General features: G+C 40.9%; 4 protein-coding genes across 11 annotated transcripts; 2 read left to right on the forward strand and 2 right to left on the reverse strand.

Moving 5' to 3' along the window:
• The first annotated feature begins 10221 nt into the window (after positions 1–10221).
• On the forward strand, positions 10222–13337 carry igfals (insulin-like growth factor binding protein, acid labile subunit). Its single transcript, XM_034089453.2, has 2 exons — positions 10222–10293; positions 10403–13337. The coding sequence occupies exon 2, from the start codon at positions 10408–10410 to the stop codon at positions 12139–12141; it is 1734 nt and encodes a 577-aa protein (XP_033945344.1). The 5' UTR covers positions 10222–10293; positions 10403–10407; the 3' UTR covers positions 12142–13337.
• A 628-nt stretch (positions 13338–13965) lies between these two features.
• LOC117451447 (dynein axonemal assembly factor 8) lies at positions 13966–26491 on the forward strand. 5 transcript variants are annotated; one of them, XM_071203977.1, is made up of 28 exons: positions 13966–14130; positions 14241–14345; positions 14625–14816; positions 15247–15343; positions 15446–15557; positions 15628–15870; positions 15948–16163; positions 16247–16388; positions 16460–16651; positions 17969–18103; positions 18187–18378; positions 18566–18673; positions 18749–18893; positions 19431–19713; positions 20010–20092; positions 20241–20395; positions 21104–21212; positions 21321–21452; positions 21524–21688; positions 22300–22620; positions 23402–23565; positions 23656–23767; positions 24302–24396; positions 24491–24605; positions 25172–25377; positions 25900–25985; positions 26080–26149; positions 26292–26491. In XM_071203977.1, the coding sequence occupies exons 1-28, from the start codon at positions 14044–14046 to the stop codon at positions 26358–26360; spliced, it is 4131 nt and encodes a 1376-aa protein (XP_071060078.1). In that variant the 5' UTR covers positions 13966–14043; the 3' UTR covers positions 26361–26491. The 5 variants fall into 5 exon arrangements, with proteins under 5 accessions (XP_071060078.1, XP_033945644.1, XP_071060077.1 ...); XM_034089753.2 differs by having other exon boundaries at positions 18566–18893; XM_071203976.1 differs by having other exon boundaries at positions 18566–18893; positions 22300–22593.
• Positions 26492–29333: 2842 nt separating this feature from the next.
• Positions 29334–42534, reverse strand: unkl (unk like zinc finger). 4 transcript variants are annotated; one of them, XM_034089756.1, is made up of 16 exons: positions 42448–42534; positions 41583–41792; positions 39381–39557; positions 38401–38534; positions 38183–38318; positions 37977–38094; positions 37391–37475; positions 36793–36908; positions 36284–36472; positions 35710–35760; positions 35228–35405; positions 35051–35140; positions 34704–34940; positions 33827–34014; positions 31879–32136; positions 29334–31724 (listed from the first exon to the last, which is right to left on the reverse strand). In XM_034089756.1, the coding sequence occupies exons 1-16, from the start codon at positions 42510–42512 to the stop codon at positions 31569–31571; spliced, it is 2388 nt and encodes a 795-aa protein (XP_033945647.1). In that variant the 5' UTR covers positions 42513–42534; the 3' UTR covers positions 29334–31568. The 4 variants fall into 4 exon arrangements, with proteins under 4 accessions (XP_033945647.1, XP_033945646.1, XP_033945649.1 ...); XM_034089755.1 differs by having other exon boundaries at positions 36784–36908; XM_034089758.1 differs by lacking the exon at positions 36284–36472.
• A 9755-nt stretch (positions 42535–52289) lies between these two features.
• Positions 52290–54435, reverse strand: gper1 (G protein-coupled estrogen receptor 1). The gene has a single exon (XM_034089925.1). The coding sequence runs from the start codon at positions 54271–54273 to the stop codon at positions 53182–53184; it is 1092 nt and encodes a 363-aa protein (XP_033945816.1). The 5' UTR covers positions 54274–54435; the 3' UTR covers positions 52290–53181.
• Positions 54436–58613: the final 4178 nt, after the last annotated feature.

The following is a 58613-nucleotide window of genomic DNA, read 5'->3' on the forward strand; positions in this document are numbered from 1 at the left end:
GGTAAGAAAAATTATATTAAAAAAATAAAAAATGTACCTGGCTTTGTAATGGCGCAATATTATTATTTGTTTATGAAGTATATTCGGTATAACAAAACAAAGTTTAAATACAAAGTAAAAATGTATTCCCCTTTAACATTTAAGAAAATATTAAAAACTGCAAAAGCAAATTATTCCACCTAGTATTTCTGTATTTGTAAGTATCTTTTCATTCATTAAAGGAATGATACTTTATGTAGAATACATTGTAAATTCAAAACCACTACGTCACATAAACGGAGCTTTTTAGACATTACAGGTAATCATCATGTTCACTCACAATACATACAATACCCAATACAATACAACATGTTTAAACACATTTATTTCAGAGGTGTTGTTAAAATAGTTTTCCATATATTTCCATGTTTCTTTCATCATGTGGCTCACACTTCTAACTGCCATTGAAATGCCTAATTGGCTCATCAGATTCAAAGATCTGCTCCAGTCACAGGGATCACAATCAATTAGGAAACGGTGGCTGAGTTCCGGCACTTAGCAGTTGTCGAGACAAAGCCGAGGGATTCTCTCTCCTGGCAGAAAGCAGCAGATGACTGTGAGCGCTGAGTGATATTAATAGCCATTGCAAGGGTGTCCGGGTCTTTGGCTGTCAAAGGACTGACGAAGCAGCGCTGAACCTCCATCACCTCCCTGGGTGAGAGGCCACTGAGGAACTGTGTTTAAAAGTGCTCTTTTTCAACCAGGACATGTTTCTCTTTGTTCGGTTATCAATTATTAGTGTGAAGGCGTAACAGTCCGACACTCTTCCAGTGGATGGCAGTGTTGACTGAGCCTGCTGTCATTTATTACAAAGGAAAGTTGGTGCATTTTTGAAGAATAAATATACAACCAACCGTAGTTCACAGGGTTGAGGAAGTTAGATTGTTCTGGGTCAATTATCTATCCAATGTTAGGTCTGGGAAGAGACAATTAAAACAATTTAGATCAATTAACATCTCACCTTGGTTCATAGAAAAATAAAGAATGGCTCAAGCCTTTAATGTAGAATACAAATCTCACCAAGAAAGGGTCTTAGTGAGAGCAGGGGCAAGAAAGTCATTTATGACAGCTGTGTGCACCGTGTTATGTGCAACAGATGAGACCAACATTTTGAATAACCTCTGCAGTAACACAGGAGGAGAAATCTACTGCTTTACTCCCATGGTTCAGTGGACTGCATTCAGATGCTGGCTTTTTATCTTTTTTTGTTTACTTACACATGTACTGGTTTTCTGACTCTGCTTTATAAGAATACACTAGATCAGTAGCTTTTTTGGGATGGGTTTGACAGTGTTTTTTGTTTGACAGTATTTATTCGACTGTACAGTATTTCATTTTACATATTTTATATTATTCTTATTTATACGCATAACTGGTTTTTATTCCTGGATTTTGCTTGCATCATTATGTCTCTTTCACTATTTTATTTCTGTATTTCAGCTCGGACCATATGTGTACAAATACTTGGGGGGGCTGCCGAGACAATGACTCAGAGCAAACAAAAAAACAAGTAGTCATACTTTTTTAGGCTAAGTTTGTCAACTGATACATTTGAACCTCCACCTTTTCGTTTGTTTTTTGATTGATATCTCGAACACCTGTTTCAATTGGGTTTTTTTATGTTTCAGTGCGTGTTGTACCTGGCTGTGAGACAAATGTGCCTCTTGGGGAACTAAGTTAAAGTTAAAGCTAAAGATTGGATATCTAATTGTCCCAATCTGTGAACCTTCGTTTTTTTATTTATAATGTACAACAAATTAAGTACACTTGATAAACAGCACTTAAAAACCAAACTTTCAGCGTTTGGGGTTGACAGACAATAATAACACAAAAGAAAAACTAAAAGTGACTCAAACTATTCTGGAGTTACAGTTTATGTTCTAATGCATTTTAAAAGATGTTACTCTGCTGTCTTTGCATTTAATGTCAAAAGACATTCATTTGCACAGCGGTAGAGTGAGAGACACATTATGATGGGTTTCTCTCCTGATAAGCATGCTTCCATCCAATTTAAACGACATCATTCCTTTCAGGCCTGTTCTCCACCGCTGAGGAGGCATAGTGCTTATCTACTGTAGAGTCATTTGAAGAAATTATCCTTCCAGAAGCAAAAGGCACAGCTGAGTCAAACATTTACAGGCGCAGCGGCAGGCTCTGCTGCACACTATTAACACTCCTCTCCTCCACTCCACTCAGGAAGAACACAGCAGCTGACAGGACATGGAAGCCTCTGTGTCTGATTGAGATCCGGAGAAAGAGCCCATTCGAGGTGTTTGCTGGGAGAACAACAATCATGAAAAGGGCCGATTGTTAGACTGGGCCTACAGTGTTTTGTTTCCCTGTTTTAAAAAACAATACTTATATTCATGCTCTGTTATATTGTAGACTAAACACCTCATTATTATCAGTAATGTTGTTTTAATGGGGAAATATAAAATAAGGAAAAAAGGGAAATTAAATCAATTTAATGTAATGCAGCTTTTTAACCAGAAGAAAGTAAAACACTTGTGCTGTTTACAATATCACAAGACAATATCTAGATATCAACATATTGCCAAGCCCTAATTATATGAAGCAATAACAGCGAAACCCCCTTTGATATTGTTGATATATTGGTGCTTTGCCCAAGACACAAGGAAAAATGAGAGTGACAATGCGATAATACTGAACACACCAATTATTTTTTAAATAATCTGCTTCATTGTGGTCATACTCTATTTAGCATTTTCAAATAACATGTCTATTGGAAGGCTAAGAAAGCCCTTCACAGACAGACAGCAGACCCAGCTGTAGATGTGGCAACAGAGCCGCAGTGCTCTCTACTGGCAAGATAAATACAAATAAGAAATCATTAGTCTCCTCCTTTTTCTCAGAATACATCACACGTTTCTTTAGGATCAGTGATTGATTAGTTGGAAGAGCATGCACATGTTAAAAAGGCTGCAGGGATTGCTAATTTCACAAGCCATTACAAATAATTGACATCAAATCAAATAATTGACATCAAATCAAATCAAGTTTTATTTATATAGCACATTTATAAACGATTTTTGGTCGAGCCAAAGTGCTGTACACATAATAAAAATAGCCTACAGTAGAGACACTTTACAGCAAATACAACAGCACAGATTGTTCAGAATATCAGTATGAGAAAAACGACACCCTCTGTCCTTAGACCCTCACATCGTACAAGGAAAAACTTCCAGAGAAAACCCACAGTTTAAAGGGAAAAATGGGAGAAACCTCCATGAGAGCAACAGAGGAGGGATCCCTCTCCCAGGACGGACAGACGTGCAATAGATGGCGTGTGTAAATCGAAGAGATAATACATTTGACAGCATATAGACCGAATGTTAGGAAATGCATGTGTCTGTAATAAGAAGATGAATCCACGAGGATGTCAGCTACAATCCTGTGGAAGCCATTAGGGAAGCAGCATGACGAGACCCAAGGCAGGACCGCAGAGACAAGTTCAGCCACGACCCGAAATCCACGACTTAATCCAGAACTCAGGATAGAGGATCCAAGACACAGGACGGGTGGCGCAGTGGTCTGTGCATCTCATCATCAGATCAAGGGGGGTGCTGGGGAACTCCAGTTCGAAACATTACATTGCATTTAGCTGACGCTTTTATCCAAAGCAACTTACAATAAGTGCGTTCGACCAACAAAATACAAACTTGAAGAAAACAGAATCATATAAGTACATCAGGTTTCATAGAGCCATTTCAAGTGCTACTCAACTGGCTTTAGATAAGCCAGCCCTTTATTAGTATATAAGTGCTTTGTTAATAGTTATATCGCTCGAAGTGGAGTCGATAGAGATGAGTTTTCAGTCTGCGCCGGAAGGTGTGTAAGCTATCTGCTGTCCTGATGTCAATGGGAGCTCATTCCACCATTTTGGAGCCAGGATAGCAAACCCACGTGTTTTTGCTGATGGGAACTTGGGTCCCTTTCGCAGCGATGGTGCAGCGAGCCGTTTGGTTGATGTAGAGCAGAGTGCACGTGCTGGGGTGTACGGTTTAACCATGTCCTGGATATAGGAAGGGCCAGATCCATTCGCAGCATGGTACGCAAGTACCATTGTCTTGAAGTGGATTCTAGCTGTTATCGGAAGCCAGTGAAGGCAGCGGAGGAGCGGCGTCGTGTGGGAGAATTTAGGAAGGTTGAAGAACAGGCGAGCAGCTGCATTCTGGATGAGCTGCAGAGGTCGGATGGCACATGCAGGTAGATCAGCCAGGAGGGAGTTGCAGTAGTCTCGGCGTGAGATGACGAGAGCCTGGACCAGAACCTGCGTCACTTTCTGGGTCAGCTGGGGACGCATCCTCCTGATGTTGTAAAGCGTGTATCTGCAGCAGCGGGTTGTAGCAGCGATGTTTGCAGTGAAGGACAGGTTGTTATCTAGGGTCACACCCAGATTCCTTGCAGTCTGAGTCGGGGAAACAACAGAGGTGCCAATGTTGATTGTTAGGTCAAGAGTGGGACAATCTTTTCCCGGAAGGAAAAGCAGTTCAGTCTTGTCAAGGTTGAGCTTGAGGTGATGATCAGACATCCACTGAGAGATGTCAGCTAAACAAGCAGAGATGCGTGCGACGACCTGGGTCTCTGAGCGGGGAAAGGACAGAATTAATTGGATGTCGTCAGCGTAGCAGTGGTATGAAAAACCATGCGGGCTAATGACAGATCCGAGCGAGTTTGTGTACAATGAGAAGAGGAGGGGACCAAGAACAGAGCCCTGAGGGACCCCTGTAGTTAATTGACAAGGGTCGGACTCGGACCCTCTCCAAGTAACCCTGTAGGTGCGGTCTTTGAGGTATGAGGTGAGGAGGGAAAGTGCAGAGCCTGAAACTCCAAGTTCTTGGAGAGTGCGAAGGAGGATCTGATGATTCACCGTGTCGATTGCAGCAGACAGGTCCAAAAGGATGATGACAGAGGAGAGGGAGGCTGCTTTAGCAGTGTGCAGTTCCTCAGTGACAGCAAGGAGGGCAGTTTCTGTGGAGTGACCTGCCTTGAAACCAGACTGGTGCGGATCCAGAAGGTTGTTCTGATGGAGATAGCAGGAGAGTTGTCTAAAGACAGCGCGTTCCAAGTGTTTTAGACAGGAACGGGAGGAGAGAGACAGGCCTGTAGTTTATAACATCTGACGGGTTGAGAGTGGGTTTCTTTAGGAGAGGGTTTACTCTTGCCTCCTTGAGACTGTTTGGAAAGTGACCAGAAGTTAGAGAGGTGTTGATGAAGTGGGTGAGAAACGGTAGAATATCAGGAACGATAGTCTGAAGGAGGTTTGAAGGGATAGGGTCCAGAGGACAGGTGGTAGGGCGGGCAGAGGTAATGAGGGTGAGAAACCTGATCCTGCCGCCGTTGTGCCGCCACTGCGTCAGGCCGTTGTGTCCTTGGGCAAGACACTTCACCCGGATTTGCTCCTGTGGGTATTGTCCACAGTACATGTATGATACTAATGTGTACTTGTAAAAGCGCCTCGATGACTTTGAGGCGTGAAGATGGACGGTGTGGCGCAGTGCCTTGTGCAATGATCATCAGATCAAGGGGTGAAACCCGCCGCTGCTGCATCTGTAAAGCCGTTGTGTCCTTGGGCAAGACACTTCACCTGAACTTGCTCCTGTGGGTATTGTCCACAGTGGTGACCATTGCATGTATCATATGTGTAATGTGTATTTGTAAAGCGATTTGAGCATCTGGAAAAGCGCTATAATAAATGTAAGGAATTATTATTATTATTATTATTATTAGGACTACAGCAAGAGGATCAGCCTCGACTCCGGATCCCGGCGTAGATATAGATACAAAACAAGAAAAAAGATTTGGCTGGGTTAATCGGAAGAAGAGAATACACAGACACAGACAGAGAGGGAAAAGGTCATTGGATAAAAGTTATTCTTGATAACCCTTCTAGAAAGATCTCATGAACTTCCCCACTCAATCTATCAAGACCCGAGCAGTTCTATTAGATATAGGATAAGAAACAGAGATAGGGAGCACAACAACCTATCTCTTCATCAGATGCACAACATAAATTAATCTAATGAAAATAATATTCAAATGAATGCTTATGGGATATAGAAAATGGTTGAAAATCACTATGTATGCCACCTTTATTTATTTATATAAATCTGTTCAACATAACTCAATTACAAAATCTAAATGATTTGAAACATTGTGCCAGTTCATCTACTGAGTGTAACCATGCAACTACCAGAGGCAAAGTGGTTGCATCAAGTAACTTCCCTACTTGATATAATTTCACCTACTTATCACTGCGGAAGAGGATTTGATTTGAAGACATTTCAAATCTTTAGATGATGATTTTTCTTTATACTGTAATGATCCGGTGTTGGCAAGTGGATCAATGAAATGCATGTGCAAGCACGCAGTGTTATCTGAATTCAGTTGTCCTTTAGAGCATGACCAGTTCATGGTTGTAACTTAGATACCAAGAAAACAAGTAAACAGAAAGTTAGTCATTATAATCATAGCTGTGATTAGGAAATGGACTTCTGGAACTGACCTCATCCTGTCCTCTCAAGTACCATTGTCTTGAAGTGGATTCTAGCTGTTATCGGAAGCCAGTGAAGGCAGCGGAGGAGCGGCGTCGTGTGGGAGAATTTAGGAAGGTTGAAGAACAGGCGAGCAGCTGCATTCTGGATGAGCTGCAGAGGTCGGATGGCACATGCAGGTAGATCAGCCAGGAGGGAGTTGCAGTAGTCTAGGCGTGAGATGACGAGAGCCTGGACCAGAACCTGCGTCACTTTCTGGGTCAGCTGGGGACGCATCCTCCTGATGTTGTAAAGCGTGTATCTGCAGCAGCGGGTTGTAGCAGCAATGTTTGCAGTGAAGGACAGGTTGTTATCTAGGGTCACACCCAGATTCCTTGCAGTCTGAGTCGGGGAAACAACAGAGGTGCCAATGTTGATTGTTAGGTCAAGAGTGGGACAATCTTTTCCCGGAAGGAAAAGCAGTTCAGTCTTGTCAAGGTTGAGCTTGAGGTGATGATCAGACATCTACTGAGAGATGTCAGCTAGACAAGCAGAGATGCGTGCGACGACCTGGGTCTCTGAGCGGGCAAAGGACAGAATTAATTGGATGTCGTCAGCGTAGCAGTGGTATGAAAAACCATGCGGGCTAATGACAGATCCGAGCGAGTTTGTGTACAAGGAGAAGAGGAGGGGACCAAGAACAGAGCCCTGAGGGACCCCTGTAGTTAATTGACAAGGGTCGGACTTGGACCCTCTCCAAGTAACCCTGTAGGTGCGGTCTTTGAGGTATGAGGTGAGGAGGGAAAGTGCAGAGCCTGAAACTCCAAGTTCTTGGAGAGTGCGAAGGAGGATCTGATGATTCACCGTGTCGATTGCAGCAGACAGGTCCAAAAGGATGATGACAGAGGAGAGGGAGGCTGCTTTAGCAGTGTGCAGTTCCTCAGTGACAGCAAGGAGGGCAGTTTCTGTGGAGTGACCTGCCTTGAAACCAGACTGGTGCGGATCCAGAAGGTTGTTCTGATGGAGATAGCAGGAGAGTTGTCTAAAGACAGCGCGTTCCAAGTGTTTTAGACAGGAACGGGAGGAGAGACAGGCCTGTAGTTTATAACATCTGACGGGTTGAGAGTGGGTTTCTTTAGGAGAGGGTTTACTCTTGCCTCCTTGAGACTGTTTGGAAAGTGACCAGAAGTTAGAGAAGTGTTGATGAAGTGGGTGAGAAACGGTAGAATATCAGGAACGATAGTCTGAAGGAGGTTTGAAGGGATAGGGTCCAGAGGACAGGTTGTAGGGCGGGCAGAGGTAATGAGGGTGAGAAACCCGCTCCTGCCGCCGTTGTGCCGCCACTGCGTCAGGCCGTTGTGTCCTTGGGCAAGACACTTCACCCGGATTTGCTCCTGTGGGTATTGTCCACAGTACATGTATGATACTAATGTGTACTTGTAAAAGCGCCTCGATGACTTCGAGGCGTGAAGATGGACGGTGTGGCGCAGTGCGTTGTGCAATGTTCTTGGGCAAGACACTTCACCTGAACTTGCTCCTGTGGGTATTGTCCACAGTGGTGACCATTGCATGTATCATATGTGTAATGTGTATTTGTAAAGCGCTTTGAGCATCTGGAAAAGCGCTATAATAAATGTAAGGAATTATTATTATTATTATTATTATTATTATTAGGACTACAGCAAGAGGATCAGCCTCGACTCCGGATCCCGGCGTAGATATAGATACAAAACAAGAAAAAAGATTTGGCTGGGTTAATCGGAAGAAGAGAATACACAGACACAGACAGAGAGGGAAAAGGTCATTGGATAAAAGTTATTCTTGATAACCCTCTAGAAAGATCTCATGAACTTCCCCACTCAATCTATCAAGACCCGAGCAGTTCTATTAGATATAGGATAAGAAACAGAGATAGGGAGCACAACAACCTATCTCTTCATCAGATGCACAACATAAATTAATCTAATGAAAATAATATTCAAATGAATGCTTATGGGATATAGAAAATGGTTGAAAATCACTATGTATGCCACCTTTATTTATTTATATAAATGTGTTCAACATAACTCAATTACAAAATCTAAATGATTTGAAACATTGTGCCAGTTCATCTACTGAGTGTAACCATGCAACTACCAGAGGCAAAGTGGTTGCATCAAGTAACCTCCCTACTTGATATCATTTCACCTACTTATCACTGCGGAAGAGGATTTGATTTGAAGACATTTCAAATCTTTAGATGATGATTTTTCTTTATACTGTAATGATCCGGTGTTGGCAAGTGGATCAATGAAATGCATGTGCAAGCACGCAGTGTTATCTGAATTCAGTTGTCCTTTAGAGCATGACCAGTTCATGGTTGTAACTTAGATACCAAGAAAACGAGTAAACAGAAAGTTAGTCATTATAATCATAGCTGTGATTAGGAAATGGACTTCTGGAACTGACCTCATCCTGTCCTCTCAAATAAGTGAATGAAACTGCCGTTAGAGTATATATCAAGTACTATACATACAGCTGTTGTGACTGTGCCAACAGGTGCTTACTTTTGTATATTATATTCAAATATATCAAGGAGGTAGGCAAGGGGGTGGTTAAATAGCCAATAATATTTAATAACAGATATACAGTACATTCACCAAGTTTGAGGTGAGAAGGGAACTATATCTTCCTACGCCCCCTCAAAAGTACCTGGTTAAAGGTCAAGTATTCACCCTTAGATGCACGAGTGACTGGACCCTACACTCTTCCATAAGTGGGTCAAAAAGGACCCGTATTAGTGTTTTTATGCCATTTTTGTCATTATGGTTAAGAAAAATCACTTGCATAATATTTAGTATTATATTTTGGTTCACACTAGAAATATTTTATATTTAATTTTCACTATTTTACATTTTGAAAAAAAAACGAAATTCCATGGAAAATGCATGCGTGTCATTTTTGACCCACTTATGGAAGCTTGGGGTAGAAATACAAAAACTACAATTTCTTAAAATGTACATTTAAAATTTGAATGGCATGATATCCAAAACATGTTTTTTGAGGAATAGCTGGAATATTAAATGATACAAACTTGTAATTACAAAGATACTCTAAGAAAACCACCTCACCGGGTCAAAAAAGACCCACTTATGCATCTAAGGGTTAAGAATAAAACCTAATGAATTTAGTCAAAGGAATAGTGCACTGGGTTCATCGTATCCCTACCCCACACCTGTAAATCAGTTCAAATCTACAGCAAATGAACTCAGTGACTGGACCCTGACTTTAGTAAACACCAAAGGCCACAGAAACCTTTATTAAGATGACAATACAGTAAGAGTGAGATATCTATAGAGATATTATTATATTATAAGAACATTTAGATTTATGTACATCAAAAGATTAGTTATTAGTTCTTAACTAAGTATGGTTAACACCTTACTTAGGCAATGGAAAGTACATTATTGTCTTTTGACTGTATTATAAACATGAAGGGTATTGATTATCGCAAATAAACTATCAACTGCGATGTTGGTGGTAAAAAAAACGAACTACTTGAATAAACTCTGTACATGAGAAAAACTACTGGAAACATACAAGACAAGTCTAATGGGCAGGGATGGGTTAATGTTACATATTCAGCAGCCCCTCTTTAAAAAAAAAAAGGACTGTGGGGGGTTGGAAGGTTTTCCATTCAGCATACAAGCTATTGCATAAGGTTCAGTCATCCAGTGTTTCACTGCCTGTACACCTTAAATCAAGACCTCTCACATATAGGGTAAGTCAATCCTTATACAGAACCAATATATTCAAATTAGAGTTTTGGGAATTTTGTATTCTGCAGTGAACTGAGTATTTATATTTTGATGTTATCTTTCTATCCACAGCTGATATGCAAACTATTGTGCTGTTGGTGTTGTGGGTATTGGGGACATCACTGGCGTTGCCAGACCCAGACACCGCTGGGGACACAGTGGTTGAAGAGCCTATACCGTGTTCTAAGGGATGCACTTGTCTGCATGATGACTACAGCTTGGCGCTCAACATGTACTGCAGTGCTCGGAACTTCACACAAACCCCGTCTGACATTCCCCTCGCCACTCATTCCCTCTGGCTGGACGGCAACCTGTTCACATCCCTCGGAGCAGCGTCTTTTAAGAATCTTTCTAACCTGGACTTTTTGAATCTGCAGAGTGGAGAGCTGCAGACTCTTGACCCTCAGGCTTTCAAAGGACTTAGGTCGCTGGCGCACGTTCACCTCGAGCGGAATCACCTCCGTGCGTTACCAGGTACGATCTTCCAGAATACCCTCAACCTTGCCTCAATTAGTCTGCATAACAACCAACTGTCTCGTATTGAAGAAAGACTGTTTGCTGGACTCTCACACATGTGGCTTCTCAACCTAGGGGGGAACTCATTAGCAGTTTTACCTGAGACAGCTTTCCAGGACCTGCAAGGTCTACGGGAGCTCATTCTCGCAGGGAACCGACTCGCCTACTTACAGCCACAGCTTTTCACAAATCTTGCCGAGCTTAAAGAATTGGATCTGACTGGAAATCACCTCAAAGTTATCAAGGCCAATGTATTTGTTAAACTCACTAAACTTCAAAAGCTCTACCTAGCCCAGAATCAGATTGTGACGGTGGCCCCCAGAGCCTTTGTAGGCATGAAGTCACTGAGATGGATGGATATCACAGACAACAGACTGACTTCGCTCCATGACGACACTTTCTTGGGCCTGCACAGTCTCCATGTACTGCGGCTTTCCAATAACTCAATCACTGGAATTAGGCCCAGGACTTTCCGGGATCTGCAGTACTTAGAAGAGCTACGCCTCAGCTACAACAAGATCCGAGCCCTGGGGGAAAGGATCTTTGAAGGGCTGGGTCATCTGGAGGTCCTAGAGCTAGAGTACAACCAAGTGCAGGAGGCACAAGTGGGTAGTTTCACAGGGCTCTCTCATGTGGCTGTCATCAACCTTTCTGGAAGCTGCTTCCAAAGTCTACCCGACCAAATGTTCAAAGGTCTGTCTAAGCTTCATAGTCTTCATCTGGACAGAGGTTGCCTAGCAAGGGTCACAGGGCAAGCTTTCACTGGACTGTCTGGTTTACGGAGGCTTTTCTTGCAGCATAATAACATCTCTGTTGTGGAACACCAGAGCTTTGTGGACCTGGTGGGCCTATTGGGGCTGGACTTGAGTTTTAACAAATTGGACGCTTTCACATCCCGTACATTCTCCGGCCTAAGGAATTTGGAGTTCTTGCTGATATCCAACAATGAATGTCGACAGTTTCTGCAAAATGGCACAAAGCAGATACTCCCAAAGCTGCGCTATCTGGACCTGAGAGCTAATAGCTTGACAAGTATAGTCCCTGATTTTCCAGAAAATATGGAAAAACTTCTGGTTTCCGGAAACCAGTGGAAATGTGACTGCAGTGCCCTCCCACTGAGAAATTACAGCTTACAGAGTCCGTTGGTGATACCTCGGCAAGTGGAGACCCACGCAGAGGGAGAAGAGCCTGACTCAACTATCACCATATACAACAACATAACATGCATTGGTCCACCACGTCTAGCTGGTCAGGACCTGCGGGATATTGACATTGAACTCTTCCAAGGTTGCTAGACAAACATGCACAGATTGGATTTGAGAATTGTTTAATGTTCTGTAATATATATAACAATGCTCATAACATTTCTGATATCAAAATGTAATGTCAACGCTAATGCATGATTCAGGTTTTTGTTTACCATTGACTATTAACAGATATATGGTAGCCTTCAGGGGTGTCAAACTCAAATACACAGTGGGCCAAAATAAAAAAAACGGTACTAGTCGAGGGCCGGACTGGTTCAATGTTTATTGCAAAACTTATTGAAATGAACTTATTGCACATATTAAACCTGGAACTAACAAAGCTTAAATGATTGCCTATAATCAGTTGCATTCATTTCTTATGGCTCTATCTGCAGCTTTTCCAGAGTAATTTCTTATGATTATATTTTTCCACAGGCCAACAACAGCTTCAAAAAAACAATTTCCCTCAAAGAAAAGACCAAACATGCCCTGTTGTCTCAAGAAAAAAAGTGCAGAAGGAAACATCCATGTAAACTCAGTGTGCTGCTCTGTGATGCTAGCTCAAGCAGATACTTGGCATCTCATCTTGGGTGCAAGTTTATCAATGTTTGGGCTCAGGCTCTGAGCTGAGGAGACCCTCAGGATTGAGTGAAGGTGTGGGTGCAATATACCGGCGGGCCAGATCTAATAGTAATTACAAATTATCCCGCGGGCCAAAATTAAATCCACCAAGGGCCTGATTTGGCCCCCGGGCCTTGAGTTTGACACATGTGCTTTAGAGAAAATGGTTGAAAATATTTATCAGGTGCTATTCATTTTTTTAAATGAAAAGAAAATACAAATATGTCTTCATTAATGGTGAATGTGTTATTCTATGTAAAATACTTGTACAATTTCACCTACAGAAAGGAAGATTGGAATTGCACTCAATGTTAATCAAAATAGGTGGATGTATTTTTCAAATATTTAAATATCACTTGAACCCACTTCTTCGTGTTTCTCATGAGTATTTTGAGACATTAACCATCGGGATAACAGGTCAAAACAAATGTAAGCCTGATTTGAAAACATAGGTACATTTACATAAAACTAAGAACACCACAACTGCATTTTAAGTTTACCCATTAAGATAAAAACAATTAGCAAAGATGTCAGACAGTAATATCTGTAGGCTCCAGCTTTAAATATCAATAACTGTGTATTACTTAGTGTAGTAAATAAACATGTTTTGTCACTTTAAAAATAAATACACTATTGGAAAACTTGCCTGAAAGTGCAATACATATTTTTAAACTTGTGTATTCGTGTACATTTGTGTATTTGAAAATGCTTAATTTAAAATTCATCAGGGGACGGATTAGCTAAACCACAGAACCCAACTACAACAACACTGATACACAGCACAATGTCAGTCATACAAACAAATTAAAATGGTAAAGTTTCACAGGGAAAAATATAGATATCACTATGACCTGAAAGCATGCATCTGAATATGAACAGAATATGTGTAGACTTACCTTTCAGTCTAACAACTGGCTAGTCCTGGTCGATGCAGCACTTGCATTAGATAGCACAGTAGTTAGTTAGCTAGCTAGCTAGCTAATGAGCTAGCTTGCCAGGTGCGCGAATTATTTCAGTACAACACAACAATTGCATTTTACAAGCCAGAATGCTAGCATGTGTGTACACTGCATTTACTGATATAGAATACAACGTTGCACTACGCAGAATACTGTGCACAACATTCACCCAACATTTCTATCTATCTATCTAAGTGGGTTAATTACGACATTTCTGACAGCACGTGAAGGCAACATTGTTGTCAGATCACACGTGCACAGGGAAGTTTTCCGTTGCCGTGGTGACCAAAGACCCTGAAACAATCAATGCGGAACATAAACGGAACCTTCGCGGTTACACTGAAGTTGTTATATCTATTTACCGCTTGTTATGGACTTAAATAATTCGTCCTGTTGGGATTCGATTCGGGAGAAGGTGAAACAACATATACCAACCATCGACTTCGATTCTTCGCCAGTATGTATTTGTATTTCCCTCCTGAATTGTGTATGCTTGCTAACTGACAAAAGCTACATACAATGGCAAATAACATCCACATGATAACCTGGTACTTCTTAACATTACAGTCCGAAAATGAAGAAGTCGTCACTGTATTTCAGAGACCAGCTGGTCTTTCCCTGGAAGTCCCGAAAGGCTTTGACCTATTTTCAATGGGCGATGATGAATCAGAGGTGAGTTGGTTATCATTTGATTTCAACTGTGTTAATGGTACTCAGGACCCCGAAACAAACTTGACTAGCAATCACTGGCATGTGTGTGTGTGTGTGTGTGTGTGTGTGTGTGTGTGTGTGTGTGTGTGTGTGTGTGTGTGTGTGTGTGTGTGTGTGTGTGTGTGTGTGTGTGTGTGTGTGTGTGTGTGTGTGTGTGTGTGTGTGTGTGTGTGTGTGTGTGTGTGTGTGTGTGTGTGTGTGTGTGTGTGTGTGTGTGTGTGTGTGTTTTTCCTCAATCAGAAGCTGATGAAACCATGCTGGTCAGAAAACAGAGTGAAGTATGATGATGATGATGATGATGATGATGATGATGATGATGATGATGATGATGATGATGATGATGATGATGATGATGATGATGATGATGATGATACAGCACAAGGAGCTGCTGCCCCTCAGTGGGGAACACAACACTCTGATGTTGATGTCCAGGTGGGTTTTATTGAACTAAAGCCACTATTTACACAAGTGTATCATAATATGTAACTGTACTTATACCACCACATCTTAGAGAGAAATATTCTACTTTCTACTCAAGGAGGAAGTGTTCCTTTTTGTGTTGAAAAAGTTATCTTGTTTTTTAGGCTAAATTAACTATTTAAAACCCCTCAAATTTCAATAAAAAATGACCTTCCATCAGCTGGAAAACACATTCTAAAGCCGAAAACAGGATGTGTTTGAGAGCATATAAAAAAAAATACTTTTAAAGATACTTGGAAAACAACAAAGCTAAAAAACCTATGAGGATCTAATCGACATAATACCTAGAAATATCATGGGTATGATGTGCTGCATAATGACTACTTTTACTTTAAAACACTTTTTAAAACAAATCCTGGTTTTGTTGCACAACAAAATTCAGAGGCTTGATCAGTGGGACTTGGATGAAGTCCTCCGAAATCTAAAAAAGGATGGTTTGCCTCTGCGACAACGTGTGTCAGCTGAACCTTCACAAGCAGGTTAGTCATTTGTATCGCCCTGTAGCTATAGGATGATTATGGGGATATATATGATGGATTTACTATCACATATAATAGATTCAACACCTTTTTTGTACATAGATGGTGAAAAAAACAAGTCCCAGCAGAATATAATGGAGAGACTAGTTGCTTTCTGTGGCAGCCAATCAACTGAGTCCATGTCTGGGCCTTTAAAAGGCCTAAACCACATTAGGTAAGTCATATTGAGGTTTTGTGATCAGAACTTGTAAGATTAAGATAACAATAACACTTGTTTCATGCAGACAGAATAATGTGAACAACACATCAGTGGAGAGGATTGAAGCCGAGCTGCAGCTGATCCACAAGGAATGCCCAACGGTTTATATTGACCTGCGTTGCGGCGATACTTCAACAAAACAACAGAGAACATCCCCGAATGTTTCATCAGAGCCCAAGTCACCAGCCAAACTCAGCACCCACCAGACAACAACATCTATAAACAAACCCAATCTTAATGTGCATGCTGGATCACAGACAGGAAATAGGTAAATATAACCACATTATAAACATTTGCCATGCTTCAGTTTAGCACATTTTGTTTCAGTTTGTGTCATTTCTCCAGCAGGGAAGTCACTGGCAAGAGTCTGCTGCTCCACAAAATCAGGGAGATGAGGAGAAATGAGAATGCATGTTCAGTGCCAGGGAATGAAGCAGGCGACATGAGAGAGAACATACCCCATGCCAAAAAGTCATCACATGTACAGTTTGACAGAAACCTTCAAATGGAAAGCCCCAAAACAACTCAGCAAAGTACAATCAAAGAAACAAATCATCGGCGGTATGCGTTTCTTCTTTTTAAATTCAACACTTTATTGAGAAAAAAACGACTATTTTAACCATGAAATTACTGATTTGTTATAGGGACCAAACGAGACAGCAAGTTAGGAAACAATTACAACATGAACAACGGAAGATTCTTAAGCAGCTGGAGAAACATCGCCCAACCAAATCTGTCAATCAGAAGCAGCCAGCTGCTGAAAGGACGGACGTTCTGTATGATTTCGTAAGTGCCACAAACAAAACTAACTTGAACTTATAAAAATGGCCTTCATTAATTTTCACTTTTATTTTTAGGAGGCATCTCATCTACAAACAATCTGTACACTGTCAGCAGATATTGAAAGCAAGGGGTGTATGCTGCTGATTGTCGACCTATCAACTCCCGGTACAGTCGGAGCAAGGGCTCACGGGAGGAACAAACATCGAAATCCAGCTCCGTCCAAACCAGACGTCTACAACATTTTAGTGGCTTGGTTTCTGTCCTTGGTGAGTGAGCAGTTCTCCTAATGTGTGCACAGTATCTGTTATCGCCACAATATCTTATGGCGCATTTCCACCACAGGGCCTCGATCGGCCTTGTTAGGACTGGCTCACTTTATGGCGCATTCTTTCACACACAGTGACGCCACGAGCTACCCACAATGCAACGCGCGCCATATATATATATATAAATACGACATTTTCCTGGAGGTGCTAATATCCTCGAGGTGCTAATATAAACAGCTAGCTAACGTAGCCAGGCAGAGCGCACTAGGTTTTTTTTCTGAATTAACGACCGAAGAAATCGCTGCATGTCTTCGGATTACATCTCTGGACTTGAGGGGTGTGTTTTAGGTCGTAAACTAGAGCTGTGTGGGTTGTCGGATTGCCCTTACAGACTGCCTGCAGATGTATGGAAAAACGACCCTGAAAGTGGCCTTCGTCGATTTTGGCTGCATCTAATTTCTGGAAACACCAGGTGAATACCCCACTTGTCACAATAATATTATCATGCCATTGCATATATGTGGTATTTTAGAGTTGACTAGATATTGATTAAGGCAATAGACTATGATATTCTGCTTGCACCTCGCGTGAAATGGCGGATACCGGAAGTACGGTGTCGCACTCGGCCCAATACCCGTATGTGTGTGTGAAAGAATTTCCATTACAGTTTAGGAACTGGGGTAGTAACTATAGTAACGCAGTGTAGGCGGAGCTGTGACGTCATCTTCAATGTGAAACACAAAACCAACATCAGCCGTTAGCGGTTAGCACTCAGAGCTCACAGCTCCTTATATCTGTTCAGAAACTAGACAAAAGTTAAACAAGTACAAACCACATTTTACGTCTGTATAGGCCGTTGTTGTGAGTGTGGACGGTCAGAGCATACACTGCGTTAGCTTAGCCGATCTCCATTTAGAAAACACGCATTTTAAAAGGGTTTTTCGCCTGCCGTCTGTCTGCAGACTTGTCAAAGCGTTAATTCATGGTTTTTACTAACCGGTATCAGTATGTTGTTACTTCGGCATCATTTTGAAACGGGTATTACAATTAAATCACGCTAAAATATGTTCATCTTGTTGTAGTTGTAGCCCCCTTGCCAGCGATTCTCTCTCTAGTTTAGCATACTCAGCCCGACTCAGCCCGACTCAGCCCGGAAAGAACCTCGATTTTATGGGGCCAGAAAAACTGTGAAAAAGTACCCGCTAGCCGGAACTACGCCTAGTAGAAATGCAACCAAAACAGGCCCTCGGCACGCTTAAAGCGAGCTCCGCGCTGTAGTGGAAATGTGCCATAAAGAGTCACTTGTGTGTGTGTTAGGCTGGCCCACAACATGATGAAGAGGAGGGTAGTGCAGAGGTCCCATTCTGGGTTGCAGGCCTTCAGCAGCTGTGGACAGAGGATGGACTGGCTCTGCACGTTTTAGCCGTGGCTCGGCAAACGTACACCCCGAGGGTGGGTAGACAAACAAAAGCGTTACATCTGTACGCTTTACAATGTCCGTGCTGATGCTCTTCGTCACTTTGTTTGCTTGGCAGAAAAGGGACCGAGACATCCACACACGGTTCTATAGCCATGTGTGCCGGTTCCTCTCTGAGACTTTGCTCACTCAGATCGCCCACTGGCTTCCTCAGCTGAAAAACGTGCTGGACCAACAAACCTACGCCTCACCCATCGATCTGCCCTGCTCCTGTTTGAACGGTTTCATCTCCACCACCACAGACAGAACGGTAATTGGCTTCAGAAAGTGGGACTCAAAAGAACAAATCACGAACAGCTCACTTTGACAGTACATTCATTTGGGTATGCGGAGTCAAGGAGCCTACAACTCAAGTACGAGCATAAGTCCCCTTTAACATCATTTGTAAAGCACTGATTTTGCATTGTGATTCTGTTTCCTGTTGTCTTGTATTTCAGGTTATAGTTCGGACATTTAGCCTCAGCCCAGGGTTTTACTGGCAGACTCTGGAGACTCAGGAGCGTGTGTGTAAGAGGAGGGAGAGCGCACAGGAGCTGCACACTGAGGTGAGTATGAAGTGCGGGGTCAGAGGCAAAGTAACGCTGGAGTCACTGAATATTCCGCTTTTATTTTTGCTGCAGGTTTCAGTCGCTCTGGGGCGCCGAGCTTTCTTCCTAGATCCCCTCATGACACACTACACCCTCCAGCTTATCCTCCACTCAGGGCTGGATGTGTGTGGTCTGAGGCTCCTCTATCCACCACAGCAGCTCCTGGGTGGCAGAGAGGGTAGGCATAACTACAAGCATCTGCTGATCAAATACAATCAAAATGCTGCTCCAAAAACAAGTTAAACAATAAGTGAAAATGTGCTTGGTAAGATTTCTTGAAATAAGAAGGGTCTTGTAATTAGCCGGGAGAACTTACTTAGAACTTTATTTGACCAGAATCAGGAAATGTTGTGTTGTGTTTTCTGGTGTTAGCTGGTGATTTTCTAATAAATATGTAAAATAATATGTGTTTCATCTGCGATACAACTCAAAATAAGATGATTTGACTTAACAAAATGATGCGTTGTCTACAAACAAGACCCTATATCTCACTGCAGTGTTACTTCTGAAGGTATGATGTCTTCCTCAGGTGTAGGCATCTTCTGACTAGATATAAGACACATACACTTGGCAAGAGTTTGAGTTTTTATAGTGCAATAACTTTCCTTCTGGCTCATTGCTGGTTGTCCTGGATCCAACTGTGGCCTCGGCCTTTTCAGTGTCTTTTGAGTTAAAGTAGTCATTACCCCCCCCCCCCCCCCCCTCTGATTCACAGATGCTGCAGCAGGTATCCAGAGAACAGACGAGTTCTGCCAGCCTGTTCTTGCCCTTGCTGTCCGCGGCCTTCATGCCCACAAAGTGTTGGCAGGTGTAACTAGTTCCTTAGATCCTCTGCTGCTCAGAAATACAGATCGAGACCCTCCCCACTGCAGAGGTCCGGAGTCTGCCCTCTTCTACCCCCCTCCAAAGGCGAGTGGGGTCCACAGGGAGCTGTGCTTCTGGTTTTCAGGAAGAATTCCAGGAGGAAGTGCTCCGAATCACAACCGGCCTCTAACTAGGTTTGTTGTCAAGACATTATAAAAAGTACAACAACAACATGTTTTCTTTAATTATATATTTGGTGGTGTGAATTGAAAAAAACAGGGTTAAAAAACTTTTCAAACGTCAAAGGAAATATAAAAAGCTGACACCCTATAGTGACTTTCGCAGGCAGGCGTTAACAACTATAACATTCTATAACCAGAATCTTATCAGGCCTAAAGAGTGATTCTAAGGACATAACAAAGCACATGACCTTCATGACCTGCTTTTTATTTGAACAGACTCATTTTCAGGCGCCTTGTTTTGTTTGTAGAGTGGATCCATCAAAAGGCAGAACCGAAGACACCCTGTTCAATTCAAGCAGTTCCCCGTCCTTACTGTGTGCGACAACAAAGGGTACAGTAACTCGCCATGGAGCCCGATCGCTAGGACAACGCTCGAAAACTGGCTTCTGTCCAAATTTCAATTCCATCTTTACTTGTGTTTGTAAGGATGAACGATGTTTACTTGAGTGGGCTTGCTAACCCTTCCCCCCCCCCTCCAGCTGACCTTCTCCTGGTGGCCTCTCCAGCCGTGCCTCCATGTTGCTTCGCCCAGCTGCTGGCTGTGTGTGAGCTCAGAGGCTTCAGACTGTTGGGGGTGCAGAGGCTGCAGCTGCAGAGCAGTGGAGCGGCAGCCCTGGGTCTCTCCAGCCTGCAGGTCGAATTAGATACATTCAGACTTTGAGGAAAACTGTGTGTTTAATATAAAGATACAATATTATTATTACCAAAGCTAATCATTAAGACATGTATTTTATATTGTACACAACTGCTATAGTTGTAATATTTACTGGAGACACTTACAGATATTAAAGGGGCCCTATTGTGCTTTTTGGGGCTTTCCCTTCCTGTAGTGTGTCATATGTTTCAGTGCATGTAAATGGTCTGCTAAGGCTAACATCCAGGTTTCCTCCAGAGGGAGTTTCTCTCCCACCCCTGCCTAAAACTCCTCCATTGTAGTCCTTTGTTTACTTCCATAACATAGTGACATTATGTAACACTCTTGCTTCATCCGCTGGCTCTCTAACACATTGTACGTGATTATTAACCAGTCATCAAAGAGCTGGCCAGCTAGCCAATCAGAGCAGACTGGGCTCACGTTTCAAATAGGGTGAAAAGAGGAACTTTGTGAACATTAAATCATGTAAACATGTCGCAGTAGAGACACAACAAACAATGATGGAACCTGAAAGTCAGCATAATAGGGCCCCGTTAAAAGGAGAATGTATTTGGCTAGACGTTGGAGCTGCTGATGGAACAAGTGTTGTCTTTGAGGCTAATGCACCTCAACGTGGGCCAAGTCACGGCTGGTGAGGTCTGAGGAAACAACTACTCTTTTTAATCACAATCTGTGTGTTTTATCTAGGCACCTGTGTTCTGCAGTCCTCGTCCTCTGACCCTGGATCAGGATCACTGTCTGCTGTTGTTACTGAGGAAAGAAAATGCAGCGCACCACAGTGTCAGTCTGCCAGCGGGTCCGTACACCATCTCAAATGATATCTACAGCGTAGTTAATCTGCATTAGTCATATTAAAAGTTACTTTTTCAATTGAACAATAGAACAAGTTGCTTTTTCGTTTCAGCCCTAATGAGAGAACTCAAGGCACAAAGGCTTCTGGGTAGCATCCACTCTGGACCTGATGGTGTTCACACAGTAGAACCAAGCTCCTGGTTCCACACTGTGCCTTACAGCAGTCACCAGCACCACGTCTTTGGTGAGCCACGTGTGTTCAAAGTCCAGACGAAGTACACTATCCTCTGTTTCTAATGTTCTTTTCCCTCTTAGTCAGGTGTATGTGGGCGGTGCCAGACCCTTGCACTGTGATCCTGTCCCATCAGAGGCGCCCACCCGACCCTGAGGTGGCCCAGGTGGTGGTTTTGACCTTGAGTGGGAAGGACATGAGCCGAGGTCTGAGCCTCCTACACAGAGCGCTGACAGGAGGGCCAGACGGTGGGTTTGAGGACAGACTGTTCTACATGGCCCTGGAGGTGGCACTAAACAAACCAAGTGCACTATTAAACACACACCGCGGTCTGCACGGTTTAACAAACAAACAGATTAGCAAGTGTGCGGGGGAAGGGTTTCATCAGAATTCTTTTAAAGCGTTAATATGTAACTATTCCACATTAAGATGTCTTAAAATTACTAGACCGATGTTGTATATCGTGTTACATTGTTTACCTACGTTTTTTCATCATTTTCAAGTTCAAATGATTCTTGATGATTGATGCCTTTCGTTCTCTGTAGTTGTGCAGCATGGTGGTTATCTGCTCGAAGCCGCCATAAATTAACCTTTTATTCGGTTTTAAGAACCAGTTTTAAACTACATTTCTTCGATCTTGGTATTTTTTAACTATACATTTTTTACAAAATCATGGATTTTAGTCATTGGACATCTAGATGTGAAGTAATCAGAGAAACATAGTTCACAAAGTCCCCCGTGTTCTGTCGTTGGTTTGATTGAGAGACCTCTAATGGAAGAACTACACATAGCGTGCCGTTATCTTACCGCACATCTGTATTTTTCAAAACGTGCAATGTTTTTTAAATTGATATTCAAGGTGAAAAAGGATTGGATCTGCTCGCTCTGAAGTGGCTGCCTGCGCTGACCCGGCTGCAGGCTCAGGAGCTGAGTCCGTACGAGGTGGGAGAGAAGCTCTATAACGACAGCCTGCACTCTCTGATGGCCCCCCCCGCCCTCCTGTGTGCTCTCAGACGGGTGGATGCTTTTGCTTCTCTGAGAAACCTTCTACCCAACGATTACCCCGGTAACCTCAGCATCCTGATGTCCCCCACACAGGAAGTGGCGTTCAGACAAACCTCCCTCTTCTTCTTCCAGAACGAGATGATTGCTGGTAGGTCAGAAACGGGTTTATCACCAGGTAGGTCGACACGTACGAGGAATTTGACTTGGTGTCGTTGTCGTTAAAATAAAAAATAAAAATGTAAAAAAAAAACAGATCCAGAACTGTTTTAAGAACTCTATGATAACATTAAAAAATAAGATAAAATATAGTCAAATAAAAAATATAATAAAGTTCAGTGCTGTAGAAACAAACATTAGCATCCACAGCTTAGTCTCTTGAGGGATGATCTGGTTTGACGTTACTGAGGCCGAACATGAAGGACAGTGCTCTTTACGTACTTCTGTCTTCTCTTGTGTTTAAAGCAAAAACAACCCGATCTTAAAATCAAATGTAATTCTTATTACTGCAAGCATGTTGAGCCTGTTGAGATATTATGTTGATAATATTATGTAGTGATAGCTTAATGTAGATTTCTAAAAACTACGGAACACAGGAAATAAGTGACATTTATTTGTTGTAATTTGCTAGTGGACAAAAGCGTTCCTAAATGTGACTTAAAAACCTCAGATGGTGTCTGATTTTTAACATTTTTCAACTTTAATCTTGGAAACTGACACTTTTTCCTCTGGCTCCATTTTGTTTTTTACCTTAAATAGTCCTAGTACACCGGCTCACAAGTGACATATAAATCTGAGGACCAGTATATGTTGTGCAGCCCAGGCTTGTGTATAATACTGGAGAACTGTATTATTATATTTATACAAGGTCTAACTCTTTTGGGCACATAGTTGTGTTTAAGACTGTATTAAAGCGGCATGTCTTGAATATCATTTTGAACGTTCCCTCTCCTGTTCAGAGCCTCAGACGCTGCTCACCGTGTGCCTGCTCAAGCCAACAGTCTGGAGCCAAAGTGTGGCTCAAACCGTGCACACCCTCCAGCTGAGGGGCCTCTCTCTGGTGGGCCTGCGCGTCCTGACCCTGGACAAACACACGGCCTCCTCACTGCTGCCTGCAGAGGATGTAACTAAGAAGTATTATCTGCCCGACAAATACACTGTGCTACTATCAACATTCCTCAGCCTTGATATTTGTGTCAATTGTTTTGTGCAGGACCCTGATGTGGAGTACTTGTGCTCTGGCCCCTCATTGGCTCTCTGCCTGCAGGGGGAGGGGGCCGTGACGAAGCTGCTGGACGTGGCTCATTCAAACACTGGCATCTATGGTACGTCCCTGTTCTGAATACTGTTATATTTCTATATACGTGCATTGTTATTATGTTCTATACAAATAAGGGTTCGCAAAATACAGTATATTTGGACTGATACATTATAGACTTACATTTAGTAAAGTGATATTATTATGTACAATTCAGATAGAATACAGTTTATGATTTTTTGTTGGAAACAATCAGTCATCATATCAGTGTTGGCCATTCGAACCAGGAAATGAAAGGTTGCGGGTATTGGCTAAAAAAAGAAATAATATTGTGCATCCATATAAACCTGCATTGCCGTTCTTTAAGTGTTTGTAAAGCCAATATTTGGGGCACCGGTTCGAATCCCAACTTGACCGCCACTGCAGTCAACATGCCGTTGGGTCCTTGGGCAATTAGGACACTTCACCCTAATTTGCTCCTGTGCGGATTGTCCACAGTATTCATTGATACATGTCTAATATATGTCATATGTAATGTAAAGCACTAAAATACATTTAACAAATTATTATTATTATTATTATTAATTATGAACTATTTTAGGATCGCCATCACATCAGAAAGCGATGCAGGATGTGAGGAGGCTCTTTCCAGAGGGGCTGTGCTGTTCTGAGAGCAGCACGATGAGACAGGAGCAGGTAGCAAGTCACACACTGGACTGGACTCCTCTGTCCTGAGGGGCCCTTTCTACAGATCAAAGACATTCAGTTTGTGCTCCGTTTCTCCTCTCAGATACTCAGCCTGCGCTCAGACCCTTCAGCCTCTTTGGAGCGGGGGCAGAGCGGCACTCGGGCCTCTGTGGACCAGGGGGGGGGGGCACCTTCCATGGCAGCGGGACATAATGGAGGTGTGGACTAAAGGTCTTGTTTTATTTTTAATATCAGACTAAATGCCAGAGATGGCAAAAGTACACACATCCTTTACTCAAGTAGACGTACAGATACTCGTGTTTAAATACTCTGGTAAAGGTAGAAGTACTGACTGAACTTCTTTACTCAAGTAAGTAAAGAAGTATGGGCTTCGAAATGTACTTAAGTAAAAAGTACCCATAAATGTAAGAAGTAGAAAGTACAGGTATTTGTGAAGTAAAAGTAAAAAGTCGTCAGAAAAACAAGTAGTGGAGTAAAGTACTGATACCAGACAGATATACTACAGAAGCACAGTAACAAAGTATTTGTACTCCGCTACTTCCCACCTCTGCTAAATGCATTGATAACTTTAGTTGTTGCATTGGCGGTGCAGGATCTCTTAGCATTACATTCACACTTTAAAGTCAAATCATCAAATGTTAGGGAGCTCAATCATTTATTAAAGGTCAATAAAATCATTGATTGAGACTGAATACGACTCTCTTCCAGGTGGCCTTGTTAGTCATGGACAAAACAAATGTTGTCTCTTGTTTGTTGGTGCCAGGTCTACAAGGCTCCGCCTGGCAGACGACCTGTCTGCTGATAGCGGTAACCGCCCCCCCTCTCGGCGGGGCTCCCCCCCACCTGGAGCTGCTGGAGCGGCTGCTGGGGGGGGGGTGCCATCTGGTGGCCGGGAGGATGAGCCTGCTGGACCCTGAGCAGAGGAGACACATCGCTGAGACGCTGATGTCCTCCAGAGGAGAGGAAGGGGTGAGAAGACCATCATTAAACCGACTTCCTTTAGAGCTGTCTCACAGTGATGGAGTTTAGACATTTACTCAAGTACTGTGGTTAAGTACCATCCTGAAGAACTCAATTTACTTAAGTATTGTAATATATGCTACTTTCTCTACTATACTTTGGATAGGAACATTGTGCTTTTTACTTCGCTATATATTTGATATCTTTGTTTGTTATTACTTTGGATTCAGATTATTAATGCAAAATGTAAAAATAATGATGCATTAGTAGAGCTTACATCTAACCAGCAGTACGAGTCATAAACACATTAACGCATCACTCTATAATCACATAATTCAGTAATATTATATATACATATGACCGATGGGCCATTCAGCATTTATACTTTTGCTTCAGCACTTTTTTAAATGTCTTTAATTTGAGTAAGATTTGGAAATTAGGACTCTCACATGTGACTCTTTCTTAACTTACGAAGTGTACTGAACCAGTGCTTTGTTTGTGCTGATCCCCTTGTCTCCGGTCTCTGCTTAGTGGTCCCATCTTCCCGCGGCACCCTGTCTCATCGTAGCTCTGCAAGGGAAAGCTGTTGTGACCAGCTTTAACTCAATCCTTGAAAGGTATTAAAAAAAGCACAATTAAAATCTATTGTGTGTGCATGTAAAATATTTATAAATATTCATGCGTTTAATATTACTTTCATTGTGACATTAGTATTTACAAGGAGAGGACAGACCTGGAACAAGTGGGGGACATGATGCTCTACCCAGAGACTCAGGAAGAGGTACTTTATTGACTTACTCTTAATGAATGACCGCTAACAGGTTGTAGCGGCATCATGTAAACCCCCCAGCTGGTGAGGTGTGTTGTGCTGTCATGGTGTTATTATGGTATGTCACCTTAACAGGAATATGTTTCTCCTCCAGGCCGAGCAGCTGATGGGCTTTCTATTTGAAGACTTGTCCACAGAGAAGTGCCAAACAAATGGGCCATAAAATATAAAAGTATGCAAATGTATTAGTCAGCCTTTTTATATATGTTACGAAATATGTAATTTAAAATGCAAAAGATTCAGAACATATCCACGTGTTTCCAAGTTGCTGTTCTGAATAAAGTGTTATCCCTGTTTTCAGATTCAGTATTTCCAAAATTGTGTTTGAGACAAAAAGTATTCACACATTTCAGATGAAAAATTATTTTAATTTTCAAGATGATAAAAATAATTGTGATAACTCTGTAAACCATTGCATAACTGTAGTGTACCAATTCAACAAGTGTTAACAAACTAGTGATACACTACAGAAAATATGCTGTACACAATCCTCAATGTAGAAAAGAACTAGTTTACTAAGACTTGCACCTATTTCTGTGTTCACAAAACATATCAATATACCAAGAGAATCATTTCTAAGACTATCAGTAGAGAGTTTCCTACATATCCATACAGCTGGTCACAAAATAAGGGACATTGATTATTCTATAAATAAGATCTAAACCCACTGTTGTTCAGTACATAATCCAAGAAATGCACTTTCCTCAGATGTAACAAATTCTTTTTGAAATCACTGAGAAAAAGACATTTCTTTCCTCGTTATGCTTCCAATAGAAACTTGAAAACCTTTATTTGTTTGAGTTCTAATGCATTTTATTGAATAGCGAGCGGTTCCCAACTAGATGCTCCATCATGATGAATGACCTGCGCTCCATAATATCCAGAGACCTATCATTGAATATCATTTAGAACAATACATTCAACATTTCAGGCTTCAGTGTTAAAATAACATGACATTTTCTAAAGTGTATGGAACAGCTGGTTCCACATTCAGATTCTAGCATTTTGCTTAATTTGAACAACTCCATCATTTACATGTACAAGATTGCATAAATCTTCAGGCTCCATCTTTCATAATATTAAAAAAACAACAACTAACAATAATGCAAATTAGATGAAACTATTCCAATGATACATCTATTACAGTTCATTTACAAGAGTTGGTGCTTTTCTAACAAACAAATTGACTTGTTGGTGCCAAATGACTCGTTGAGATCAAAATGAATTGAATGGTAGTTCAGCAAGTATTGATGCGTTTTTTGTTTGTTTATCATCGTATGGCAAATACAGACTGAGATAGACGGTCATTTTCCAATGACAGCAGTTTCTCATTCAGCTCGTGTGGCCTGAATCCTCGAGGATCATTTAGCGTTCACAGAATGGTCTAAATATCGTAAGGCACTGGCATTTTGAATCTAATTAAGCAATTTGAGAGCAAATGTCTCATATTCTGACATCTTCTCTTGATACCAATCAATACAATGTGATTATTAAAGGCACAGATGTACTTGAAAGTAATTGGTCCGTTAGATAAATTGAACAAATCTAAAGAAATGCGAGCTGTGCTTATCACGTGAATGTTTCATTCATGTTAAAAAAAACTTGAATTGGGGCGAGTAGACCACAAGAGAGACAAACAATTATCATAACAAGAACTCAGTTTGAATGATATGTCTGTATCTGCCATTAACGTTTGTCACAATCATCACCTGTCCCGCCATTGTACAAAAACTCATCTGGACCACAGCTTCAAAGAGATAGAAAACAAAGAGTCAGAGAGAAAAAGCACCGTTCACTGTCGGCCTACCGTAACAGCATATAATGCATAACCATCCGTTTCCAAAGTGATTGAGATTATTCGTGAAGCTAAAACGACAAACCGTTTACATGGCCACTTCCGAAGCACACATGTCATCACGGTGACATTCCTTCACTGTAGACGACATTAAACTGACACTGAATCCTCACTTGAGGCGGCGTGTGCTAGCCAGCATTGCACACACCTGCCATTAATGCATACCTAGCACAAAAATCAAATATACAAATACACATTTTTTTAAGGACCCATGCACTTTTGATGAACATTATCTAATTAAGGTACTAGGTGATTACTTAAAAAAAATCTATTTAGGTCTCCTTACTGAAAAAAAAAAAAAAAATGAAATGTAGTACAAAAACAAAGAACAACAGTTTAGGTCTTTGGTAAAACTGCAGAAAAGGAGTTCATTGATGTTGTGAGCAAAAGCCATTGGCATATTCCTGTTGGTTGCTCTCGACCAGGAAGTCTTACTGAATGACGTATTACAGCAAAAATCCATCCAAAAACAGCCATTTTATTTTTGTTTTATCTGGATGGCCTTCATGACTACAGGCAGATGTTAGAAATTGTTTTATTCCAAGGGTAATTTCCCCTGATTTGGACAGCTACTAGAACTCCACTTTGGTTGATTTTCCGCACACGACATCATTAATCGAGTTGGCTTCACAGCTAAAGCAAAGCAGACCTGCTCCGTACACTGCTCCCCAGCGTACGGGGGGATAACTCTAAACCTAAATGGACAATCTATGGCAGTCCAATCTGTGACATCATTCTTAGTGATATACAAAAGTACTGAATGGATTTACAAATCATTAACAAGTCAAGTTAGACAGATGATAGTTTCTAAAAATCTGAGCTGTGGACGACGACATTCAAACATCTAAATGTAATAAGAAGAAACTACATGAATACCTTTTCCAGTAGCAGCGAAGCTCGCAGAAGTTATTAAGCCTTTACTACACTCAAAATAGGTCAATACAAATATCCTGGCAGTGACACAGAAATGTGTTTCCCTCTTTTCTTTGTAGCTGGTTAACATATCGCATAACATGCAATACTAGAAATGATCAGCCTGCTATTTAACGTCATCATTAAATGCTAAAATACTCTCTTTTTGATTTGCTTAATTGTCATTTATGTGAATGTAAACAATTCCTTTTCCCATATTAAGAAGTAGCAAAAAGTGTACCATGATTTTATATATTGAATAATACGTAAGAATAATCTTTTCTTTAACACAGTAGAAGGTCATTTCAAACAGAGGAACCTACCCAACTTACACTTTACCCACAGAACTCTCAATTCACGGCAAAATCATTACAATTAAAACAAACAGTTTTTTAATATGTTGCTATACAAATACATCTGTCCTGTTTGCATACTCCCAAGCGTTGAATTTGAAAAACCTAATTTCAAGGACTGCAGCGAAAGAGCACCACGCCGAGGAATGAGTGTGTGGCGGGGGGACGACGACGACATTGTTTCCATTATCTACCGCAGAAATACTTAATGGGATTGGGCCAAATACACTGGCATAAATGTATAATATATACACGTATATACTCATACGCATGTTGATGCTTCTGCAAAGTTAAACTGCACAAGCTTTGAATACTTGTGACAATTCTACACATAACCTTTTTCACTGAAGGCACTTTAGAGTTAGAGGCCGATATGTTCTCAAGAGGCTAGATTCCTACACAGGTCACCATCTCAGGCTTTTAGCAAATACAATACATGCTTCTCTCACAGGCTAGCCTACAGACATCTCTACAAAACTAAAGTAACGGATTGAAAAACAGCCTTAACATGTAGCGTGTGCCTTACTGATATTACAGCTGCTGGTTATGCCCTCAATGCATGTTACATTTGCACTTACTTGATTGAATTGTTTTATAAATCTAACTACGAAAGTAGAAACTATTAAGTACTTTTCTATGAAATCTTAATAAGATGTTGAACCATGCCATGATTTAACAATAGGAAACATGAAATATCTAAATGATGTTTCACAGTACACACAGAAGCTTCAGACATTAGCTTATATAGAAAACACACAATTAGAAATCAACAAAAAGGATACCTACAAAGCAGCTTCACGCTCAATTCTATACCCTTTAAGAAAGTCCCAGCTAACAAAGTGCTTTTAGAAGAAATCTAACTTCTTGAGTTGGTCAAAATAATGATGCTTGACTAGGAGGATTTCAAAAATAATGTGAATCAAGATGTGGCTTCACTTAAAGAGGAACACATGTGATTTCTTTAGAAAATCTGCAAATAGTTTATATTGTTGGAAAACACTTCAAATGTTGTTTTTCCCCATCAGTAACTCCCCTTAGTGTTAAATGCAATAATACAAATATGTGTTTATTGTGTATATATGTATTCCTTGCTAACATCCTGTACATTTGACCTATATTTGACACGTTTTCCACACGTCAGTTTTGGTATCTCCATGCTGTGTTCATGGGTTTCCCCCAAAACATGTTTATCTGATATAGGTTCTTTGACGTCTTGTGTCTTGCTTTGCTTCCGTGAGCTCTTGGTGGATTCAGTATATGTATTCCTCTTTAGGTAAAGAAAAAACTGCTTTGAGTTTTGCCCATTTTATGTTTAGCATCAGCACGCTGTCCCTGGCAGTACGTTGGAAACATCCACACAGTGAGCCCTTTGCATTTTAAAACCTGAAGCACCTGAGGCCCTGGCTACTGTGGTACCCTATCATCAATGGCTGTATCTGTATTTACTGTTGTGTCCTTTTGATCACACTATTCCCACCACCAGAAAGATTGAGAAGTGACCTTACAGTATGAGAAGAACTTCTCACTATATATATGATTATACAGTTACAGTGAGTACGCTTTATAGTATTTATTTCTTCCAAAACAAGAATATGATGTGTCTTAAGTCAACAGGTTTGAAGCATATTTGTTACATTTCCACAGTATTTCTGAAACGTTGCTCTGGGTGGATTAGGTCAGAGATGGATCCACAATAATTCAAAGTGCAGTGAAGTATTTCCAATCAATAAACAGTAAAACACGAGGATAGAGATACAACCCATACTCATTCATGTCTTAAAGAATACAGATTGTAAGCAAGTTTCGTGGTCTCATTAGCATTTCTTTTTTTGTATCTGTAATTATGCATTTTCTGTCAAGTTTGCATATTTGTATTTTGTCTGGGGAAAGTATTCCTGCATATTGTGTATGTCAACACATCTGGACACAAGATGAATGTCTTTTAATGTCATGATTAAAGATCTGAGAAATTGCAATTGCATATTCTAATTTGATTGCATGGATTTTCACACAGAAAGCCACCTGGCTGAACAAGGTCATGTGCACATAAAATGAGCAAAAACTATGAATGATTTCTTCCCCTGTACACAATGTGATTGATAATACTATTTGTTTGTCAGTCAAACATCATCGTATTCTAAATGTATTCGTTCACTGTATGAAACAGACATTGCTATTTAGAAAAATGGTCATATCTATTAGCAGTTTTTCAAAGGGCTTATATTTAAATAGTACCTCGACTAGTTGTACATCACCACTTCACTATTTTTGTTCTACAGTAGGGACATTCTGTTTTACTAAGCACACAGTTCTCACATAGTACATAATGTTGGCACGGCTGCAGGACAATGCAACGATCATGCTTTTGGCAAACTATACATTTCTTTGACTGAAGCTGATATATTACCTGTGGGGGAAAGAAGAGAATGGATGTCAGCCGCAACTTAGGGAAACACTTCATGCAGATTGTTCAAATTAGCATGGCAAAACGTAGCTCTGATAAACCCGTTAAAAACTAGATGCTAAAAGTGAAATTCTATGTGTGATCTATTCTGTCTTACCCCGTCTATAAGGTCTAGGTCATTACGCAGCTGACTCTGGAGCGAGTGGAGCTTTGACAAGGGGAGCTCGTCCAGCTCTCCATAGCTACGTAGCAGCGGCGTCTCCGGGGTGCGACAGAGCGCGTCAAAGTCCCCTTGGAGCTCTTTGAGCTTGCGCTGCGTCTCCTCCCACTTCTGTTCGGCCAGCTGTCGCTCCGCCTCGGCCGCCTTCGCTTGCTCCTTCGCCTCCAGAGCGTCTTTCTGGCAAGCTTCACAGGCCTGGAACAAAGAGTTGCGATTACATACAAATCCATGAGCTCAGAGGTGTTTTAAAGATCCCCTATTATACTGTTTTTCATCAATATATTAGAGGTCTCAGATATATACAAAACATGTCTCTGAAGTGTTTGGCTCCAAATAGTAAACAGATAATTGTAACATCCCATAATCCCCTCTGTTTCAGCCCCGTTTCAAAAGTGCTGATTCTCTGTCTGTTACTTTAGATCAGGGGTGGGGAACCTCCGGGCCGTATACGGACTGTGAGACCATTTGATACGGCCCTTGAGGTCATTTATAAACACACGCAAAAAATAAAAAAATGTAAGAAATCTAGACCGCAAAATAATTAAACAAGCGAGTGCCTGTTTTTCCTGGCCAAGGTCAGGGTCCTTGAACACAACACGAGCCTAACGTATCACCACGTGGTATATATGTCTCGTCTGACTGGGGTGCAGTTCTGACAGAGAGCACCAGAACGCCACTTCACAAACTGCAGTACCCATAAGGAGCCGTACACATGCCGCAGTTTCTGCGTGTCTGTGTCTTTAGTTGTAAACCCAGTGGCGATCTGCTCATCTGTCATACTGATCATACAGTCAATAGCTTTTTTTTTTTTTTTTTGATATACTTTATTAATCCCCGTGGGGAAATTGTTTCTCTGCATTTGACCCATCCTAGTGTTAGGAGCAGTGGGCAGCCATTTTTGAACAGCGCCCGGGATTAGCATTATTAGCATCTGGTTAGCTAGCTATGCTAACGAATATAAGAAGCTTTTTCTACAACCAGTGAGGTAAAGGCACATCTTTATATGATCATTATAGATAAAAAATAAAGTAAACAGGTATAAAATACTATATGACAGTAAAAAAAAGTTGTTATTAATAAACAAGAATACAGTTTGAAAGGAGAGTGATTTGTAAAATATCCATAAAGAAAAAGAAAATCTGCATACAGTTCTGTTTCATATGGGTTTTGAGAGATGTTTCCATAGATCTCCTAATGTTGCTCTCAAAGTGCTCCAGATTGATGCTTTTAGCTTCAACATTTAAAACAACAAAAAAAACAAATCTTCCCGGGGGAGCATGGGGGGGGGGAATCATGTCCACATGGATAGGAAACTAAATACATTTGCACACATCTTGTGTCCATATACTTCTGTGTTGGTGGTCATGCCACATATCTGGATTAAGAGGTTGCTTTTTCTTTGCACAGCATGAAAGAAAGGTGAAATTAATGGGCTGTGATTTTAGTATTTTTAAGCAGAGGTCAATCATTTGCACGGCCCTCTGAGGATGAAAACATTGAAATGGCCCTTGAGAGGAAAAAGGTTCCCCACCCCTGCTTTAGATGAAAATAAGGAGCCCCTCCCCCCTCAGAGATATTTGGATAGAAAGAACACAATGGTGCTCTAGGAGGAGATTCAGGTGATAAGGGGGGGGGGGGGTTACCTTGGTTGGTGATTGGCTAATGGTTACACAAGCCAAAAAATCGTTATGACATCATAAAATGCCCAAAATCTGATCAGCTCATTTTCTGACAGGTTTTTATATAAATAGATCAGGACAAAAAGAGAGAGAATCTTTGTTCCTGAAACGTTCAGAATCTCTTTACAGAGGGGACACATGTCGATGTACAAAAGTGGATTTAACATAATAGGTCCCCTTTAAATGAGTTAGTTTACATCACTGACTTGTTTGACCTGGTGCCAGGCCTCCTCCCACTGTTTGATCTTCCTCTTGGCCTCGTCCAGGTCCCTAAAGAGCCGAGCCAGATCTGCACTGCTGGCGCTGGACGTCAGGCTGCTGAAGACTGGAGAGGGGCTCGGAGAGAAGCTGCCACTCACAAAGTCCCAAATACTGCTGGCCCCGCCGTTCAAGCCTAGGGGAGAAGTGTTCAAGTCATAAGAACAAGCAGTGGATAGTTGTTTACAATCATTTGGACCGATGTCTAATTGCTAGTGATTTAGTTCAGAGAAACGGCATCCTTCCAGCAACTCTAAAAGCCATATTTCTCAGCGTAACTTCTGGAAGGTTGAAAAAAATGCTCCATACTTAATTACGCTAACGTTAAATATTGCAGAAAGATAATAAGATAAGAACTGTATTAACCTCAAAGTAAATTCAGATGAGAGATTGCTCAAAACAATAACATAATAAATAGATTGATAATTATAAAGAATTAATACCGACACCACCACAAACATTTTTAGCAATAAGAGAAAGAAAAAATGTAGTGAAGTAAACTAGAAAAGTGAATAACATGAGAATAAAACAGTAAAAAAAAAACATTTATAAAGTGTTATGCCAACACCAGTGCAAAATAGTATTTCATAGTAAGGTATAATTAGTATAATAAGAAAACTAGAATAAAAAGTAATATTTTGCATGATAAAAAGAGTTTTGTAAATAATATAAAAAACGTTATATTGCACATGATTTGGATATTACTTTTGTTCTCACTGTGTACGAGTTCAACTATTTCCATCGCCATAAAAGACTGAGATTCAAATCTGAAGTCGAATGCTTCCCAGCTCACGCGGAACAAAATGCCTGGTGCTCTCGGCTCACCTAAAGAATTCTGGGAAGAGGAGGTGGGAGTTCCCAGCAGGCCGTGCTCCTGCTTGGCTAACATGTTGGAAGGGTGATTCTGCTGCAATATGGAGGCAGCGAGCAGGGACTGCGACAGAGACTGAGACAGGGAGCTGAGCGGGGAGGTGGAGAGCGAGGAGGACGAGTTAAAGGAGGAAGATCGGCCCAGAGAGCCGGGAATGTTCACAGGAGCGGAGCCACCCAGCATCCTCTGTCCTGTGGGGACAACCGAAACACTGCTGTTACATTTTTATAATGTACAGGCATATCATGAGACCACTTGTGTTGGACAGCTGAATGTACTTTAACAAACTGCATGTCCTTACTTGCAAATCCCATACTGTTGTCCTGCTCCTCCAGCTCCTTATCCAGAGACGCAACATTGATGTCACAGAAGTTCAGGTCCAGAGCGGATCCTAAGGGGAAACGGAAAACATCTGGCTGACATTTTAAACTAAATGCAGAGCGGCAGTACGCAGCTCAGTGGCTTCACAAACACATACCTATGACTGACTCCACAGTGTTGCTCCCCGGATAGAAAGGAGTGGCTTTTGCATTCATGGTTGATAAGGTGGTGGGTGAAGAACTATCTGAGCCGATGCTGGAGGCCAAGCTGGACGTTATGCTGGAGGTGAAGCTTGTTGCCAAAGGGTTCACCGCAGAGAATACAGTATGTTGTGTCTGGAAGGGAGGCACAGGTGGCATGTTTCATTTCTATTGTTGATTGCACATCTCTGTCTGAAACCAGAGCCCAGGTGTGGGAGAGAAACTATTATTTACATGCACAAAAACCTATATAAAAAACAAACAAAAGCATTCTGGCCCTTTGAAAATCTCCCAGCATTGTGTGATGTTTCCATGTCAAAGTGATCCTTGTCACATCAACATGTAGCACTATTAAAATGACTAGGAGCTTTTAATAGTATTTTAAATCAATAATGATGTTAGATTTCATTTCATCACTGTCCAAAAAGAAAATCCAAACCTGTTTTTCTTGGTCCATCATTTTCTGATCCATCTGCCCCTTGTTCTTAATCTACACAAGTGACACATAACACAACACAGACAAAATGCTCAAATAAATAATATCAAAAAATGTCACAAACTTTTGATTTGCAATGATTCTTTCAGTATTCAAACATATTGCTTTTGATTACACATTCTTTTATAATAACAGAGACAAGTGAAATCAACTTAAGGGCCATTCTGAGTGTAGTGTTACAAAGGACGGAGGGTTTGTCCAGCCTGATTGCAAGCTCTCACATGTTGACTAAATGTGACATTACAACAAACATGCAACAAGGCTCAACAATGTGTTTTTGTCAGGTCACCCATGTATAAGGTACTCAATGCTCTCATCAAGTGACAAGTTTTTAATAAAGAACACCCGACACATTAGATGATCTAATACCTGTAAATGAAATGTCTCAAAGTGATACAATGCAAAATGACATGAATGATACGTTTCAAAATGAATTAAAAGAGGAATGACAGTGATGCATTAAAGCCCCGAGTTGTGTCTGTGTGTTAGAGTCTTCCTAAAGCTGAAGTCTGTATACCTGGTCCTCTCGTTCAAAGCCCGGAGCTTTGGGATAGTTAGACGTCAGAGATGAGACACTGGATGTGGTGGACTCTGAACATATACTACTATCAGTAAAGGGGTTAGGCCTGCAGGTGGAACCCACTGGGGATAACAAACTGTCGCTTCCTGAGCTTGGAGTTACAGTCGAGCTATGAGAACATGAAACCTGAGAAAGAGAAGTGCACATGGACTTAATGAAAGGATGATCAACGTATGGATAAATAAATAAAACCAATATTCTAAATAGATCTATTTTAGAGTGAGAATGTAACAATGAATAGCTTAGAATGATGGTCTTAATAATGACAAATCAATGCATGCCAGCAGAAAGATGAGAGCATGGTAAACAACATATCAACAGCTAAAAGGGTGAATTGTTAATGAGGGATTTGTGTTCTCTTGAAATACAACACCATGTATGTGTTTATTCTGTTGAATTTCCTTTTGAAGTCGTGACATAGCAACGGGAAAACATACACTTCCTACTTGTCCGTTGCTGCTGGTTGCGCTGCCCCCGCTGTTCCACTCGCTGACGGGACACTCTGAGTACTGAGAGCTGGACTGCATCACTGTCAGCATGGTCTCCTCTGTGGAGGGGGTTCCTGACGGGAGTACATTCAATGAAAACAGCATAAACAACGAGATGTGCAGCAGCCACATTCCGACAACATTGCTTGTTGCTACGGCTGCATGGCTAATGAGAAATGCTAACGTAGCCGAATATCGCAATAACGATTTTCTTTGCTTTTTTTTTTAACTGATATTGAAGTTTACTTTTTTTAGCCTTGTATTGAGAATAATGCTAAAATACAAAAAGAAAATATTAAACAGTTTGAACATTTAACTGAACATAAAAGGCCCCAATAAAGACTATTTCCTTACTTATTCTCTCTTTCAACTAAGTAAGAAAGAGCCTTTTACAATACCTATTAACCTTTACCTATATGTTTAAAATGTTAACAGTGCATATTTGAACATTTGGGGAAACCAAGACAATTATCTGACAGGTGTATATATATATATATATATTAACTCGTTTGTTTTCAAGAGTACTGAGACAGTATTTAGATACACTTTGACTTACTTTCTACGTGAGCAAACGCACAAAACGGTCCTCTGGGACAGTATCCCGTTTGTCGCATGTCATTGCATTTGGTTGATTTGTAGATCTGAGAGGAAGAAAAACAGACAAATCAAAAAGACAATGAGTTACAAAGTTAAGATTTACGATACAATCAAAAACAATAAAACCTCATAAACACAATATCTTAAAACTGCAGGAGTCAAGCACACTTTCTCACACTACACATGCCTTAATTATGGTTGTTATGGTAACTAGTCCATTTTAAGGCTTGAGTATTGTAATTCAAATGTATTATTGTAAAAGGAAAAGCTATGATCATCTTGCAATCTACTTATTTATCTAAATAGTTATCACCGCAATAAACCGTATTTAATTTAGTCTTATTGTACAATATTTGACTTCATATTCTTTTCTTGTAAACATCATATTCTATTTACATGTATATAGACTTCTTCTTATGTTATTATACATGTTGCATCGTTGGAGGAGTCAGAAGCATTGAAGTGCCGTTCCTCCACTGTAGCGTATGTGCATATGACAATAAACCCTTTAAATCGATGTATGTTATTTTGGAAGTATCCCTCACCTCCGGGTGGAACTGCTGTTCGGTGCGGGAGTGGCAGTACTGGCAGCTGTCTGCACTGTCACACTTTGAGGGCTCGCCCCATTCATCCCCATGTTTCACGTTAGGGCAGGGAGTTGACCTGCATCACAGTGACAACATTTAACACGCTACAATCATACAACTCAAAACCCTGTTTCTTATTCTAAAACTCTGTCACCATAACTTACCGATATTTTAACTTTCTTGGATTTCGTCTCCGATCTCTACTGTTGTGGTAGTGGGGGCACGCGTAGCCCTGCCTGCATAGTCGGGGGGGCTTTGTACACTGATCGGTTTTATAGTTGGCTAAAACAAAGTTGGTGTCTGCAAAAACAATTGATGTCATTTTATTTGTATTTTGCCGGAAGTGTGTTACCGGTTGCACGAGCTGGTCATCACGACTCACCTTGCCAGCGGGGGTCTTCTGTCAGAGTTTTCTCGATCATAGCTTGGCTGGCTAACACCCCTGGCTGCAGGTCAGGAATACCTTCCCCAGATCCCAGCTGTCCGTTCTGAAGGGCTTCTTGTGCTTGAATCTCTCTGCGACATGAAACCAAGGTTAGTTCCGTCCCTATTGCTTCGAAACGTATACAAATATTGGTTGTCGTTTCAAAAGAGTTAAATATAGTATTATGCTAAATTACTGAATCACTGGCCTCTCTTCATGTTGATCATAACACTGTACATGTATACAAGTGATCATTGCTGAAACTAATTCTTAAAATACTATAGAGAAGAAACCATTTGAGACACGTTATACTGGATCATCGTCAGAGGGTTCGGGCCGCATGAGACCTGTTCAGGAGATCTGAACAAAGTGAAGGTTTTTTGGAGTCAAAATTGTGATTCTCAAACTTTTGGTCGGATCAAAAAGATATTTACATGTGGCCCTTAACCTCTTCCATAACCACCCGGTATAAAACAACGGGGGTGGGTCAATAAGGGAGGGGCACAGGATGGTAATTGTTTTTATTAATGGCTTTTAAGGAGAAAAGGTTTTATTACTACTGTTGGGTTGCATGTCTTTTCTTTGTGAAATGTTGTGTTTGTGGCTGCAAATGTCCACCTCTGTGGTACACTAAAGTTTATCTTCAATATATTAAGTTACAGGCAGATGTACCAGTATGTGTTTCAAGGTATCAGATAACCTCACTCAGACTCTTCCAGCAGCACAGAGCTGAATGCAGCTATTTGTCTTTTTTATATTCACTGAACCAAGCCCCTCAAACAGTGTCACAGACTCAAATGTGAGTCTGTAAATCCTTTAAACCTTTATACTACGGACACTCTGTGGACATCACATCCAAGTTGGCTGATTTGTCTGTTCCTGTGCGAGTTCAAAGGTTGGCAGGGAATAGAGAGGCCACTATTTGCTTTATATGTCACCTGATATCATAGACTGGAGGTCGGAGATCATGTGGCCCGTGAGCGAAAGCACAGTGGAGGCCATTCTTCACACAATGCCCTCGAGCGTCTGTCTCATGGATGCAAGTGCCGGTCTTGTAATAGCGTAGATGGTACTTTCGCTCTGTGTCGCCCGTGGTCCGGTGCAAGTAAGGACAGCTAAGGAAGCAAGGAAACAACGTTTTAATATTTCAGCGGATGAAAAAAGAATAAAACACTGAACAATGCTCCTATAAGTACTAGAGTCTTCTAGTACTTATAGGAGCATTCATGTGAAAACACAATAGCTAAGCACTGCACAGACATTTAAAATATGGTCCAATCAAAATAGAGTTATTATTATATTGAATTGTAATTAGAAATAGGGTTCTCTTATGGCTGCACACATTTTTAAACAGATTCCACTGCCTCAAGAAATGTATGGCCAATAAGCCTCTTGAATAAACCATTTTTTTCCCTTTCTTGAGTAGCAACAGTTGCTATGGCAACACAAAAGGTTATACAAAAATAGCTGCCATTGGCAGAGGAGGAACTGTAAGGATGGCAGACGTTCATTTTCCATTAGTCCAATAATCATAGTTCTTTTTGTTTTTTATGTTGGGCTCTATTGCTGTGCCATTTGTAATTCCTGGTCACACAGAGAGAACTGCAGCCTCCTTAGGAGAGATACCATATTGTTTCACTTACGTTCATATTTATTATACTTATAATAATGCTTGAACTCTTTTATAGTGAATTGAATGCCTGTCACTCTGATGCAAATGATGCCATGTGCAGAACAATGGAGACTATTCGGTCACAAATAAGAAACAAGGAAACTAAATTGGTGTCTTATTGTAGGGGAGAACATTTCCGTGCATCAAATCACAATAGAAGAAAAAAATACTGATATTGTGATACTGATCACAAAGCAACAACCAAATAGGACTAAACAGCATATTACATTACATTGCATTTAGCTGACGCTTTAATCCAAAGCGACTTACAATAAGTACATTCGACCAGGAAGATACAACCTTGAAGAAAAAAGAATCATTAGCATATCTAGCACTCCTCACTTTAGTAAATAATACACCCATTTCTATATCTCATCTTAAGAGCAGTCTTTTCCGGGCAGGAATCTATGATTATAACTGATACAGTCCTCTTGGCTGGAGCTGATCTGCACATATGTCATTAAAACACACAGAGCTTGTTTATGCTGCCGTGTTACTAAAGCCACAGCAAGCTGATATAATTAACATGTTTTTTAATCTATAATTTTCAATCCAAATTCACAAACACATGCTCCTAGTCCCCTGCAAACATCTCCGCAGAACAGTTAGCTTCATTGTAGAACTGCAAAGTAGAGTTTAAAAGTATTTTTTTTGTAAATTGTCATTGCAATGTCAACCTGTATTATTAACATGTCAGGAAAGACTAACTGTTACACTTGAATATAGTGTACACTACATTCTGTCTGTAGGCGCTACTTTCAAGCAATCTGCAGTATTTAGGGCGTATGCTGAGAGCAGCAAAAGGGCAGAACTTAGTGCACTTTATCATCTGTTTTTATAGCAAGAAGAAAATCAAAAAAATAAATGTTTTGATAATTTATTTACCAGTTATTTTAATTCAAAACATCAGAATTTCAAGAAAAAGCAGCTTCTCAAATATGGAGATTTCCCATTTCTTTGTTTTAAATAATTGTAAACTGAATATAGTTGTCATTTAAAGATATCACTTTGGACTATGACTAAACTGGAGAGAACAGATGTTGCTACTATTTCATAGAAAAAACTATTGATAGCGAAAATAGTAAGCAGATTAACCAGTAATGATAATAATAAGATTATTATTTGCAGACCTAATGGCTTCGTTTTGTGCATCCCTATTACATTAATAAAGTTTCCTTAAGTTTTTTTTCAAACTCACTTTATAAAACAAATAAGTAAACAATATATATATCCATCCACACAGTTCTTCCCAATTAAGACACATCACGACCCAAACCTATTTAAGGGACACCTGAACGTTTGTATACTTTATGACATTTCCTGTGCTTTGAATGTTTTAGTGGCATCAGTTTGATAACATATTTTCTCCTAAAGCTACAGGGGTTCTCGTCCCAAACATGGCAGCAAAACATCAGTCAGCAGCTGCATCACAACGCACTGAAGCTTTCATGAAAAGACTGAAACGTACTCATCTCCATCCGGGCAGATGCCTGTGGTCTCGTCGTATTTGGTGCAGTACACGTCAGGGCTGTAGTTAAAAGTTCCGTCTCTTCTTCTGATAGGTCTTCTTCTCCGCTGGTTGAGAAAATGCCAGTGAAAACACGTAAAGGGTCTGTGCTGCGTACACTTGTGCTGAAGGAACAACGGACACTGCTCTGTCCTGAACTCCTTCAAGTATCTGAAACAAGGAAAAACAAAATAAACAGTCTCAGGAACCGCGTTCTGAAATGAACACTCATTATGAAATAAGTCAAAAGCGGGGAAAAAGTGTAAAGACAGTGTTGTGTCGTGGTATGCAGCTAGTGTTGTAGCCTACTATATATTTTTGGGTCACTAACGTAAGCTTGCTATTCAGAGAGTAAACTACGTTATTGTTTGGACGTAACGCTTGTTGAATGTCCATGAGCGTACGTCTATAAATGTGCGTAGCAAGGGGGAACTCAAAATAAGGCCGAGCTATTTACAAGCAGACTGGTTAGCGAGTTCCTGGCTAATCATTTAGCAGACCAAGTTGACGGTTTAACATTCAAAAGATTATTCAAAACAGTTCCCCAACTCGGTAAAACAGTTATAAACGATTCCGTTAACGCATGGCTTGACACTTAAGCAATTTAAGACGTCCGTGTTTCCTACATTAGGGCTGGTGTCGTTAGCGTGCAGTCGCTGTTTGCTATGTGACGTTAGGTAGTCACAAAGCCTGGAAAAGCACCATGTTTTCAACGCACACATAAGAGTTGAGGAATGCGAGAAATGCAAACGCGCATATGTGCACGTGCAAAAAACATTTTCTTCAACGAGCCATGTTGTTGTTTATTTGCAGTAGCTTTACTCACGTATAGTGGCTAGGTTTCTCGGTTTGAGGAGACCCATTGGCCGCCGTTTTCGAAACCGACGGCATTTTCAGTCAAAACAATGAATTGCGCATGCGCTTGGATCTGTTGCTCGCGTCCATGCATGCACGTCCGCATACACTGCATCAGAGCAGCAGGGGGCGCTGCAAACAACACCGTGTTTATGTCCTCTGGCTTGTTGGAGCTGATTACTTTATCTCTATCAATACACATTCTGCCTGAATGGACTGTTATATTTAATTATAGTAAAATTAAGGAATATAATAATACCCCCATTTATTTCAAACACTTAAATTACTGTATAAACTCCAATACATGTCTGTCTGGTCTTCAGGTTATCAGGCTTAATCTGTCATTTCCTCTTCCTCAAATGATTGTCTTTTTATAGCATACATTAGAAGACTCATCTCAGCTCTATTTAAGGTGAAGGTTTCCGTGTGTGTGTGGGGTTTTCAGGTTTTCTCTTTTAGAGGCTTCTCTATGTAGCTCTTTACACTGTTATTATATTTCTCTTTTATTTGTGTGTTTCATTTGTTTTTATGTCAGTGATTATGCTTAGTTTAAATATAACAGATTTTTAAAGAGTAAAATCATTCTACGGTGGCCCTGAAGTGCAACGCTACAGCATTTCAGAAAACACTACAGCGTTTCACAAAACACAACAGCATTTCAGAAAACGGCGCAGCATTTCAGACAACGCAACAGCATTTCAGAAAACACAACAGCCCAGAGGGCCTCAGTTCTCCGCCCCCCCCGCGAGAGTGAGAGGTGACAAGGGGAGCACGTCTGTAACCCGACACCGTTGCAATTAATCGACATCTGACCGATCACGGCTTTGATACGGCCACTAGTGCAGGTGAAGAGATGTCGGTGAAAAGACCGTTTCAGTCCGGCGCAAGCAAGAGGGAAAAAAAACAAAACATGAAGAAACTAGAGCATCACTCGAAGGTGGGTTATTGTATGAGTCAAATGTACAACTTGCGAATGTTGTATAAGTCAAATTTCCAATTGCCATATTAAAACATCAGCTGCAATTCACGACATGAAGAAGACAGTCTCTGCATAGCATATAGGCTAATGGAGATGCAGTTATATCCAGCATTCTTTATTTACCATTCATTCAAGTATGTTATGCCTTTTATCTCCTAATGTACAGGAGGAAGAGTGATACACTGTCTGTCTAGTTGGCTTACATAACAGTTAAAGTTTACAGCTTAAAAAACATGGAGCATTTTTCCCCCTTATATTCATTTTTATGTCAATTTGCACATGTCATGGTGATGCTCAGCCTCTCCCCTTAACTCCTAACAGTCATCATCATGTCAACCACAACACAGAGAAATACTGATAGAAATGTGTGTGTAGTTGTTGATACATTGCTGACAGAGGGAACTAGAATACAGATTTAAGAAATATCAGTTTTTGAGCATGTCATAAGCATGTTTTGTCTTGACTATATTACAACTATATTATAGTTATAGTTATAACTATATTATATTATAATATAAATAATATAGTATTTATATTATTGAATTGATTATGATTATTATTATTATCATTATTAGTAGAAGTAGTTACTAGTTATTTGCATTAATTATATTTTAATCTTTTTGAGGCTAGTATTTGGCAGGAAATGCCGACGTATTCACCTGTAAACGCATACTGAACGACATACATGCACATTTACCATTTACCTCACTGTATAAAAAAGTAATTGTGTTGATAATCAATCAATCAATCAATCAATCAATCAATCAATCAATCAATCAATCAATCAATCAATGTTTATTTATATAGCCCAATATTACAAATGTTAAATTTGTCTCAGTAGTCTTCACAGTGTGTACAGAATATCAGTATGACAATATGACACCCTCTGTCCTTAGACCCTCACATCGTACAAGGAAAAACTTCCAAAGAAAACCCAGTTTAAAGGGAAAAATGGGAGAACCTCAGGGAGAGCAACAGAGGAGGGATCCCTCTCCCAGGACGGACAGACGTGCAATAGATGCCGTGTGTAAATTGAAAAGATAATACATTTGCAACATAGGTAGTCCAAATGTTTGGAAATGCATGTGTGTATAATAGGAAGATGAATCCACGAGGATATCCATCCAGGACCTATGATCCAGGACCACAGCCACGACTCAAGATCCAGCGCTCGCGATCCAGGACACAGGACCGCAGGATCATCCATGACTCCGGATCCCAGCGTATATAGACACCAAAAAGAAAGACATTTGGGGAAGCTGGGTTAATCGGAACATGAGTGTACACGGGTATAGACAGAGAGAAGGAAGAAGTAAGATGTCCCCCGACAAACTAAGCCTATATCAGCAAAACTAGGGGCTGAATCTAATCAGCCCTAACTATAAGCTTTATCAAAAAGGAAGGTCTTAAGCGCACTCTTAAAAACGGATAGGGTGTCTGCCGCCCGAACACAAACTGGAAGCTGATTCCACAAATGTGGAGCTTGATAAGAAAAGGCTCTGGCTCCCATTGTACTTTTAGAGATTCTAGGAACAACCAACAACCCTGCATTCTTGGAACGCAATGCCCTAGTAGGACAGTAGGGTATAATGAGTTCTTTAAGGTAAGATGGCGCCTGCCCATTAAGGGCTTTGTAGGCGAGAAGAAGAATTTTAAATTCTATCCTGTGTTCTATAGGAAGCCAGTGTAAGGCAGCCAGAACAGGAGTAATGTGGTCCCTTTTCCTAACTCTGGTTAGTACACGAGCTGCAGCATTTTTGAATCAGCTGAAGCAACTTGACTGACTTCTTGGTACACCCTGATAATAAAGAGTTACAATAATCCAGCCTAGAAGTAACAAATGCATGGACTAGTTTCTCTGCATCGTTTTGAGGCAAGATATGCCTGATTTTTGCAATGTTACGTAGATGGAAGTAGGCGGTCCTTGAAATTGATTTTATGTGGGCGTTAAAGGATAAATCCTCATCAAATATAACACCAAGATTCCTTACAGTCTCACTGGAGGCCAAATTAATGCCATCCATAGTTAGTATGTCTTTAGATAATTTGTTTCGTAGATTCTTCGGGCCAAGTACAATAACTTCAGTTTTGGTCGTGTTTAACATCAAAAAGTTTAAGGTCATCCACGTTTTTAAGTCCTTAAGGCAGTCTTGAATTTTATTTAGATGATTAATTTCATCAGGCTTGATTGATAAATATAGTTGAGTATCATCCGCATAACAATGAGAGTTTACAGAATGATTCCTTATAATATTGCCTAACGGAAGCATATATAATGTGAACAAAATAGGTCCGAGCACTGAGCCCTGTGGCACTCCATGGCTAACTTTGGTTTGCGTGGAAGATTCATCGTTAACACGTACAAACTGAGAGCGTTCAGATAGATAGGACCTAAACCAGCCTAAAGCAGTTCCCTGTATGCCAACTAAGTGCTCTAGTCTTTGCAATAGGATATCATGGTCGATAGTATCAAATGCAGCACTGAGATCGAGCAAAACAAGAATAGAGACAAGTCCCTTGTCTGAGGCTATTAGAATATCATTTGTGACTTTAACCAGAGCTGTCTCTGTGCTATGATGTGTTCTAAAGCCAGACTGAAAATCTTCAAATAAATCATTGTTTTTTAAGTAATCACACAACTGTTTTGCGACTGCTTTCTCAAGAATTTTTGAGAGGAACGGAAGATTAGAAATAGGTCTATAGTTGGCTAAAACCTCTGGATCGAGGTTGTGCTTTTAAGAAGCGGTTTTATCACTGCTACTTTGAATGATTGTGGAACATAGCCTGATAATAAAGACATATTCATAATATTTAATAAAGAAGTGCTAATTAATGGAAAAACTTCCTTCAACAGCTTAGTTGGAATTGGGTCTAACATGCACGTTGATGGTTTAGAAGAGAGAATCATTGAATGTAATTGTTCAAGGTTAATGGCTGAAAAGCATTCTAGTTTACTATCTAGTGTAATATTAGAACTTACGATTCCGGGAGCTGTTGATAACATTATACTGGTCGAAGGCAAGAGGTCATTAATTTTGTTTCTAAGAGTAACAATTTTATCGTTAAAAAAGCACATAAAATCATTACTACTGAGTGCTATGGGAATAGAAGGCTCAATGGAGCTGTGGCTCTCTGTCAGCCTGGCTACAGTGCTGAAAAGAAATCTTGCATTATTCTTATTCTCATCTATTAATGAAGAGTAGTAGGCTGCTCTCGCTTTACGCAGTGCTTTCTTATATTCATTGAGAGTAATATGCCAAATTAAACGAGATTCTTCAAGTTTAGTGGAACGCCATATCCTTTCAAGTTGTCTAGACTTTTGCTTTATTTTGCGGGTTTCGGCATTATGCCATGGAGCTAATCTATGTTGTTTTATTTTCTTCTTTTTCAAAGGAGCAACAGAGTCTAATTTTATTCACAGCGCATCTATAGCACTATCAACAACATGATCAATTTGGTGTGGTGTACATTTTGTATAAGTTTCCTCCCCTACATGCAGATATGCTATCGAGTTAAGTATTGGTGGAATCTCTTCCTTAAATGTGGCTATAGCACTAACAGATTTCAGGTTTCTGCTGCAAGAGCTTTTGACTAATGCTTTGTAGTCTAGTAACAGTACTTCAAAAGTTACTAAGAAATGGTCGGATAAAGCAGGATTATGCGGTTCGACTAATAGTTGCTCAATTTCAATACCATAAGTCAGAACAAGGTCGAGAGTGTGATTATAACAGTGGGTTGGTTTATTTACACTCTGACAGAAACCAACAGAATCTAATATAGAGTTAAATGCAACAGTAAGGCTATTTTTATCATCGTCAACATGAATATTAAAGTCACCTACGATAATTACTTTGTCTGTTTTAAGAACCAAAGTTGATAAAAACTCAGAGAATTCTGATAAGAATTCTGAATAAGGACCTGGTGCACGATACACTGTAACAAATAAGATTGGCTGCAAAGTTTTCCAGGTCGGATGCGTAAGACTAAAAACGAGGCTTTCAAAAGAGGTATAATTACATTTTGGTTTAGTATTGATAAGTAAACTTGAGTCAAAGATTGCTGCAACTCCACCTCCTCGGCCCGTGCCTCGAGCAATATGAGTGTTGACATGGCTGGGTGGAGTGGCCTCATTTATGCTGACATATTCTTCATGTCTCAACCAAGTTTCAGTGAGACAGCATATATCAATATTATAATCTGATATTAAATAATTTACCAATATTGCTTTAGATGCTAGAGATCTTATGTTTAAGAGACCACATTTAATCTTCCTGTTTTGTTGCACTGTAGTAGTTGTTACATTTACTTTTATTAGGTTATTATGTATGACACCTCTATTAGGTTTTACCTTAAATTGTCCTTGGGCAGACACACACACCGCTAATATTGGGTATTTTATTGGGTTCGGGATTCCTATGGGTGACTGCCTAGGAGAGAGCGCAGAGAAGCGTGTAAGACTGCGACTCTGCCTCCTGGTCATAATAATAATACAGGAATTATATTTGCAAAGTAGCCTACTTTGTTTCCAAAAAAAATGTTTTCACTCCTTTCGGTTGGGGGGGGGCTCATCTCACAATGTCGCTTGGGGCCCCACGTTGGCCAGGGGCGGCCCTGCTGCTGTGATTGGTTGTTTTTGCTGCCAGTCAAGAAATGACGCTGCGTGATTGGCCCAACACATCAGCCGTTAGCTGTTAGCACACACTCAGAGCTCACAGCTCCTCATATCTGTTCAGAAACTGGACAAAAGTTAAACATATACAAACCACAGACTGTCTATGTCATGGTGAATACAGTCGCTGCTTTATTTATGTCTGTATGACGTTGTTGTGAGTGTGGACGGAGCAGCTACAGGTTAGTTTAGCCTGATGGATCCGATTCCGATCTCCATGTAAATCCTATGGGAGATACCAACTACAACAAAATGAACATATTTGACTGTGATGTAATTGTAATACACGTTTCAAAGTGATGCCGAAGTAACTACATACTGATAACGGTTAGTAAAAACCATGAATTAACGCTTTGACAAGTCTGCAGACAAGACGGCAGGCGAAAAGCTTTTAAAATGCGTGTTTTCTGAATGGAATCGGACCCATCAGGCTAAACTAACCTGTTGCTGCTCCGTCCACACTCACAACAACGTCATACAGACATAAATAAAGCAGCGACTGTATTCGCCATGACACAGACAGTCTGTGGTTTGTACTGTACATGTTTAACTTTTATTTTTAACATCTTTGTTCTCTTTTGAGAATCAAACAAAACAGATTTAAATAAAATAAAAAGAATGCAAACAAACAAGTGAAATGAACTAAATGGCTGAATTGCTTTTAATTCACTGGCAGGAGCGACAAGTGAGGAGGAGCAAAAAGTGAACAACGAGGGAGAGGTTGAACAAAGAGAAAGAGTAGAGGACAGAGAGAGTAAAGAACAGGAAGAAGACAGAGAGACTAAAGACGATGGAAGAGAGGCTGCAGGTTATGGAAAGGAGAGAGACATGGAAAATGAATGTTACAATGTGTTGTGATCATTTTAGCCTCTTCTGCATGTCCAGATCATTAATAGTAACAATCAACTGATTCTTATGTATTACACTTTAAAAATGATTTATGCTGACATTGTCAGCCCACTGACATGGGTTGAAATCAATATATTATCCAATTTGTGACCCCCCACAGGACTTAAAAAGCACCTAAATCATTAAAATCCCAAAAATCTCGGGGGGTATCCCCCGAACCCCCCTAGCATGTTTGGACCTCGGTATTTAGGAAATCCTGGATACGGCCCTGATGAGGAGCTGTGAGCTCTGAGTGTGTGCTAACGGCTGATGTGTTGGGACATATTTCGCTGTTGGGTGTTGACCAATCACGAAGCGTCATTTCTTGACTGGCAGCAAAAACAACCAATCACAGCAGTGCTTCTCTGGCTGGCTCTGTCCAATCACAAACAAGAAGTGTTCTCCCTAAAGGAATACCCTTTCCGTCCAATGTGAAATGCTGTGGTGTTTTCTGAAATGCTGTTGTGTTTTCTGAAATGCTGCGGCGTTTTCTGAAATGCTGTAGTGTTTTGTGAAATGCTGCGGTATCTTACACTTCAGGGCCACCGTACATTTCACATTATTTAATAATGCATGTGTTTATAATACAAGTCTTTAAGTATTTTTTAAATAGGTGATCTATTTTTGGAAAGTATGTAACAGGAGTGTTTTTTTAAACGGAAATGCAGGTTTGGCAGACAATGCACAGTAGATACTTCAATCAGCTGCCTCCAAATACAAGTTTCCAATTGTCTGTTTTAAGAATTTGGTTGCTTTTATATATATATTTGATGGGTTCTGCCTGAAGCCTTTAAAAACCAACCCTATTTCTTCCCCTCTGTATCTGGGAAGCTAATTATTCTATTCAGATCTTTTTTCCTGCAAGGGATTTTAATTTACAAATGCAATTATACGTTTGATCCATTATTCAGCTGCTGAGGTCCTCCGGGTGCACGGCCTTATGATTATGCATAAACCCTGGACTGTCCTGTTGTAATTACTTTGACATGCCCCACCCCCACTCAGCTTACAGTTGGATGTCCAGTAACTTTCTTAGGCAGGAAACATTTAGTCTAATCACTTTAAGTAGAAGTATATTACATTTGGTTTGTTTTGGTGTGCACAATTAGATGCCAGCTCATTAGATACAATTCTACAATATCATTTTGATGCGATGCAAAAGCTCTGCTATGAATTGTTACATTTTTTGGAAGATGTTTTCTATCTTCATTAACATGAATTAAAGTGACAAAAAATATAGAACAACAACAATCTGCCTTTATCCATACCTCTCTGAACAAAAACTTTCCCCTCACTTTATACATTATCCCATTGTTTTGCACCTAGTAAAGTGGCTACTGTGTATATTTGCATCTGCACAAAGTATATTTGTGCTTGGTTGAAGCAACAGCAGCTGGTGTACAGTGAGCATACATGTACCCATAAGCCTGCAAAACTACTCTATTTTAGTTTTACCAACAACCTTTTCATCCAAGTCAGGAAAAAAGCTTGAGGCTTTGGCATCATCATCATTTTGCTGCCCAATATTTTTGCATGAATTATGAAATTATTTAGCATTATTTTCGTTAACCAGTTAGATGTGTATCCTGCATCATCCAGAGGAAGCAATGTGAGCGAGGGGAAAAGTCACACCCTCTCTACTCTCTGTGACGTCAGCCACCACAAACCTTTGACCTCACTCAGAGCTCTCAGCTGTACACACAGACCACTGTCAACCTCTTCTCACAGCATCTCCAGTGTGTGTGTGTGTGTGTGTGTGTGTGTGTGTGTGTGTGTGTGTGTGTGTGTGTGTGTGTGTGTGTGTGTGTGTGTGTGTGTGTGTATGTGTGACGTAAAGATGATCCTTTGTCTCTTACACCTTGTCGGACTCGGATGGCCTCTAGGTGTTGCTTCTTTATCTCAGAGAACATGACAGCTCTCATTGGATTACTGCTTCCCTGTCTTCCTGTGTTGTGTACCGTCTGGGGCCCCGATAGAGACACGTGCTGTACTCAGACTGCACTAAATCCACATTTAAAAAAGACATATTGTATTTGTTAAGGTTTAAAAACTGTGAACACAAGCTGAATGCTGCATGTTAAGGATATGGGACGCAGAATCTTTAGCATCATGGACCACAACAAGTTTGCCTCTCATAAACAATCACTTAAACAATCCTCAGCGCGGCTTTCCCAGGCTGCAGGAACGGTTACAGCTGGAATAACAGTTTGTGGTTTGGACTCCTATTTTTCCAGTTTTTCCATTATCTCTAACTGCCTCATGCACACACACAAACGCAGGCCTACCGCAGACTGGCTATACACCTTGTATATGTTGATGCTCAATCTGAGCGTGATACAGTTCTGTGGACTCTGTTATGGTTGGGACATAATACATCCACCTGTTCAGGTCAATGCACATAAACCACATACTGTGTCGGTTTTCTAAGAATATAACAAATAGATAATATTCTGTTAACCCTGTTATGATTCAAGAAATGCACAATTTAACATAGTAGAAAACAGGAATTTATAATGTTCAATAAACAATTTGAAGTTGTTAAACTTTATAGCAGGTTTCATTAAAGCCTCTGATGCGAGACCATTTCAAATGTTTAAGCTGCACCTGTGGAGCCGGGTAATCTGCATTACATTAACCTCTGATCAATGTGCTAATGAGCATCTTTGTTCTTTCAAAAGCATTTCATCAAACTGTACTTGAGGACGGGAGAATCCACGCGTCCACTGTTGGCCTTTGGTATTTGAACAAGTCTCGTGTTAGATTTGAGTTTTTCTGTTCATTTGATAAAAACAATTAGTGGAACCCGTTTACAGATAGGAGAACGAGCCACACATGTGAAGATGAAGTATTTTTCGAGGTGGCACATGCCCATGTCTGGTTGGCTATTGCAGTTTATCAGTGTTATATGCTTTAAATAAGAACAACAAATGGACGCAGCTTCACGTTGTCAACAGTGAAGGATGTGTGTACACATGATGATCCCCTCCTGGCAAGGCAACACCTGCTTCTTTTCTTTATCATCATGCTAACAGGAGCTGACAAGTGTGGTAATATCTTATTCCATAATATATATGAGCTCAGACATCAGATTCTGGACGGAAGACGGGCCGTGAAAATAACACATACAAAAATAAAGGGTAGCTACGATACCCTTTATTTAATGTGTGTAATACTCAAAGACATACACAAAGACTTCCCTTTTATATTCCTGGAAAAGTGGGATATTTTCTTTATTTCTAAAAAATAAAACACATTTTTGTGCGTTTTCCATCGCATGTTTAGCTTTACAAAAGGACATTTCCGCTCAACAGAAGAGAAACAGACAGGGGTACACTTATATTTACAGTGAAAAGAAAGTCACTGCTTCTCGCTGCCTCTTTGGTTTTCTACCTGTAATGCCATGTTGTCAATGATGGTGTTGACGGTGTGTATTACATTATATATTATTTTCATTTTCAATTCATCTGCTGATTATTTGGAAACATGTCCATCCCTATATCGCTCTAATTTCACGGTGATGTATTTAAATATTTAGTTTGGTCAGTCCAACATCTAAATATATTCCCTTTTTATATCAAATGAAACACATTTGAGAGGCTAAAAACATAATTGTTGCATGCAAACCAACTTTAACCATTAACCAATTATCAAAGACGTTGGTGATTATTTTTCTGAAAATAAGTCGACTAATGGTTGCAGCCCTCGTAGGTTATACATCATTATTCAGGTGTTTCCATGTGGGGTTTAGCTGAAGAGCCAGACAATGTTATGTTGCATGACAGATCACTTATTATTGTCCGTCTTACACAAAAGCTGTTGTCCTCTGACACTCATCTATCCATCGCCTTAAAGGACAGAAGCTGACATTTTGCACCTTGCCATCAAACACACTTTTTGAAGAAAAGAACACACACCGAAAACAATAAGTGAATAATGAAACATGTATGAAAACATGGACATAGCTTCAAGTACCTTATGTGCATTGTAATCTACTTAAGAGGATGCACAACATTCCCATTCTTACTTGAGTGTATAGTTTTGTGTTTTTGTTCAGAAAGTGAGCAGGTTAACTGAGAGGCATACCAGATGAAGAAAGCTGAGGTTATCTTTCACACTGGGTGAAATGTTTTTAGCACACCTTGTGAGTTTCTTGTCCCTCTTCCTATCAGTCACACCTCTGACACCACACTCCTGACAGGGAGGTGTAGATCGAGTGTGTGGTGGCAGAAGCGGTTCACCACAGACCAGCTGGCCTTCTGCTTAACGAAGAGCCGCAGCTTGTCCCTGAACGTCTCTCCTAGAAAGCTGTAGATAATGGGGTTGAGGCAGCTGTTGGAGAAAGCTGCCAGGTTAACAATGTGTCCTGTGAGCGGGTAGTCGTGCCACAGGGTGGTCGCTGTCCTCTGGGCGGGGTCCGCCGCGCCCTGCAGGAGCTGGATGCTGATGAAGACGTTCTCCGGCAGCCAGCAGATGAAGAACACCAGAACCACCACCACGATCATGCGCAGGGCCTTCTGCCGCCTGGGCCACAGTCCTCGGTGCTTCTGCGCCCTCATGAGGATTCGCCCGATCAGAGAGTAGCAGAGGCCAATGATGGTGAAGGGCACCAAAAAGCCAATGGTGACCTCCAGCCACTGGATCTCCAAGACGTTGGCGAAGCAGAAGTGCACCTCGCCCCTGTGCTGCGTCTGCACGATGGTGAAGGGCAGCAGCGTGGCCAAGATGGACGCCATCCAGATGAGGCCGCAGCTGAGCTTGGCGTGCTGCATAGTTCTCAGAGGGCTGCTGCTTATGGAGCTAGCGATGGCAATGTATCGGTCAACGCTCATCCACGTGAGGAAGAAGATGCTGCTGTACATGTTGACCTGCAGGAACAGCGACATGAAGGTGCAGAGGACGGCGTAGTCGTAGTATTTCTCGTTCAGATTGAAGACCTCGATGAGGGAATCAGCCACCAGGATGAGGTCGGCTGCAGCCAGGTTGACAAAGTAGAGGTCGGGGATGGTCATCTTCTCTCTGTGGTTCAGGTTCACCACCAGGATTAAGATGTTGCCGATAAATCCAATAGGAAAGAGGAGGATGGTGTACAGGCAGGACAGGAAGAGGCCGATGGTGTACGATCGGCTTGAGTCTTCGGTCAAATCTGTGGCGTTGTACTCATATGAAGTGTTCACTGTGGTGTTAACGTATATCCAGACCAGAGAGGTTGTCTGCACTTCCATACTGACTGTGACGGGACTGTCTTGAATCATAGCCCACATGTGAGTCCCCTGTTGATGCTACATCATTAGGCCCTGTTCCTTCCCAGTGATGTCTCTTCACAGGGTGAATCATCTATGCAGCGTTTGCATGCTGACAGAAGTCAGGTGAGTGGAGCAAAAAAAGTTATGGTTTCCTTGACCTCATGTTGACATCAAGGTGCATCCACACACGGATTCCAGACACGAAATAAAAGCACCTCCATGTCTGAAAATGGTCGTAACCCGACTCCTCCTTTGAGTCATCCGATGTGTCCGTCCAAGTACGTGAGCATCTTTATTCAGCGAGACTCGGCCAGAGACGCTATTGCTGTGACACCTGAGCTGCGGAGAGAAGGAAAACAAATCAGAACATGAGAGACAATTAGGGGCGCAGACTTGGAAAAAGCAGCAATTCTAAATAAGAACAACGACAAGGTACAGCATTTTTTTTAAATAAAATACACCCCTTAGATGAAGAAGACAGCAGTCCACTTGGAAAGAAGAAGTTTAAAGGTGTCTGAAATAAATGGCAGACATCAGTTAGCACATTAACATTCAAGCTTCAGACTTAAACAGATGCATTGAAATCCTCCTTAGAAGTCCTTGGCCAATCACAGCTGCAGAGATGGTTCGTCCAGACTCAATGACTTTGAATTGGTGACATATATTTTCATTAAAATTGAACAAACCTCTGCGTTTGGAAGGTTCCAGTCCAGACACATACATCTCAGTTATATATTGTATAATATAACATCTTTGTTGTGTATTAACTGCAATAGTTTTACGTTGCTTACTATCTCTTCATTTGTCGAAGAATTTCAGGCTCTGGCTTTCGGACTGTCCCCAGGGATAGGAAAGACGACTACAATGTTAGGCAAACGGGGCCGTTGGCAAACATGCACAGCCCACAGGGTTTTATTTCCTCCAGAGGAAACGTCCTGCAATACGAATGCATTCTTAACAACAGTAGTCTTCACAGCAGTAATGCAGCACACGGAAGACACATGTTATAGGCTAACACTCTTACAAAGAGAACATTCAAGAAAGGAATAAGCATCACACAACCCTTCCTATATTTTGTATCAATATATAGTGAAATATTCCTCTAATTAAACAAATTATTATCTTTCTTTAATATCCAGGATATCTCACATCTCATTGAAATAATATTGTAATGTTTTGAGATTGTTTAGATCTGAATAGTTCCCACCATAATTAGTGAGACCTGACAGAATGGGAAAGTGCTCTCCAGGACATTAAAAACAAACCTTCAGACATTTAACGGAGCAAAAGCTACGGTTTTAAAAAGCTAATCACAATAAACTCATTATGCAACCGAAATTACAGAGACACTAACATTTAAATGAACTGTAAATGAACACATGCATGCAGTTAGAGAAAGACCTTAAATGTTTAAACTTGACAATGACCACAAACAATAGCAGAGATGTCAAAAGCAGCACTTACTTTTTTAATTGTGGGGTTTGTTGCTCCTCCATGCTGGTCTGGTACAGAAGTCGGAGAGCCACAGATTTGTAAATCCCATGTCCGGGCTTCTCTTCTGCACCACCTGCTGTTTGGCCCAACCCTGAGAGGAGGGCGGGGGGGGGGGAGGCAAGAGATGATGTGTCAGCCACGGTTTGTCACCACGCTTCATCACATTACCTTCACTCTTTTTGTTCCCCAGTATGTGATTACAGGTGAGCACGGAGCACCTACAAAAAAGAAAGGGACGGCAGATTTGTCTTTTTTTGTTTTGGACTTTTGCTTTTTTAATGGATAACAGAGACATAGAGAAAGTAGTATGGACTGTATATATACTAGGTTGCTATACCAAGAGAGCTGATTTGACCATAACATGAACGTGTGGGCAGCTTATAAGACGTTTTAACTTGACCAGGCAGTGTTGTTATGGAAACCACTTGTATTTCCCGCAGTATTTGTTCACCTGGGGTGTAGCTCTTAGTCCGAAGTTCCGTGTAAACACACCCCATATGACCCTTCTTAGTCTTCCCATCAACTTGTTTGTGAAATCGTGTACCCACTGATCTGCATCGATTATTGATTCCCCCACAAAACAGAAGACACTGACCCTTTGCTTATTTACTGTTCATTCTCAATGCTGAAATTACATTCAGATGAGGCTTAGAACACTGAGCCTTCATGCTCAATAAAGAGGAAACAGAACAGACTGCTCGCTCCTGGAAAAAGACTAACATTAACATAATTGTATCTATCTATAAGACCAAACTGTGGCTATGGAGACCTGTTTGATGTGTTGTTGGCTAGTGTTTCCTTAACAGCCTTGAGATGCCTGCAATCATTACAGATACACACAAACCATCTGCTGCAAAGCTATTTATATATTGATATTGAACAGACAGCATCGGAGCGAAGTATATTGCTGTTGATTTGATTGGAATCGTCACAATATGTAGTGGAACATTCTATTTTGATGAAGTCCTTTTTGGAAAAAATCACACAAGGGGTTGTGACAACAAGAATTTCAGATTTCCCCCTTAAGACAGAATGTGACTGAGGGCTTTGCATGGTGGGAAAGTCACTCCATCCTCAGACAGCCGGAGGGGAGAGAGGTCGAGGCCGAGGCTGGATCCTTGCTGGCAGGTTTGGGGCTGCAGCTCCTGGCAGTGCTGTGCCTCGGCTCCAAGGCTTTACATGAGATACAAACAACAACAGAGAGAGAGTGCACTGGAGGAGGTTGAAGACAGGGCAGGTCACTCGCGTGTTTGGCTATGTGAACAGAGTCTTTGGTGTGGGGCACAGTTCAGTACTTATAGAGACAGTTTAAAAAGTTTGAAAGGGAAGTGCTACACACGACAAACTGCACCTGCTTCTGTATATATTCATTGAACCCTTTAAAGGTGGGGTAGGTAAGTTTCAGAAACCGGCTCGAGATACACTTTTTGTTATATTCCATGGAATGCTCTTAACATCCCGATAGCAATGAATATCTTAAGTGCTTTGACAAAAAATCCATACAAAAATGTCATCTGTAGAAGCCGTAATACTGTAAAAAGTACAACTGGATTGGATGGCCTACCTGCCTGTCAGCCTCCCATCGGGGCACAAACTTATCTCGTGCTCTCATTGGTCATGTGCGTGTTCGTGTGTGTTGGAGGAGGGGCTCTATAAGGAAGTGGCAGATTTTCTCCGGTTGTGTATTTTCAAATTCTAGCGATCTGGAGCCGGTTTCTCAAATGTACCTACCCCACCTTTAAATGTAAATGTCACTGCCCTAGTTAGTACGTCACAATTCTGTTTAGGTTATTTAAAGAGGCTCTATAATGATTTAAGGGGGTTTTCCCTTCCCTGTACTGTGTTATATACAGGTTTTGGTGCATGTAAATGGTCTCCAAAGGATATTAGTTACCTCCAGAGGGAGTTTCTCTCCCCCCCTTGACTGAAACGCCTCCATTGGAGTGTTTTGTTTACTTCTGCAACATAGTGACGTCATGTAACACGCAATGTATACGTGAGAGGCTGGACATATCTAAGAGGTTGGCGAATCATAAGAGCCGGCCAGCTAACCAATCAGAGCAGACTGGGTTCTGGTTTCAGACAGAGGGTGAAAAGAGGTGCTGCAGCATGTATGAGATCAGGCAATACAAAAGAAAAAGAAGAAATGACATACACACCACGTAAGTTCATGGAAATCAGAAACGCAGCATCAATAAGGTAAAAAAAAAAAAGTTATACTTTGGTAAAAACTCAAAAGTATTTAGAAAGTGTATTTAAATGACGACAATAAATTATTTTTTTTGGACGTTTTGCTAGTCCTATAATGCTCTCAGTATCTCACAGGTATTCAGGTGACAAGAATATTCACACTCTCAGGGCAAGCACCATATGGGGACCCGCATAACTAAAGATATCCCACAGAAGGGCAAGGACAATTCAGGGAGGAGACTGTGAGTGTGAAAAGATCAAAGTACCTGCATCGAAACTTGGAATCAGTGAGTAATGAAAGGCAGCATCTGACAGACGGGTCAAACGCTGGCCTCATCTTGGAGAAGTGCACTTGCTGTTTGACCGCAGATGGCCACATGTCTCGGAGAATCAGATGTCGGTATGTTACAACGGAGCAGCAGTGATGGTTTGAAGGAGCAGGAAGGGTCAACACGGCAGCTGGTAGCCCTGCTGCCACAAACATGTCTGGGTTTCTGACAGAAGAGGGGACAGCAGAGAAATGTATCTGGGGTGAGGAGAACAACGTTGTCCGTATTCAAGTTGATTCAGCAGCTGAGATGAAGAAGGAAGGTCTCTGCAGGCCAAACATGTGATTTTCTCTGAGCTACATTAAATCAGTTATTCAGTCCGCACGGCTTCTCACAGATAACGGG

Source organism: Pseudochaenichthys georgianus, chromosome 8 (genome assembly GCF_902827115.2).
Source record: "Pseudochaenichthys georgianus chromosome 8, fPseGeo1.2, whole genome shotgun sequence".
Taxonomy (NCBI): Eukaryota; Metazoa; Chordata; class Actinopteri; order Perciformes; family Channichthyidae; genus Pseudochaenichthys; species Pseudochaenichthys georgianus.

Excerpts from the sequence above, each read along its gene's own strand:
- igfals (XM_034089453.2), top strand. The coding sequence starts at position 10,408 with ATGCAAACTATTGTGCTGTTGGTGTTGTGGGTATTGGGGACATCACTG.
- LOC117451447 (XM_034089753.2), top strand. The coding sequence starts at position 14,044 with ATGGACTTAAATAATTCGTCCTGTTGGGATTCGATTCGGGAGAAGGTG. Across the intron at positions 20,093-20,240 it reads ACTGTGTGCGACAACAAAGG|CTGACCTTCTCCTGGTGGCC; the intron begins GTACAGTAACTC and ends CCCCCCCTCCAG. Across the intron at positions 23,566-23,655 it reads CACTGCTGCCTGCAGAGGAT|GACCCTGATGTGGAGTACTT; the intron begins GTAACTAAGAAG and ends TGTTTTGTGCAG.
- unkl (XM_034089755.1), bottom strand. The coding sequence starts at position 42,512 with ATGCCGTCGGTTTCGAAAACGGCGGCCAATGGGTCTCCTCAAACCGAG. Across the intron at positions 35,761-36,283 it reads GCTTTGAACGAGAGGACCAG|ATTAAGAACAAGGGGCAGAT; the intron begins GTATACAGACTT and ends TCACTTGTGTAG. Across the intron at positions 35,406-35,709 it reads TGATGGACCAAGAAAAACAG|ACACAACATACTGTATTCTC; the intron begins GTTTGGATTTTC and ends CCTCCCTTCCAG.
- gper1 (XM_034089925.1), bottom strand. The coding sequence starts at position 54,273 with ATGTGGGCTATGATTCAAGACAGTCCCGTCACAGTCAGTATGGAAGTG.